We start from the raw sequence: 71,472 nt of genomic DNA, 5'->3' as shown, positions 1-71,472 counted from the left end.
CAAGGGAAGAGGAGACGAGCTGCAACCGACAGACAAGGTAAAAATCACCTTCAAGAGGAAACAGCACCGGGAAATGGTAAAAATCTACATAATGCCTTTTTCCCATCAATCAATGGTCAAATTGCTGGATGTTCACCACAAGATAAAATACTGGAAGAAGACGAAAAATCGGAAAGTGTAGAGAGGAGGCATCACGAGTATCAAGATTGCGTAGCCCAACCGAAATGCATAAACTGTAGAGGACACCCGCGGACGATCGGGGATACGAAGAAAGCAAACGACAACGAAAGATAAAGGAAGCGATGCAGAAAGAAAGGATACAAAGAGTGAATGAATCGAAGAAAAACAGGAAAGCGACAGGCAGGCTGCAAAATGCAGTACACGGTAAATTGGGTTTTTAAATTTTGAAAAATGTATTGATATTTTGATTTTATACGAAAGAGCACCTTTTTTGAGACACCATGATTTTTTTTCAGATTTTTAGAACTTTATTTTAGTACCTAAAATCAATTTCAAAGATTTTTTTAAATCACCTTTTGACAGCTGGGCGACTGTTTGACAGCTCCGCCCAGTACAAAATGCAACGAGGGGTGATTCGATAAATCGCTCCCATACAAACTTCAAACTGATTTTAAAATAGGTTCCCGGGCACCAAAAGTCATGAGAATTTGGATTTCGACTCAGTTTGACATGCAGATTCAGAATATGAAATTACCTCAACACCGCTAAAGAAACCAATTGCGTAAGGCGAAAGACCAGGGGGATGACGAAGGGCCAGAACAGCTTCCCAGCATTCGATTCAACATGGCGTCCAATGTTTTTGTTTTTATTGCTTTGTTCATGGCAAAAATGCGTCTTAAACATCGGCACTGCTTCTCTGCATAATATCGTGCAAAGTGACAAACAAAGAGAAACAAACATTAAAAGCAACAATTTCGTTTGAAATATATAATTTCCGAAATAAGCACTAGCAACAGACGAGCCACATACCCGAAAATCAGGAGCAAGTTAGGGTGAACCGACCAGAAAGTGGGTACCAAAACGCGAAGTACCAAAAACGATGATGGTTAGGGCGGCGATGTACCGAGTTTGATCCGGCGTTGCAAGGATGAATCATCAAAATAAGCAAAGTTTTGGAGGAGATAAGTAGTTAACGAACTAGGAGAAAACGATGCTGGGTCATTAGGCCGAAGGTCATTAGGCCGAAGGCCATTAGGCCGAAGGTCATTAGGCCGAATGGTCATTAGGCCGAATGGTCATCAGGACGAATTGAAAATCAGCCGTTATGAGCCTGTAAAGAGATCTGTTGTTTTTACTTTTTCCAAAATTTTTTTGCCGAAAACTACTTTAACAATGAAACTAGAAAGAATAGCCTATGTTTTAAAGAAGGAAAAATTTATAAATTGAATATCAGCAGTTTCTGCGCCAAAAACTATTTTAGCAATGATACTAGAAAGAACAGCCTATGTTTAAAAGAAGGAAAAATTCATGGGTAAAATATCAGTAGATTCAGCATCAATAAAGTATCTTCGTGCCTGTCACACGATATACACATGCAAAATGGTCATTTGCCGAGGAAGCTCTCAGTTAAAAACTGTGGAAGTGTTCATAGAACACTAAGCTGAGAAGCAGGCTTTGTCTCAGTGGGGACGTAACGGCAAGAAGAAGACCCAATGATCATTCGGCCTGATGACCATTCGGCCTAATGACCATTCGGCCTAATGACCTACACATGGACAATGAGTAAGAGAATTAGAATTTTGGAATCGAACATTCAGTCAGTAAGACTACCAGAAAAAAGAGAAAAGCTAGCATATGTAGGATTATAATATTTCTCCTTTATGAAAATCAAGTAGAATTGGGTTTTTAAACTTTGAAAAATTTATGGATTATTTGATTTTATTCGAAAGAGTACCTTTTTATGAGCCACTATGATTTTTTTCAGATTTTTAGAACTCTATTTTGTTACCTAAAATCAATATCAAAGAGATTTTTTGAAACCACCTTTTGACAGCTGGGCAACTGTTTGACACAGTACAAAATGCGACGAGGGGTGATTCGACAAATCGCTCCCATCTTGGCTCCCATACAAATTTCAAATTGTTTTTAAATAGGTTCCCGGGCACCAAAATTCATGAAAATTTGAATATTGGCTCAGTTTGACATGCTCATTCAGAATATCGAATTATCTTAACACCGTTAATATGACCAACCAATTCACGCCAACAAAGAAAAAAGAAATAACGAAATTCCTGGATATGGTCGACCGACGACAAGGAGAAGTCAAGGAAGTATTGAAAACCAGTGATTTAAACTCCCATCATCCTATTTGGAGCGACACGAGATACCAACACAAATTTGTGAGTTGACAATCCGGAGCATCTAACACAGCTCTGGTCCCCACAAGTTCCTACCTCATGCTTCCACGGGTCAGTCGATGACAAAGACCACCAGCTAAGAGTTGTGTGCTTATAGCTGGTAATGCAGTCTGGGCACTGTTGTCCTTCTGACTTCAGCTAGATTGAGGAGGTACAGCTCGTGGCACCACCAATGAACTGGGAACACGATTTATAGCATGAAGCCGTCTATCACCAATTGCAATAGAATTCGTGGAGCAATATCAGGTGGGGTTCATGGACGAACGCCAGAACAATGAGCAACGTACCCAAATATGTTGTACTTACGAAAAGTGGGAATAATCACGAACATTACATTTTTTTCACGAAATTCTTTCAGCTTCTTGGTTTTGTCGATGGAATTGATAGCTCGCACATTTGAGAAACGATGGCGGAAACGTACATCGGACTAAGGACTGAGTTCAGGCGAATCTGATTAGTCATTAATGTGTCGAAGACAAAGTACATGATGGAAAAGGGCTCATTTAAAAAAAGACTCGGACACCGTCTTCAGCCAAAGGCTGTACCACAGGCTGTACAGACTGAATGAAACTTAACACTAGACAGAAAGGGGCATACGGAGCATGCACCAGGGATACGGAGAAGAAACTATTCTCACGAAAAGTAAAAAAGGACTTAACGCACCCGCCATCCCGAATCTCTATCGACGGTGATAAAATCGAGGCGATTGAGGATCCCGTGTTCTTGGCAAAAATTGGAAATAGTAAAAGTTCAACCGTTCAAGTCGTTTTCCGTTTCGGTTGAAAAATTTGCTTCATAGTGCTTGCATCAATATACAAATTCATGTAATGGCAGACAAAGAAAATCCTTCAGTTTATAACTGTAAGTGTTCAAAGAGCACTAAATTGAAAAGCGGCAAGCCAAGTTCCATTGGGAGCGAAGGGCCATGAAGAAGAAGAATGACAGAAGAAGAATGTTCAAACGACTTCGGATGGTCAATTCCTTTTTTTTTCAAAGTTTCAATTCAATATCCTGCATGCTAAAATTTGAAGTTCAAATTTGCTTATGTTTGCTTATTGGTCAACCCCACAGCCGATCATTGTGCTTATTCCACGTTGTGATTAATTTCGATGGGCTGCAATATCCAATGTTACTGATGTATACTAACATAGTTTCTATTTATATCATCAAGGACACTTTCAATTAATACCCTCTTTGTGTCTTGTATTATCTCTATTTCAGTCATCTAAGCCGCCAGTGAAAGAGGCTACTGTTAATAAACCTCGAGACTCGACGTCATCTTCGACAGTAACGGCTCAAAACTACGCCAAAGGTGCAGCGGCTTTCTTCGGACTGGACAAGGACTGGTTCAGATAAATTATTTATAGCACAAGGTGAGTAATTTTCATAGTCATTAATACTTTTACGTCTTTAATTTTCTTCTTTTGATCTAATTTTATAAAGTCTTATAAATTATAAAGGAAATATTTAAACACAGTTAATACACAGAAATAAGAAATACTTATAAAGTAACAATTTTGTTCGACTCGAATCCGTAGCCAAAAAATTTCACAGTCCAAATTATCTCTTCCGAAAGGCCGTCGGTTGCGGATGTTCCCCCGGGAACGGGTTGAAGCTCACCAGGTCGCCACTGCTATTTTTTATTGCCACCCTTCTGTCCTCCTTTGTTGGCTGCCTTACCTCCAGCAGCACCTTTATTTTCATTTCCACCTTTCGATTTGCCTCCACCACCTTTTTGCTGAAACCAAGTCCAAATAAAATTATCCGAAGTAGGATTCACCATATTAGGATGAAGAAACCAAACTATCTTGACTCTATTTTCACTGCACACAAAAGGATATCATTTGGTTCCTTCCATTCAGATAATTACATTGCCACCAGCGTTTGCACCGGATCCACCTCCGCCACCGCCTTTGCCTTTACCCATATCTATCACCTGTATGAAATATGAATCTTAACTTTTGAACTGCCACCGCACGGATCGAGATCTTGGACTGAACTGCGCTTTTTCTAGTGCGATCAAATGTGTATATCCGAAACTATTTCACCACATGACCCCATCTCCCAAGATTCAACGGACGAAAAGCTAACACCGCCAAGATATAAAGTATATTCCTCAATGTAATGGTAGAATCATATTCAATGCAGGATAGTAGATCAAAAAAAACGTAGATGTCTCACTCTCGTTAACTTATACAAAGAAGTATGAAGTCTAGGAGCTAAGCATACAGCACTAAAACAAGAGCAACGTGAAATTTATAAATATCCCATAAGGAGAAATACCAATTTGTAGAGGAATCAAAACAAACGAATTAAGAAGAAATCATTAGTGAAATGTCCATATCACGCTTTCAGCAAGTTAACCGTTTCTCTCTTTCCACGTTGATGTTGTTATTTCAGACAAGCGATCTATCCACTAGCACTAGGTCGTTAAATACCGTTGACGAGAGACGCGCGCGCGCGTCGCTTATTGATAGGTACGCTGGTATACATCCAAACTTGCATGTTGTGTGGAAATTGCAAAGGCACACGTTTCAACAGTCATATAGTCATCTGCTGACGGCTCTGTCCATCTTAGCAGATGAGCACGATCTGTGAATGATACCGCCCTCGCAGAAAAACCTACTTGAAGATTATTATCTTAAAACGCTTATTTCTCAATATCGTTACCAAAAGTGAACAAATTCTGAATTTTTTACAAATTATTTCAATCGTCTCTTCATCTGTTGTCAGACGTCACGTCACGTGTCCGCCACTGCTAACAGACGAACAGGGTTTTCATTTTCCCTCTCCTCTGTGTAAAATTGCGTGCCCTTGAACTTGATCGTTTTGTCTCGAGCACTGAGAAGACGAAGATGCCATACCGTATACCTTTTGGCTGCTGTCTAACATGGGTGCCAAAATACCTTGCCATGGGTGAAGCTAGTGACTTTTGCCTGGGGGTGCACGAACCAAATTTTTTTTAATAAATTTAATGTAGGACGTGAGACTATGTGTGCATTGCATACATACAAACACAGACAAACAGACGTAACACTCTTCAAAACGGCTTGGCACATGCATGAAACGATCAATTCAAATTCCATTTGATTTACGCGATTCTTCCACAGACAAACAGACGTAACACTCTTCAAAACGGCTTGGCACATGCATGAAACGATCAATTCAAATTCCATTTGATTTACGCGATTCTTCCATCAGAGGTGCTAATGTTCGATCGCTTTGACGTTAGCCAGTGTACACGTTGCTGAATGATGCAAATGAAAATTACAGGCGATTCGTGTAGTAGTGTGCGTGATAGACAAACGTCAAATCGAAATCTATCATGGCCGACAGTGTCTCGCGCGGTTCTACCAACAGGTGGCAGTGTGCTTATGAAAAAGACACCGGTTAAAATTGTTTGATGAATTTCCTCAAAGAGTTACGTCTGTTTGTCTGTGATACAAACATTTATTTGCTCAACATCACATTTAAGACAAGACATAATCAACAATAGTAGGGTAGAAGTTTCAGTTTTGGGCAGTCCGGAGTTTTAGTCATAGTGCGGTAATCTACCTGTTGCATAAGTTTATTTTTTACTAGTAGATCCTATAATATATAATATGATGATTACATCTGTGAAAACCATACATTTTGAATAAAAGCTGGAAGAAAATAATTTTCCTTAAAAATCAGCTCTCATATATCTATTTTGGACAGGGTGCTTCTAATTTGCCACTCCCATAAGTAATAGGGTGCGGGCACCGGTTTTGGCCAGTCTAAGGGAAATCATTTTTATAAAAATAACCAATAATCCAATGAAAACTATCAATGTGTCAAATGAAAGGTTTCGATCTATACTTCATTAGAAAAATGCAGAAATCAAGCTAATACTTGATTTTTGTATTAAAAGTGACACTGGCCAAAATAGAAGCATTGCCACAGTTTAGGCCATATTCTCAGCTTTATTTTCTATTTTGGCCAATTACGTGTATTTCTTATGGGAGTGGCCAAATTAGAAGCACCCTGGCCAAAATAAATATATGTGAGCCGATTTTTTAAGGAAAATTATTTTTTCTTCCAGTTTTTAATCAAAATGTATGGTTTTCACAGCTGTAATCTTCATATTATATTAGAATCTACTAGTGAAAAATAAATTTATGCCGATTTAAATCGTAACAGGTTGAATACCGCACTATGGCCAAAACTCCGGGCTAGCCAAAACTGAAACTTCTACCCTACACGTGATTGGCCAAAATAGAAACAAAAGTCCAAAATATGGCCAAAACTGCGGCAATGCATCTGTTTTGACCAGTGCCAATTTCAATGCAAAAATCAAGTATTAGCATGAATTCTGCATTTTTCCTACAAAATATAGAGTGAAAACTTTCATTTGACATATTGGTAGATTTCATAGGATTGACTATATTTCACTGAATCAAAATTCAACCATCGCCAACCAACAATAATGACAATGTCGCAACCTATACTTGTTGCGACAATCCACACAACGCGACATTTTTTTTTTTATCTGTATTAACGAGATTTTTAGCCCTAGGCTAGTTCATCTCGGGACCCACGCTTTACTTCCCTTCCGAAGGAAGAACTCACATTTTTGTGAGTTTGTCGGGAGTGGGATTCGATCCCAGGTCCTCGGCGTGATAGTCAAGTGTTCTAACCATCACACCAGGTCCGCTCCACAATGCGACATAAGTTTGTCACAACTTGAAAAGAATACGATAAACATCGTACACCACGAGTTTAGAGATTTTAAGGCCTTGTATTGGGTTTTGGAACGGTAACTTCGAGTCGGTAAACACTGCAACTCTGCTGAGGATCTATCATCAAATTGTTTTGACTTTGGGTTAGTAATATCTGATTATTCACGGGCTGAAAACTACGCAACAAATTCAGCTTCCATTTTGTCTGCAACAAAAATTTTCGAGATCATGTCATTATCTGTTACCAGTAGGGATAAAGAGTGGTCGCCTTCTTGTGCCAACCGGATCAGTAGCAAACACCAGCTTTTCAGGGTTGTTATGCGACATTCTTCCAACATGCTCTGCTCACCGTATTCTTCCGGCTTTGGTCACCTTCTAGATGCTGAGTTCGCCGTAAAGTGCAGCGAGCTCGTGGTTCATCCTTCTCCGCACACACACCGTTCTCCTGCACACCGCCGTTCTTAGCACGCATCGCTCGAAGACTGCGACTGCTTGCAGGTCGTTTTCGAGCATGGTCCATGTCTCGTGTCCGTAGAGGATCACCGATCTTATTAGCGTTTTGTACATGGCGGGCCCATATAGCCGAGGCGGTAAACGCACGGGTATTCAGCATGACCATGCTGAGGGTGACGGGTTCGATTCCCGGTCGGTCCAGGATCTTTTCGTAAAGGAAATTTCCTTGACTTCCTTGGGCATAGAGTATCTTCGTGCCTGCCACACGATATACACATGCAAAATGGTCATTGGCAGAGGAAGCTCTCAGTTAAAAACTGTGGAAGTGCTCATTGAACACTAAGCTGTGAAGCAGGCTTTGTCCCAGTGAGGACGTTACGCCAAGAAGAGGAGAGGAGGACATGGTGCATTTGGTGCGTGGGTGAATCTTTTTAGACAGCAGCTTCTCCTGAAGCCCGTAGTAGGCCCGACTTTCACTGATGATGCGCCTTCAAATTTCGCGACTCACATGGTTGTCAGTAAGGATCCGAAGTAGACGCATTTCTCCAACTCCTCGGTATGCCCGTCTATCGTAACATTACTAGGCAGACGGATCCGGTCGTATTCGGTTTCGCCTACCAGGTTGTACTTTGTTTTTGAGGCATTCACCACTTGTCCGACCTTTGTTGCTTCGCGTTTCAGGCGGGTGAAAGCTCTGTCACCGTTCCAAATGTTCTGGCGATAACGTCCATGTTGTCCGCAAAGCACACAAATTGACCGGATTTTGTGAAAATCGTACCCCGGCTGTTGAGCCCGGCTCGTCGCATCACACCTTCCAGAGCGATGTTGAAAAATAAGCATGAGAGTCCGTCACCTTGTCGAAGTCTCCGGCGAGATTCGAATGATGATAGTTCATCCGAAACCCTTACGCAGTTTTGAGCACCGTCCATCTTTGTTTTGATCAGTCTAGTCAGCTTCCCAGGAAAGTCGTTCTCGTACACGATTTTCCATAGCTCGACCGCAGAGAGCTATTGTATACTATTGTTTGCCGCCTTGAAATCGATGCACAAGTGATGCATTGAGACCTGATATTCACGGTATTTCTGGAGGATTTGTGCTTGATGAGGATCGCGTCCGTTGTTGACCGGCCGTCGATGAAGCCGGTACGATAACTACCCACGAACTCATTCCTTCCACTCCTCCGGTAGTTGTTCGGTTTCCCAGATCCTGACTACCAAACAGTGCAGACAGGTGGCCAACTTTTCTGGGCCCATCTTGATGAGTTCTGCTGCTTTTTGGATTTGTATTGGTGAATTGCCTTCTTAACTTCCCTCAGCATGAGAGTTGTTTTATTTCCGTCCTCTGCTGTATTAGCGTAGTCCGTAGTCGTTTCCTCTGTTGTCGTGGTCTCCCAAACCTATTATTCTGCAATCGTTGTAGGTTGCATCGAGGCGATCGCCGGTACCGTACATTGTTGATGACGGAGAGCTTTGGACACAGTTTGAGCACTGCCAGGTAGTCGTCAGAGTTGATGTTAGTGCTTGACGTGCCGTCCATCAATCAGAACGTGATCGATTTTTTTAATGTCTTTATGAGACTTTCATTCAGTCCGAGGCTGGGATGGTTCATCTCGGTTTCAAAGCGAGAGAAAAGAAAACTAGGGAGACCTGATGGGTATTTCCTAGTCTGGAATATGCATTTCAAGTTCTGGGCTGTCCATTTGTCTACTTGTCTTTGTTGTTCAAAAAAGTTTCCATCTCGTATCGTGATCGATTTGCGACTCCATCATTCAGCTGCTCCAAGCGTAACGATAAGGTAGGCTATGTGTGCTACGCATGGCCACACGCAGAAAAATATATATTAAATTCTAAAATAAACGACTTTGAAACAAAAATAAAATACCATTGATCCACGGCCAAAGTGCGATTTTTATTGAATCAACAACATCAAGTATTTGCTTCAAAGCATTTATTTTGTTGTTTTTAAGTCTAGCTGTCATAAGCCTGAATGTAAATTCAAAGTGAAAAAATATTTGATTCTAATATTCAATTTCATTGAAACAAATATGTTACTACTTTATTTCAAAAATATTTATTTTTGATTCAAAAAACACATATTTTTGAATCAAATACATATTATTTTTGTTTTAAAAATAATAGATACTAATATATTTCAGACAGACAAATAAAAAATATTCTTAATGGATTATCTACTTTGATTGATTGCGATCTAATAAATACTGAGGGCATGTGATCAAAATGCTCCCATTAGTTATAAGATCGTATTCAATCAAAGTAGATAATAATGGACTTTTGGGGAATTATCTTTACTAGATTGAGCTTAATATATAATCTTAACAATAGTTTTCAGAATGTTGCAGTTTTATATTTTTCGAACATCGACATGTCTTTTGCTGTTCGTAGCAAGTAAGTTGTTGTGCAGTTGCTGCATCAGCAACAGCTGGTGGAGGTGGAGGCAGCGTAGTTGCAGACGCAGATTCAGCGAAGGTTCGGTGGAATAGCGGAGGATGAATCTGTCAATCAGAAATTGTTTCCTTAGTAAACATAATTTTAAGAACAGTAGATGTTTACCAGTCTTTTCTCCATTACGGCAACATGCACTTTCTTCGTATCCGCTAGAAACAGTTACAGATTAAGTTCCTCGAGATCTTTGTGCTCGATTATGCTGAACAGGTTAGCTGTGTAGCCGGTATTTAGAAGGAGAAATATGAATTTTAGAAATAAACTATAAGTTTCACTTCATTGTACTTACCAAAGAAGGCAGTCACTGTGTCATCCGACAAACCAAACGCTTAAAACAAATTGAATGTTTTCAGTGTTCTTACTACGTCCTCTATTTCAACAATTTCGTCCGGCGAGTCTTTTATTTTTTCAACAAAAACAAAATGCCGGCGGATATACTTGTGCAAAATGCTATATTTATTTCAAAGTAGTTACTTTTTTTTAATCAAAAACACAACGACTTTGTTTCTAATACATTTATTTTAGAATCAAAGTCGCTTGGTATTAGAATCAAATATTGATTTGCTTTGATTTAAAAATAGTAATGAATTTGAATCAAAGTGGTTATGCATTTGTTTCTGTAATACTCTGGCCACAATGTACTGGTCTAAAGACGTTTCTGAATGAGCGAGTGTGTGAGTGTGAGAGTTACCGTTAAACGAATGTGCGATTTTAGAGTGAGTGGAACAGTGTGATTGCGGGGAAAGGTTCTAGAAGGATGAAGAGAAAAATCTCAACCAGTTTGTATTGAGCAGCCGGCGAATAAAGTTGAAAACTTATTTAAATCGCGTTAAGTTATTCCGAATCCCGAGAAGGAGCACCTGTGGCGGTTATATCTTCAGAAGTGGGATTGCCTTTGCCGTTGCCAGAAGAAGCCGAAATCAAAATCGCTCGAAATAATATGGATGCACAGCGGTTGAGCAAAGCCGAACTTATTGCGTGGCTCCAGGATCGCCATATTGAGTTTCCGCCTTCTGTTACGGTTCGGCACTTGCGAATCCTGTTCGAACAAGAGATGCTGAGAGAACAAAGGAACAATGCGGCTGCGAACGATCCACAAGATGGCGGCGATCAAGATGATGAGGACGAAGCGGAGAACGAGGAAGAACGGGAGCTGAATGCTGAGATTCGGATCCTACAGAAGCGGAAATTTGTTGCCGACCTCCGGCGTGAAATAGCAGCGATTGAAGCCCAGTTGAACGTAGTGAATGCAGCCCCAATCAAGCCACCAGACTTCCGCGACATCAAGTATTCCGTTCCGTGTTTCCGAGGTGGCGAATCGTACGATGCTGAGAAGTGGATTGATGACTTCGAGCAGGCGTGCGATTCCGTTCATGGTGATGACGATTTCCGACTGATGTGCGTCCGGCGATTGATGGAACCCGGATACGAAGGCGAATTGTTCCTCAGAGTCGACCGATCAAAAACGTATCAGGAATTCAAGGACAGCTTTCTGGAAAACTTCAGCCACGTTCATTCCGTATCGGAAATTATCGACACGATGAAGAAGACGACATTCAGCGCTGCAAAGACAACCGTAATGGGATACATTTTGAAAATGCAGGAAATTGCATCTCGAGCGAACATCGATGAGAAACAGACGGTGCAACTTATTGTTGACGGCTTTCGTGATCGATCTGCGAACATTGCAGTGCTCTACCCGGCGACAACCATCGCACAACTGAAGCAACTGGCTCATCGATATTCGCAGTTGAGGGACATGTATTCCGCTCCATCTTCCACGCAGATCAGAGTGAAAACCACCGCTAAAACCGCATCAAAATCTTCGACCTCGGATGTTCGCTGTTTCAACTGCTCCGGCGTAGGACATTTTTCATCTGCTTGCCCAGAGCCGAAACGGGAGATTGGATCCTGCTTCCGATGCGGTTCAACCCAGCACAAGCTGAAGGAGTGTCCAAAACCGGCTCCTGCTCATCGTCAACAGATTGCTTTGGTGGACGACTTCCGTCGCGGATCCGCACGAATGGATGACGAATTGTCGGATGCAAGCGGTGGAACTATTCCAGAGGTTAACAAGGTAGGTGTCACATTTCCGTCAGATTCAGAAATGCAACTTGACAAAACATTAATCTCGCTGTTTGACACGGGCAGTCCGATTAATTTAATACAGAGATCGGCAGTCCCAATTCACTCTATTCCTACAGAGAAAAAACGTTCCGGTTACAAAGGTGTAGGAGGATTCCCATTATGCACATACGGAGTAATCCCTGTCAGCATAACCTTTCGCAATCGGACCAAAACTATTAAAATGTACGCTGTACCAGACCACTTCATTTGCCATCCTATGCTATTGGGTCGAGATTTTCTTAAAAACTTTGGAATTACGTTATATGATCATTCATTTGCCAATAATTTTGTCAAACCAAAAGTTGAATTACATGACAAAAATGAATTGAACATTTCCGGTGAAGCGTTGCATTGCATGTACAATCTCTTTGAAGAAAATTCCGAAGTTTATTCCGATTCCGAGACTTCCCTACGGTGTTCTAAGTGTCGACATCTTTTTGCTACGTGTGAGTCTGTGACAAACGATGTTCCCGTTCCTGACGTTTTCTCTATTGACATGACTGACAATTCTTCTGGATCATTTAACATAAACAGTGAATTGAGTTCGGACATCAGGGAAAAGTTCAGAAAAGTTATTGAGCAGGATTATTTGGACAGTTCTAACATCCCAACTCGGAAGCATGAATACGAGATGAACTTGAAACTGACATCAGACATTCCGATAAGTTTCGCTCCGCGACGATTGTCATATTCCGACAGGAAGGAGGTGGACAACATTGTAGATACACTGCTCGCCGAAGGTATTATCCGTCCTAGTAATTCTCCGTACTCTTTTCCTATTGTACTACGAACAAAAAAGTCTGGTGAGAAACGATTGTGCGTCGACTACCGAGCCTTGAATAAAATTACTGTACGGGACAGTTACCCCATTCCGTTGATTGATGATTGCTTGGAGCGTCTCGAGGGCAAACAGTACTTTACTGTGCTGGATTTGAGGAACGGATTCCACCAAGTGAATATGGCTGCTGACTCCATTCCATACACTTCCTTTGTTACTCCAGGCGGTCAGTACGAATACCAGAAAATGCCTTTTGGTCTACGGAATGCCCCTGCGGTATTCCAGCGTTTCATCAATCGTGTTCTTGAACCATTCATCAAGGAAGGGTCGGTAGTGGTGTATTTGGACGATGTAACTTTGGCTAGTTACACAATTGAAGAACATCTGGATTTGCTACGGCGTGTTTTGAGGAGGCTGGCCGAGTTCCGGTTGGAAATTAAGTTTAAGAAGTGTTTATTTGGTTACACCACGATAGATCTATTGGGATTTACTGTCAGTGGAAAAGGAATTCGTCCAAACGGGTCACACTTGGAGGCAATCAGATCAATGGCGCTTCCGAAGGACGCAAAACAGTTATCGAAAGCTCTTGGTCTGTTCTCGTATTTTCGTCGGTTTGTCCCTTTCTTCTCGGCTATCTCCAAACCGTTGAGAACATTAACAAGGCCCGAGGCGAAATTCGATTTTGATGATGATTGTGTCAAAGCTTTCAATACGTTACGAAACAGCTTGATATCCTCCCCTGTGTTGTCGTTGTATAGTCCTGATAGAGAAACGGAGTTACATTGCGACGCCAGCGTTGACGGGTTCGGTGGCATACTGCTGCAAAAGCAGGATGACGGAAGATTTCATCCTGTTGCTTATTTTTCTCAACGAACAAGTCCTGCGGAGTCTCGTTATCACAGTTTTGAACTGGAAACGTTGGCCATCATTTACTCACTCCGCAAGTTCCGGATCTATTTGGAGGGAATTCAGTTTCGAATCGTGACGGATTGTAATTCTGTAACGATGACATTGAATCGAGCCAATGTAAACCGAAGGGTAGCTCGTTGGGTGATGGAGTTGGAAAATTATCATTATACAATTCAACACAGGAGTGGTAAGTTGATGAGCCACGTTGATGCCTTAAGTCGTCTTCCTTCCGTTTCTGTTCATTCGGCTGAGGATTCCGGTCAAGTTGTTTCTGTTATTGATCCCGAGGACATAATGTTTCAGCTTCAAATAACACAGAATCGTGACAGTGATGTTTCTGCTCTCAGGGAAAAATTGGAAAATGGGCCTGTTGATGGTTACGTGTTGGAAGATGGTTTGGTGTATCGATCCGCAGGTGACGATAAGCTTTTACTTTACGTTCCCAGGGAAATGGAAACTAATGTCATTCGTTTTGCTCATGAGAAGATTGGTCATATGGGCGTCACCAAATGCATCGAGCAAATAAAAATGCAGTATTGGTTCCCAAAAATGAAGGAGAAAGTTGAAAAATTTATTCAAAATTGTATCCGGTGTATAATGTACTCTGTTTCGTCAACCAACAATCGTAAAACTCTACATAATATTCCGAAAAAACCTTTGCCTTTCGACACCATCCACATTGATCACTTTGGTCCTCTGCCGTCAATAATCTCGAAGCGAAAGTACATACTTGCTGTCGTGGATGGTTTTACTAAATTCGTGAAATTGTATGCTGTTAACTCCACTAGCACCAAAGAGGTCTGTGCGTGCCTTGAGAAATATTTCGAGCATTACAGTCGGCCGCGGCGTGTGATTAGCGACAGAGGAACATGTTTCACTTCTCTCGAGTTTGGTGCTTTCTTGCTGGATCACAACATTGAGCATGTAAAAGTAGGCACTGCGTCGGCACAAGCGAATGGCCAAGTCGAAAGGGTGAATAGGATTATCAAGTCTATGCTCGGGAAGGTGTCTGAACCAATCCAACATTCCGACTGGTCGAAGATGTTAGTAAAGGTTGAGTATGCTTTGAATAATTCCGTTCATTCGGTTACACGCCAGACTCCTTCCATGCTTCTTTTTGGGGTGAATCAGCGAGGTCGAGAGATTGACCGGCTGACTGAGTTCCTGGAAGATAGACAAGACGATGACGCATGTAGAAACTTGGATACAGTAAGAGAGGGAGCAGCAACAAATATTCAAAATTCACAGGAGAAAAATTTGAACTACTTCCAGAAAAGACATAAACCAGCCATCAATTATACTGTAGGCGATTTTGTAGTGATTCGGAATGTTGATACAACGGCAGGGACGAATAAAAAATTCATCCCAAAGTACAAAGGGCCTTATCGAATTCACAAAGTGCTTCCAAATGACAGATATGTCGTCAGGGACATAGAAAATGCACAGATTTCGCAAATACCATACGATGGCATTATTGAAGCATCTCGATTGAAACGTTGGGCCGATTGGCGAGACTCCTGCGAAGATTCAGACTTAAAGTTGCATGAAAACGAACTCTGACGGTTTTGTCACACCTACTATATCTGTAGACTTCCTCCCCTATTTCCCTTTCCCTAATATTGTATCCCACTAACCCCGAGTCGGTCACGGGTGTTTGACCGCCACTCCTCTAACATTATTTCCTGATCGAGACGATCAGATGTCAGGATGGCCGAGTTGTAATACTCTGGCCACAATGTACTGGTCTAAAGACGTTTCTGAATGAGCGAGTGTGTGAGTGTGAGAGTTACCGTTAAACGAATGTGCGATTTTAGAGTGAGTGGAACAGTGTGATTGCGGGGAAAGGTTCTAGAAGGATGAAGAGAAAAATCTCAACCAGTTTGTATTGAGCAGCCGGCGAATAAAGTTGAAAACTTATTTAAATCGCGTTAAGTTATTCCGAATCCCGAGAAGGAGCACCTGTGGCGGTTATATCTTCAGAAGTGGGATTGCCTTTGCCGTTGCCAGAAGAAGCCGAAATCAAAATCGCTCGAAATAATATGGATGCACAGCGGTTGAGCAAAGCCGAACTTATTGCGTGGCTCCAGGATCGCCATATTGAGTTTCCGCCTTCTGTTACGGTTCGGCACTTGCGAATCCTGTTCGAACAAGAGATGCTGAGAGAACAAAGGAACAATGCGGCTGCGAACGATCCACAAGATGGCGGCGATCAAGATGATGAGGACGAAGCGGAGAACGAGGAAGAACGGGAGCTGAATGCTGAGATTCGGATCCTACAGAAGCGGAAATTTGTTGCCGACCTCCGGCGTGAAATAGCAGCGATTGAAGCCCAGTTGAACGTAGTGAATGCAGCCCCAATCAAGCCACCAGACTTCCGCGACATCAAGTATTCCGTTCCGTGTTTCCGAGGTGGCGAATCGTACGATGCTGAGAAGTGGATTGATGACTTCGAGCAGGCGTGCGATTCCGTTCATGGTGATGACGATTTCCGACTGATGTGCGTCCGGCGATTGATGGAACCCGGATACGAAGGCGAATTGTTCCTCAGAGTCGACCGATCAAAAACGTATCAGGAATTCAAGGACAGCTTTCTGGAAAACTTCAGCCACGTTCATTCCGTATCGGAAATTATCGACACGATGAAGAAGACGACATTCAGCGCTGCAAAGACAACCGTAATGGGATACATTTTGAAAATGCAGGAAATTGCATCTCGAGCGAACATCGATGAGAAACAGACGGTGCAACTTATTGTTGACGGCTTTCGTGATCGATCTGCGAACATTGCAGTGCTCTACCCGGCGACAACCATCGCACAACTGAAGCAACTGGCTCATCGATATTCGCAGTTGAGGGACATGTATTCCGCTCCATCTTCCACGCAGATCAGAGTGAAAACCACCGCTAAAACCGCATCAAAATCTTCGACCTCGGATGTTCGCTGTTTCAACTGCTCCGGCGTAGGACATTTTTCATCTGCTTGCCCAGAGCCGAAACGGGAGATTGGATCCTGCTTCCGATGCGGTTCAACCCAGCACAAGCTGAAGGAGTGTCCAAAACCGGCTCCTGCTCATCGTCAACAGATTGCTTTGGTGGACGACTTCCGTCGCGGATCCGCAAGAATGGATGACGAATTGTCGGATGCAAGCGGTGGAACTATTCCAGAGGTTAACAAGGTAGGTGTCACATTTCCGTCAGATTCAGAAATGCAACTTGACAAAACATTAATCTCGCTGTTTGACACGGGCAGTCCGATTAATTTAATACAGAGATCGGCAGTCCCAATTCACTCTATTCCTACAGAGAAAAAACGTTCCGGTTACAAAGGTGTAGGAGGATTCCCATTATGCACATACGGAGTAATCCCTGTCAGCATAACCTTTCGCAATCGGACCAAAACTATTAAAATGTACGCTGTACCAGACCACTTCATTTGCCATCCTATGCTATTGGGTCGAGATTTTCTTAAAAACTTTGGAATTACGTTATATGATCATTCATTTGCCAATAATTTTGTCAAACCAAAAGTTGAATTACATGACAAAAATGAATTGAACATTTCCGGTGAAGCGTTGCATTGCATGTACAATCTCTTTGAAGAAAATTCCGAAGTTTATTCCGATTCCGAGACTTCCCTACGGTGTTCTAAGTGTCGACATCTTTTTGCTACGTGTGAGTCTGTGACAAACGATGTTCCCGTTCCTGACGTTTTCTCTATTGACATGACTGACAATTCTTCTGGATCATTTAACATAAACAGTGAATTGAGTTCGGACATCAGGGAAAAGTTCAGAAAAGTTATTGAGCAGGATTATTTGGACAGTTCTAACATCCCAACTCGGAAGCATGAATACGAGATGAACTTGAAACTGACATCAGACATTCCGATAAGTTTCGCTCCGCGACGATTGTCATATTCCGACAGGAAGGAGGTGGACAACATTGTAGATACACTGCTCGCCGAAGGTATTATCCGTCCTAGTAATTCTCCGTACTCTTTTCCTATTGTACTACGAACAAAAAAGTCTGGTGAGAAACGATTGTGCGTCGACTACCGAGCCTTGAATAAAATTACTGTACGGGACAGTTACCCCATTCCGTTGATTGATGATTGCTTGGAGCGTCTCGAGGGCAAACAGTACTTTACTGTGCTGGATTTGAGGAACGGATTCCACCAAGTGAATATGGCTGCTGACTCCATTCCATACACTTCCTTTGTTACTCCAGGCGGTCAGTACGAATACCAGAAAATGCCTTTTGGTCTACGGAATGCCCCTGCGGTATTCCAGCGTTTCATCAATCGTGTTCTTGAACCATTCATCAAGGAAGGGTCGGTAGTGGTGTATTTGGACGATGTAACTTTGGCTAGTTACACAATTGAAGAACATCTGGATTTGCTACGGCGTGTTTTGAGGAGGCTGGCCGAGTTCCGGTTGGAAATTAAGTTTAAGAAGTGTTTATTTGGTTACACCACGATAGATCTATTGGGATTTACTGTCAGTGGAAAAGGAATTCGTCCAAACGGGTCACACTTGGAGGCAATCAGATCAATGGCGCTTCCGAAGGACGCAAAACAGTTATCGAAAGCTCTTGGTCTGTTCTCGTATTTTCGTCGGTTTGTCCCTTTCTTCTCGGCTATCTCCAAACCGTTGAGAACATTAACAAGGCCCGAGGCGAAATTCGATTTTGATGATGATTGTGTCAAAGCTTTCAATACGTTACGAAACAGCTTGATATCCTCCCCTGTGTTGTCGTTGTATAGTCCTGATAGAGAAACGGAGTTACATTGCGACGCCAGCGTTGACGGGTTCGGTGGCATACTGCTGCAAAAGCAGGATGACGGAAGATTTCATCCTGTTGCTTATTTTTCTCAACGAACAAGTCCTGCGGAGTCTCGTTATCACAGTTTTGAACTGGAAACGTTGGCCATCATTTACTCACTCCGCAAGTTCCGGATCTATTTGGAGGGAATTCAGTTTCGAATCGTGACGGATTGTAATTCTGTAACGATGACATTGAATCGAGCCAATGTAAACCGAAGGGTAGCTCGTTGGGTGATGGAGTTGGAAAATTATCATTATACAATTCAACACAGGAGTGGTAAGTTGATGAGCCACGTTGATGCCTTAAGTCGTCTTCCTTCCGTTTCTGTTCATTCGGCTGAGGATTCCGGTCAAGTTGTTTCTGTTATTGATCCCGAGGACATAATGTTTCAGCTTCAAATAACACAGAATCGTGACAGTGATGTTTCTGCTCTCAGGGAAAAATTGGAAAATGGGCCTGTTGATGGTTACGTGTTGGAAGATGGTTTGGTGTATCGATCCGCAGGTGACGATAAGCTTTTACTTTACGTTCCCAGGGAAATGGAAACTAATGTCATTCGTTTTGCTCATGAGAAGATTGGTCATATGGGCGTCACCAAATGCATCGAGCAAATAAAAATGCAGTATTGGTTCCCAAAAATGAAGGAGAAAGTTGAAAAATTTATTCAAAATTGTATCCGGTGTATAATGTACTCTGTTTCGTCAACCAACAATCGTAAAACTCTACATAATATTCCGAAAAAACCTTTGCCTTTCGACACCATCCACATTGATCACTTTGGTCCTCTGCCGTCAATAATCTCGAAGCGAAAGTACATACTTGCTGTCGTGGATGGTTTTACTAAATTCGTGAAATTGTATGCTGTTAACTCCACTAGCACCAAAGAGGTCTGTGCGTGCCTTGAGAAATATTTCGAGCATTACAGTCGGCCGCGGCGTGTGATTAGCGACAGAGGAACATGTTTCACTTCTCTCGAGTTTGGTGCTTTCTTGCTGGATCACAACATTGAGCATGTAAAAGTAGGCACTGCGTCGGCACAAGCGAATGGCCAAGTCGAAAGGGTGAATAGGATTATCAAGTCTATGCTCGGGAAGGTGTCTGAACCAATCCAACATTCCGACTGGTCGAAGATGTTAGTAAAGGTTGAGTATGCTTTGAATAATTCCGTTCATTCGGTTACACGCCAGACTCCTTCCATGCTTCTTTTTGGGGTGAATCAGCGAGGTCGAGAGATTGACCGGCTGACTGAGTTCCTGGAAGATAGACAAGACGATGACGCATGTAGAAACTTGGATACAGTAAGAGAGGGAGCAGCAACAAATATTCAAAATTCACAGGAGAAAAATTTGAACTACTTCCAGAAAAGACATAAACCAGCCATCAATTATACTGTAGGCGATTTTGTAGTGATTCGGAATGTTGATACAACGGCAGGGACGAATAAAAAATTCATCCCAAAGTACAAAGGGCCTTATCGAATTCACAAAGTGCTTCCAAATGACAGATATGTCGTCAGGGACATAGAAAATGCACAGATTTCGCAAATACCATACGATGGCATTATTGAAGCATCTCGATTGAAACGTTGGGCCGATTGGCGAGACTCCTGCGAAGATTCAGACTTAAAGTTGCATGAAAACGAACTCTGACGGTTTTGTCACACCTACTATATCTGTAGACTTCCTCCCCTATTTCCCTTTCCCTAATATTGTATCCCACTAACCCCGAGTCGGTCACGGGTGTTTGACCGCCACTCCTCTAACATTATTTCCTGATCGAGACGATCAGATGTCAGGATGGCCGAGTTGTAATACTCTGGCCACAATGTACTGGTCTAAAGACGTTTCTGAATGAGCGAGTGTGTGAGTGTGAGAGTTACCGTTAAACGAATGTGCGATTTTAGAGTGAGTGGAACAGTGTGATTGCGGGGAAAGGTTCTAGAAGGATGAAGAGAAAAATCTCAACCAGTTTGTATTGAGCAGCCGGCGAATAAAGTTGAAAACTTATTTAAATCGCGTTAAGTTATTCCGAATCCCGAGAAGGAGCACCTGTGGCGGTTATATTTCAAATATGCGACATTTTTCTGCGTGCATGTTCATGGAGGCGGCGAAATCAATGAGTCATAGGCAGTGGCGATTTCCTAACCTCAAATCTACCTGTTCAACGAACGTAAATTTTTCAATTTTCTCATAAAATTAGTTTGTAATTTGCAAAAAAATGACGAGAATTGTCGTTTCCGTCCATTTTCAATTTGATTCTGATCCTGAATTCTCCGCAAATTCAAGTTTTAGAGTCGTTGAACAGGTAAAAAGTGAGGTTACGAGACGCCACCGTAGGCTGTTTTCGTTCGCTAACTTGTGGGCACTGAACTTTCCAATCGTTAGTATGACTTCCTCTTCCTGGTCTACCTGAGCGTTTAGGCTTCCAGTGACGATCATGACATCGCGGCTTGGACAGCGGTCGTATTCGCGTTAAAGCTGTGCGTAGAATGCGTCCTTGTCATCATCAGTTTCAGTACTTCCGGAGTGAAGGCTGCGCACGTTATACATGCCTGAAGTTGAAGAATCGGTACTCGATCCTCAACCTTCACATTCTTCCGTCGGTCGGCAACCAACCGGTCACGCGCCTCTGCATATCGCGCATCACGATAAAAGTTGTTTCCAGTTCGTGTATATTGCCGCAGCGAATGTTATGAAAATATTTGTTTAGTTTGAGATTGTACCACAGACAGACAGACGTAACACTCTAACATTGCCCATCGCACACAAATTTAACGGTCTATTTCTAAATATGATAGTTATAGCCAACTGCCCACCCGAGGCGCTCGCATAGTTTTTCTTCGATTTTTTTTATCTGTATTAGCGAGATTTTTATCCCAAGGCTAGTTCATCTCGGGACCCACGCTTTACTTCCCTTCCGAAGAAAGAACTCACTTTTTGCGAGTTTGTCGGGAGTGGGATTCGATCTCAGGTCCTCGGCGTGATAGTCAAGTGTTCTAACCATCACACCAGGTCCGCTCCTTCTTCGAATTTGACGTTTGCTCACTACTGCCACCTAGTTTATGGTTGACCAAACTCAGCCCTTTTAAGCATTGGGCGGACATGTTTCCGGGACTATGATTTGAGAACAAAAGTGTTCGAAGTGTTGCGTCTGTTTGTCTGTGATTATACTTTAACTGAATAATATGAACAGTTTTCGAGAGATCCATTTAATAATTTTCCTATCTCCTTTGCCGTATTGTTTTGTGCGAAAAAAAAAAGAATTTGTGAGTCGCATGAGAAACCACAAACTCCCTCCCATTTATATAAATTCTTGTGCGATTAGTTACCGGTCTTATATCAGGAAGCATGTGATGTAAATTTTAAAAATCACAACACTCGACCTTGCTCAATGTCCATTCATAAACTCACTGCGACACAACGACGCAACGCGCAGAGCGTTCTAAATTTGTTTACGCGCCAACAAACATACATAGCACCAAAGGCAACAACAGATGCGATGGCACATTCAACATCGTACTAGGGTATTGGTTCCCTTCTTAAGCATGTGGCTCCCATTTTCATCCTACGAAAAACAAAGGATTGAAGCGCTGTTTGTTTTGTTTCTTATTTTTGTATTTTTTGTTAGAAGTGAGCACCCATGAAAACAAAAAGAACGGAATCAATCAGTGCCGTAGTCGCTTGTTTTCGAATAAGATGAATATGGGAGCGTGAGATTAATGATGGAACACATACCCTATCATGTTAATGGGAAAATGCAGGTCATCGGCTTTTCAGTTTTCATGACTGTCTCCTTGGTGAGACTTCTACACACAAGTGGTCGGCGAACACGATGCGTCAGAAAATTGTTCCCGAAAAAAAAACACAGAACTTGTTTTGCTCTCCCTTGACTTTTGTTTTCGTTTCTGGCCTTGCGAGAACAATTTCTGGCAGCGTGCGACGGTCACGGTTGGGGGGAAATAACAAGAAAATAAATCTCATCTGAAGTGATGAAAACAAAAGCTAAAGATAGATGTTTATTCAAATGCCGTTTTTCGTCTTAGAATTAGCACTGGATTAAGATTTAAAACGTTCTGAATCTGAATCTGCGGTAAAACACTTACGACAGCGAAAAGCTTGGGCGCAAGACAACGAATGAATAATGGTTAACAATTAATGTTCAATCGTATCTGAATCACAAATTTTCTGCAGCATATTCGCTAGATGTAAGGCATACTCCTTAATCACATTGTTGGTTCCGTTGGCCACATCTTCGGCCGTATTAGCCGGGCGCTTTTGGAGGGTTATTCGAAACAGCTCTTTGAAATGGTTGACCATACGATCGCTGTCGGTCTTCTTCGCGCCACTAGCCGAAAGCATGCATAGTTTGACCAACGTTTTCAGTATAACCTGTAGCCGTTTCTCGAGCAGATCTAGCAGTTTCTGAATTTCGTCACAGTTAAAGTTGTTGCTAGTGGCACTAGTTGTGTACGATTTTGTCGTCGAAAGGTACTCGATCGTGGGTCGACACTGTTTGACGAGATCAAGCGCTTGCTGCAGGTGGCGCAGTTTGACTGGAATCGTCTGAGCCAGTTCACATTGGTATTCTTGCAGAGCGATGCGTTCCATCTGGATTTGCAGGTATTCCTGAGGCTCGTTTAGACTTTCGAAGATTTTTACTGCCTTCTCGTAGTGTAACTTACAGAGTTGCAGTACCGTCTTGCGGCGGTGTTCCTCGGCAGTCGATCGGAAGGAGAAGTGGTAGTAGGAGGCGATCCTGTTTGATAGAAAAGATCACATGGTTACATTACGTGGGAGGAATTTCGTTATATTCATATAAAACAGTCCATGTTCAAAATCAGCTAGAAACAATGTGAAAACTTTTTTCAGTGTATTAAGATAGAAATGTACCTGTGATGGATCAACGCCGCCCGGAACGAGTAGAGCACTTGACGAGGTCCATTGGTTTCCTGGTCGCAGATCTTCAGAGCTTTCTGAAGCATCTCTACCACTTCCTGTTCAACCTCTTCGAGGCTTTGAGTATTGTCGGTGTCTGCTCCGCTGTAATCTTGAAGTTGCTTTGCAAGATTGAACGTGGCTGTTGATAACTCCCACGTAACCAGCGACCACAGATCTGGATTTTCCTTTTTCGAACCCAGTACTCCTAATGCTCGTTGGTAGTATGCAAATGCCTCGTGGTAAAACTTCTTTTGTAGGTGAACATTGTTTCGACTAAAAAAAAGATTAATCATTATAACTATATTACTTGTTTCTGATGAGATTCTTACCTTTCACCAACCAAATGAATATGCGCCCGGAAGCGCATAAATCGCCCCATATTACAAAGCAAAAAGGCCAGGTTAGTGGGATCATTTACGGCTTCAAACAATGCAACTCCTTTCTGCAATGAGTCATACGACTTCTTTGCCAAAACTTGGTACAACGGTTCAATTTTGCAGTCCTTCTCTTTAGCTGCCTTTTCAAATACTTCGATTTCTTCGGTAGGCAACTCCCAAAACTTCTGATACTCCTCCTGAGCCCAATGCATATATTTTACGCCCAGCTCATTCCGAACACTGCCCAATCTGCGATTAAGTTCCCCTTTCGCGTCCTTTGAAGCACATGCCACAGCCGTTTCGTAACATCCGCAGCTTGTTATCATCAACTGTTCGACATTCGCCGTAGGTAAAGGCAACGATTGTTCCACGTCGATTCCAATATCTTTGACCAGTTCGTCCATAATTAGTTGATCTACCCGAGTGTCCTCTTCGAACTCCTTCAGATACTGATCAATATTGTCCCACTTTTTGGCCATCTGGAAGAAGCAATCACCTATCCGACCCAACAAAAGACTTCGTTGCGACGATACGCAGGAAATGTACTTGGTAACAACCTGTTGGCATCGGACGGCCGCATAGAAGAAGCGAAGTGTTGCCCCGTAACGCTCCTCAGAATAATTCAGTTCGGCAAGTGTCGCATAAGTGAGACAAGCCTTCTCGAACAAAAGAATCTTCAAGTGTACGTTCCACGATTTGATCACACCTATCTCACCCTTCAATAGCAATGATCTAGCGTCGACTTCCGAGGTCGTTCCATCTACCACCACTCGCTTTTTCTCAACCTTCCGTTTGGATTTTTTCTTCGCGCCTTTCTTTGAAGATTCAACTTCTGATTCACCGTTCGTGTCGCCTCCCTTCCATCCCATCGGAATCGATTCGCCAGGATTGGCTAACTTTGGCTCTGGTTTCAATGGACTATACGGTAGAGGAATGGCGTCCTCAGATTTAGCCATATTTTGGTGTGTTTCTTCGTGATAGATCTTGCGTTTTTCCTCAGCTTTCTCCTTTTCTTTTGTCTTTTGCTCTTCGCTACTGTCGAAATACTGCAGACAGCTCAAACCGTCAGCTATGTGCTGCAGAGCATTTACGCATCTTTCATCGATTCCGCCGATCAGTGGCGGTGGTCTTGAGTTATACCTCCAACTATCACTTCCGTTGTATTCCTGTAGCGTTTCTTCAATACTTTTGATGGCAGCCTCTAAACGACTGCTGGTATGTTCGTCGTCAGCGTAGTCCTCTTGCCGAGGAGTGGCACTAGCCGTGTGATCGCCAAATAACGAACTAGATTCATCGTCATCGTCTTCAATGACAGTGTTGAACTTTGGCGAACCGGGATCCGTTTCCGCTGGGATATACAAATCGGACAGAATGTAATGTGAGGATGTTACTATCTGTGGGTATTTCTCCTTCGGTAGAAGGGTAATGCAATTGTCCAGAAGAGTTCTGATTGCTCCGGCTTTCGTTGCGGAGATTCCTTCCGGGGAATTTTTCATATTCCGTGCCACGGTGTATAGTAACATTGCCACCGGTATCGTAAACGGATTCTGGTTGCTCTTCTGGATGGCTGCCTCAGATTCTTCCTCTTCGGTTGGTGCCCCGGCGGCGGCATTGTTCTCACACAGCGTGGTCAAATCGTATAGCTTAACGACGTCGTCGTTTTTCGCTTTAAATAACCAATACGTGTGACCGGCCTTGGTAGCGTTGGCTTTCAAAAAAGCTAGGATGTTTTGCGCTACGTTACGTATCACTTTCGGGGAAAATTTTGAATCCTCTAAATGGGGTAAATCTTCTGTTTTGATCAGCTCGTATCTGAAATAAATGAAGATTATAAATATGCGGATTTGTTTGTTTGTGCTCTAGATTCCACAATACAGATAAAGATCTCTAAAAAACTGAGTAATGGTTTAAGATATACGTTCAACTCACCTCTGCACAATGCCATCCAAATGGTAGCACATTACCACTTCCGGTACATTGCACATCAAGTTGTCCAACCAATAATCTATTCCCGTCAGCACATTGATTGGTTTTGTCTGGTCCCTCAAGCGAAGGCTAATGCATGGACGATTCGCCCCTCCAAAAATGGGCATATCGGTACCAATCAGCATCCGGATGTCTTCAAAAGTCCACACCACATTTCGGTTGAAGACGTGATTCCTTTGGCCAGGATCCGGACAATTTTCTTCCTCGTCTGGTTCGGGAAGTACTGGTCCAGCCAAAGGTAATGGTTTATAATCCTGGCATCCTCCATCATCCCCTTCCGCCAATTCAAACTCTTCGCCATTTTCATCTTCCTCCGCCCTTAAGCTGTAGTATAAAAACTTGGAAGTTAAGTACTTCTGTGCAAGAGCCTCTCTGGACTTGGTATGGATGAATAGCTTCCTGTCGCTATCGCTCAGACTGTTCAAAATGTGCTCATAAATAAACTGACGCAACCACTGCCATTCGGTGTCTTCCTGTCGTAGTAAATATTTGGCCACGTCGAACTCATCGATCAGCAAAGTATTTTCGATTCTATGCACGATCATCGATATGACGCTCTTCCTCGAATAGGGCAACTTCAGGAGCCTCTTGATATTCTCGGCATCCGACACCACATCCACTCCGCCGACGCAATCCGGGAACATGTTCGCCATCCGGAAACTGCTGAAGCCTCCCTGATGGGAGAGAAACTTTCCGAGCCCATAGGAATTGGCGGAGTTGCTGAGCCAGTTCGAGGGAGGCATGTTCAGGTCCGTGTTGCATTTTAACCGGGCAAACGGAGCCGTGCTTTGAACGTTCAGAAAACGCACGATGGCCTTCGATTTGACATGATCCTTTTCGTTGGCCGGTGCTGAAGAGTTGCTTTCCTGATGGTCGACCAGCGACGAGCATACGTGAATGTCAGCGTCATCCATCTGGCGAATATAACGAATGGATTAATAGCTGTTTTAATAAGATTTTTTACAAAACTTACCCTTTAGCATTGGCTGTACCGAAACAACCATTCCAGACTATTTCATAATAAGAATTACCGATAATAATCGAAGAACGTTTCTAGAAAACGCGAGATGATTCAAAAATACTGCGTATCGCACAACGATAACAGCTGTTTGATGGAACGGTTTGACAGAATACCAAAACAAAGTGCGTCCGACTGAGCAGAATTAAAGGATTCGGCACTCTTGGTCGAAGATTCGAGCAGTAAATCTGTACAGCGGTTTTTTTACGAATAGGGGAAGGCGAAGCATGATGAGCAGCTTAAGCATTACATATATATAGCGCATTTAGTTCACCACTGGACTATCGCACTAGTTTTCACGAGTGCGAAAACGCTAATAAAAGTGCGCGATTGCATCAAATCAACTCGGTGTCTTCAGAGCACTTGTTCTCCATAGATTGAAGAAATAGTGCGCCGAAGACATCAACCTGATTTGATGCAATCGCGCACTTTTATTTACCTTTTCGCACTTATAATGTCGCAGTTCGCAGTCCAGTAGTGAACTAAATGCGGTATAATATTTAGAATAGAGGTAATAAACGAGTTATTTAAATTAAACTAGTTAATTAACTCTATTGCATTTAAAATATGAGTAAATCGCACATTATAAATATCGGTTAATTATCGGCTAGGTCGCTGCATCTCGCTTTAAATAACAAATAGGGTGGGGCGGGGCAAGATGGGTCGCGGGGCAAGATGGGTCAGTGCCACTTTTGGGCGCATTACTCATGTTCTGTTTATGTTAATAATTTTGTTAGATGACCAGCATGAATATACAAAAGTTTGAGGCATTGATTGAAAAATTATTCACTCTCATTGGAAATAAAAAATAAAATGGTTTTTAGCCATTTTTCTTATGCGATACATTCCATATAATCTCCATATAAACGGCTGCGGGGCAAGATGGGTCACCTTCAATTTTGAACGTAATTTTGGAGCATTCAAAAGTTATTTATTTTTTATTACAAGACTATCTCATAAATGACTTCAATCAAGCAGAAAGGACGCTCGTAATTAAAACATATAATTATGATAATTTTTTAGTGAAAACATCGATTTTCAAGTCGCCTTAGGGCCACTCAAATCGTAAAGTTTTTTTTATATTCCAAATAAATTTATAAAATGTTTACTACAAATCTTATATTTTGACGTTTTTCGTTGATAAAATGTGAATTACTTAAAAGGTGACCCATCTTGCCCCGCACTTTTTCACAGCGCAAAATCGATCACTTTTTAAAACTGCTCGTTTAACATCATATTTTGTATTTAATGATCTTTTTATCGACTTCTAGCATAGCTAACTAGTGTATTAAAGAGTAGAGGACGAATACAAACCAATACGATTTGTATTTACAAAGTTATGGTGATCCATCCTTAGGTGACCCATCTTGCCCCGCTCCACCCTACATACTACGGACAAACAAACGTATCACTTGGAACATTATTGTGTTTAAAATCATCGTTACGAGAACAAAATCACCCAATGCTATTTATATTGTGTTTCGCGAATCACTAATACACTTTCCGTAATAACACAAAGAGAGGATCGATGAAGAGAAATCGAAAATGGCAGTTAGGCCCTAATGAAGAATCAGCGTCGATATTATAGGTATAGGAAAATAGCAGCGTGACAGAGAGGAAAGGGGAGAAGAGTGTCTAAAAATACAGAAAAACGATGGACGTAGTACATGAATCTTCCCGATCTATGTAATATTCGAATTAACCGTTTATAAAAATAACGATGAGAATTGAGTGGAGTGAGACGTCTGTTTGCTTGTGTGCCCATTGCTGGATGAAAGTTCTCGTGATTTTTTTTTGCTGTATTTTTTAAAGCCCAGTTTTGTGTTCAAAAGGAATCGCTCAAGAAAGTTCTTGACCGATTCCTGGCAGAAACTTTCTAGAGTGACTGCCATTTGAATTATCATTTCTTCGCAACTGCGTACTGCGATCAAAGAAACACGGTTTCATGAGCGATTCGGGCAAGGAATTTGCCATGCATCATGATAGGCCAAAAAAATCCGTGTTTCTTATCGTTTTAGAGAGCGAGCAATGGCGCTTATCCCCACGTCTCCACTAGACAGAAATGTCTTGCCATTTTGCTGCCAGAAAGAGAAAACGTAACAGAAATGATCAACACCGCTGCTTTCCATGCAAACAGCGAGAGAACATTTCTGTCATGACACATCTGTCCAGCAAAATGGCAAGACATTTCTGTCTAGTGGAGACGGTGGAGACGTCGGGTAAGCCTAGGCTTGTTAGCCATGACACATGGTCCAAATGCCTGTGCCCCATCCCTGAAGCAAAACGGCCCATGGAGTGACAAAATCTCATGTCGTTTTCGTTTTTGCGGTGGTGCTAACACCGGTGTAGCACTTTTGCACCGAAAGTGTTCGTTTTTGATTTTCGTGCTGCACAGGTGTAGCACTTTTTCTGCACCGCTCAATATAGTGCAGCACTCAAAAATTCGAGAGTGTAGCGAGTGCACACCGTTTCCACCAATCAACGCGTTTGCAACGTTTGCAAATTTGTAAATATTTTGGTTTTTATTCACACACACCAATGCAACTGCACCGAAAATGTTTGTTTTTGTAGTTGAAAGTGTAGCACGAACGAAAACGACATTAGCTACTTCACTCCCAACGTTGGTGTTTGAATATTGAGTTGTCCAAAAAATGTCTCACGAAACCTAATGCAAGCCTATCCATATACGTGAGAACAAAAGATGTTTACAAAGTTCTTACAGATAGATTAACACGGGAAATCTGAACACAAACCACTACCACACAAGAATTTGGATTGGTCAATACTAAACACTCACACTCACACCAACACATTTACATGATCTACTCAAATACACTTACACAATCTGAATCTTGTCGCATCACTCGCTTATAGTGATTCCCAAACCACCCCATTCCAAATATGTATCCAACTCCTTGACACCTATGCACACTGCACAGTGTTTTATTTTGCCGATTTCGTGCGCTTTTAATAACGTTTCAACCGATGGTTTTTGCGATATAGTTTCTTCGGAGAAGTTTCTACATTAAACAAGGCGCTTCTTTTGACATAAAGAGTTGAATGATCAATCCGCCTATAAGTGAGATGAAAAAAATATTTTTTCGAAAAATGCAGATAGACGTTTGATGTCTTCGGCAAAGTTGTGCAAAATGCAATTTTGAACAACTTTGTCAAAGACGCCATAATGCTGAATCTCATACTTTACGAGATATATTGCGGTGTATGTGCATGACCCCTAGAAATCATATATTTGATCATAACTTTTTAACGGGATTTTTTAGATTTTTTGCGTCTTCTACAAAGTTGTTTGGAATGTAAAAATACATGTTTTTGCTGAACATTGAAAAACGCTAGCTTTTAAAATTACAAAGTTATTTATAAATTAATGATATTTATAGAGTAACTTCGAACTCGTCTAACTGCTTTCGGCGCAAAAAGGCGCAGAGAACCTATACTATATCAAAATGGCTTAAACTTGTGTATACAAGTGCATTCTTTATGTGTTATGGTAAATAAACAAACAATTCTAAAATATTGAAATTATTTAATAACTTCTTCATTTAACGAGATAGAATGTCGCAATGTTCAGCAAAATTGTGTATTTTTATATGCTCAACAACTTTGCAGAACATGCAAATAATGTAAAAATTATGGATTAAAAGTTATAATAAAAATCAATTTCTAAATGATTTTAAAATATGTTTTTTCATTATTCGTTGAAATAATCATAGCTTTTTACCAAGATTTTCTACTATTTTTTTTATGTTCTAGAAAGTTGTTGAGCATACAAGAATACACAATTTTGCTGAACATTGCGACATTCCATCCCTTTAAATAAAAAAATAAAAAAAAAATAACACGAGTTCAATGTTACCATATAAAAATCAGTAATTTGTAAATTACTTTCTTATTTCAAAAGCTAACGTTTTTCGGTGTTCAGCAAAAACATGTATTTTTACATTCCAAACAACTTTGTAGAAGACGCAAAAAATCTAAAAAATCCCGTTAAAAAGTTATGATGAAATATATGATTTCTAGGGGTCATGCACATACAACGCAATATATCTCGTAAAGTATGAGATTCAGCATTATGGCGTCTTTGACGAAGTTGTTCAAAATTGCATTTTACACAACTTTGCCGAAGACATCAAACGTCTATCTGCATTTTTCGAAAAAATATTTTTTTCATCTCACTTATAGGTGGATTGATCATTCAACTCTTTATGTCAAAAGAATCGCCTTGTCTAATGTATTGTGGATTTAGCACTAAATTGGTGTCGGAAGTAACTTCATTGACTTCCGCTGCTTTTCCTGTGCGTTAAACATAACGTCGGAAGTAGTGCGCTGAATAGAGCATCAGATTTGCTATACAGCGCACTACTTCCGACGTTATGTTTAACGCATAAGAAAGGCAGCGGAAGTCAATGAAGTTATTTCCGAAACTAATTTGGTGCTAAATCCACAATAGAAACTTCTCCGAAGAAACTATATCGCTAAAATCATCGGTTGAAACGTTATTAAAAAAGCGCACTAAATCGGCAAAATAAAACACTGTGCTATGGGGGCGTCGGTGAGTCGCTGACCTCACCTAAAGTAGGTGTCATATCATCACATCCTTTCCTATCCTCGTAACGGAGAAGATGGACGTGGCCGGCAATGGAAGTTCTCATGTCTTTTTTACTTCAACCTCTGATTGGATAGCTGTTCTTTAACAAATAGCATTCCTTAAGCAATTAGAATAAGAGTATTAAAGGTATTATAGTTTATTGCATTGCTAACTGGACTGCGACGAAGTGCGGAATCTTAAATAAGGGAAAATTCAAAAATTACGTCCATAGTTTTTCGGGATTTCTAGACCCCCCCTCCCCCCTCTGTCACGCAATTTCCCTATACCCAATACACGTACTGTCACACTTTTCTAGACCCCCCCCTCCCCCAAATGTTGGACGTAATTTTTGAACGTTCCCTAAAAGTGCGATATATTGCATCAAATCGTTCCGGTGTCTTCACCGCACTTATTCATCATGAGCTCATGAATAAGTGCGGTGAAGACACCGAAACGATCTGACACTAAATCGCACTTTTATTTGAGATTCCGAACTTCCGCGTCGCACTTTTAACTGCGCAATGCGCAATAACATGACAACTTTCAGTATGCAATCTACGAATTACTCCGTTACCATGGTGCACGCAACGCAACGCATCATGATAGGCCAAAAAATTTCTTCGGATCTGCAAACAGCCCTTAAGGCAGTAATGTGTTTTACGTTTGATGAAATTAGGGCTTGCGCCAATACACTGCGTAGACTGAGCATGAGCATGAGAATGAGATGACCGTACAATTCGTAGTTGCTACTCCGTTACTGAACAGAACAGTCAACATTGCACAGGTAGGAAACCAAAAGGATGGGGCCTGGGTGTAGCTCTCCATCCTCAATGTGCAATTTTGAAGGTTCAAAACTTTATATTGTCAGTACCGGCGCCGGCTACGTCCTTACGGTCATCGGGGAACGGGAGGAATGTTAGTGTGACATCCGTTGCTACTAGAGACCGTGTGTACCTCCGCATCCCCACGGTTGTCACAGGAAGGAAGTTTGTTAGTGGGAAGGGATAGAAAGTTACATATATCTAGATTCATATGTCCATACACTGCGAATATCACCGATTGCAAGAGAGTTCGTGGGGCAATATCAGGCTGGATTTATGGGTGAACGCGCTACAACGGACCAGATGTTCGCCATCCGCCAGGTGTTGCAGAAATGCCGCGAATACAACGTGCCCACACATCACTTGTTCATCGATTTCAAATCGGCGTATGATACAATCGATCGAGAACAGCTATGGCAGATTATGCACGAATACGGATTCCCGGATAAACTGATATGGTTGATCAAGGCGACGATGGATCGAGTGATGTGCGTAGTTCGAGTATCAGGGACACTCTCGAGTCCCTTTGAATCTCGCAGAGGGTTACGGCAAGGTGATGGTCTTTCGTGCTTGCTGTTCAACATTGCGTTAGAAGGTGTAATAAGGAGAGCGGGGATAAACACGAGTGGGACGATTTTCACGAAGTCCGTTCAGCTGCTTGGTTTCGCCGATGATATTGATATTATTGCTCGTAAATTTGAGACGATGGCGGAAACGTACATCCGACTAAAGAGTGAAGCCAGGCGAATCGGATTAGTCATTAATGTGTCGAAGACAAAGTACATGATGGCAAAGGGCTCCAGGGAGGAATCACCGCGCCCGCCACCCCGAATTCACATCGACGGTGATGAAATCGAGGCGGTTGAAGAATTCGTGTACTTGGGCTCACTGGTGACCGACGACAACGACACCAGCAAAGAAATTCAGAGGCGCATTGTGGCAGGAAATCGTGCCTACTTTGGACTCCGCAGAACTCTACGATCGAATAAAGTTCGCCGTAACACGAAGTTAACCATCTACAAAACGTTGATTAGACCGGTCGTCCTCTATGGGCACGAAACATGGACCCTACGTGCAGAGGACCTACGCGCCCTTGGAGTTTTCGAACGGAAGGTGTTGCGTACCATCTACGGCGGAGTGCAGATGGAAGACGGGACTTGGAGAAGGCGAATGAACCACGAGCTGCATCAGCTGCTGGGAGAACCAACCATCGTCCATACCGCGAAAATCGGGAGGCTACGGTGGGCGGGTCACGTCATCAGGATGTCGGATAGCAACCCGACTAAAATGGTTCTCGAGAGTCATCCGACCGGAACAAGAAGACGTGGAGCGCAGCGAGCTAGGTGGGTCGACCAAGTGGAGGACGATCTGCGGACCCTACGCAGAGTGCGGAACTGGAGGCAAACAGCCATGGACCGAGTGGAATGGAGGCGACTACTATGTACAGCAGAGGCCACCCCGGCCTTAGCCTGACCGGTAAGGTAAGTAGTATACACTGCGAAGACTCTCGAAAAAGGGGGGGGGGGGCAATTTCGATTTTGTTCGTGTGGATGAAAAGCCTATGAGCAAAGGGGGGGGGGGGGGGGTCTGAGATGGCCAAAAATGATTCTTACGTATACGTAATTCGTGGCCAACGCCTTAGGCTTAATTTTGATCAACTTTTAAACATAATTTTTGTGACTGGGAGTCCAAACAACAGATTTTACTCTACTCAGCAATAACCATATTAGAAGTGGCCTAATAAAAAAGCTCGAAAATTAGACGATTTATAAACGCATAGTTCGGTTCATCCTTATGAAATGAATGAGTATTTACATTCCATTTACCTGGCCCGACCGGGAATCGAACCGTTTATTGCTTCGAATATCCCTTTCAGGACGGAGCACAAAAAAGTGAAATCTCCATAATAAAATGCTAAACTTTGGCTCTCTAGAAATCTTAGAATTTCTAACAGAACAACACTTTTTCTTCCACATTTGAAAGAACTACCCTTGATCTTTCGATGTCTAACTTTGCGAACCTAGAAAAAATGAAAATAAAAAATGTGCGATCGATAAAACTTTTTTGCAATTTCTCATCGTAATAGGCTGTTTTACCTCACGCAAATCTGACAGGAAAAGGCCTATTTTTCCACACCAAATTATCAGTGCTGTAATGGTTCATTACAGCACTGATTTGCGTTGCGTAATGAACCACTACAGCACTGTTTTCAGTTTAGGTCAACTTCTTGATGCTTTCTGGACGCAGTTTTGAAAAATTGTGACAACTGCACAGTATAACCTGTTATGTTCAGATTTTCTTAAACATGGCTATGAACATCAGTGTGCAGTTTGATGAAAAAGTTTTGTTAAAAACAGAGAGTAAAAAATTCGAAGATTGAAAGTGAAGATTGACATTCTCATTTTTTCATTCGTGTTTGGCCACATTCATTGTCAGCTGAATGGCTCTCTTTTTTCATTCAATTCTCTGTCACGAATATTTTTTCGCACGTCGTAAAATGTCCAATTTCTGTTAACAGACGCACAATCCGACTTAATGGACGAATAGAGAACATAATTAATATTCTAATTAACTACTATACATAAGTTTTGAGGTAATTGGAAGAATAATCGGGAGTTACGGTCCAGTTTTATTTCTCAGTGAAAATTGTCAGTGACAGAAAAATGAATGAATAGGTGAAAAAAATCATTCGCCAAAATGAATTTTATTTTGATCCCTCAGTTGAGAATCTTCAAAATTCACGTTGAATTTCACTCATTGAAAATGAAAATTTTAAACTCTGGTTAAAAACTATCCTCAAGGGTAATTTATGAAATTGCAAAAAACGTTGTACGCAACTCGGTGCAGAACTCGATTTTTCCAGCACTCATCGTAATTATCCAACTCGGCAAGCCTCGTTGGACAAATGTACGACTCGTGCTGTAAAAATCGTCATTCTGCACCTTGTTTCGTAAACTACTATTACGGTTTCTGTTCACTTTTTTTTACATTATTGTATATCGAGGTGAGAAATCTCGACTCGAATGAAGTGACACGCCGTGTAAATCAAATGGTCGAGATTTGTCTGGGAAAATTTCATTTAATGTATGCCAAATTCCAATTCCAAAAACCGATTTAATCCACCTATGGTGAACAGAACCCTTCTTACTTATTAAAACTATTGTTGTATTATTTGTATTTAACATATTTATTTTGTGTGATGGACCAAAAGTTCTAGAAAATATTGTGGATTTGGCATCTAGTGAATTGGTTTCCAAAATAGCATCATGGACCATGGACTAAACTACCAGAAATGCCAGACACCTTCTAGAATCTTGTGTGAAATTAAAAAAAAATAGCTTACATTTGTTAACTGCCAAAAGATCTTGAATCGATTAACAAATGGATAAGAAAATCAGCGAGATATATTTTGTCTAATATCTCTTAATCAGTCGATTAAATTAGCTCCGAAGTACTTGGTATTCATGGTTATGGTGCAAAAAGGACAAAAATGATATATCTACTAAGTTAATCAGTTTTGGCATTAGTTAGTTATTTTCGCTGTCCGGTTCTTGCATTTTTCCCACAATATATAAATTCAAAGCTATTGTTAGTTTTCATAAAATTCCTGTGTATTTGTAATTTGTTATTTATAATTTTATTGAAAACAACAATACACTTTGTCAGCATTATTTATTGAAAAATAATTTCCCATAGACTGGTCAAAAACTAATGCAAGATAACAAGTGAATAGATTAATCAAAAAGAATTTATTGAAATACTCTTCGTAAGATATCTCAGATATTTCATTTGGTGCTTAGAGAACCCAAATCGGTTGACAGACAGCTGAGATATTTATTATGGTACCTTTGGTCAAGAATCTCTCAAAAAGTTAACCTTACTCCCAAGTACTCTTTGAAAGATATCTCGGTAACCAAATGTCCAATCCTAATAAAATTGTATAGGGTTCTACTAGAATGTTGTAGCTTTCATTTGGTGCCAGGATAACCGAAATCGGTTGACAGACGGCCAAAATATTTATTATGATACACTTGGTCAAAAGTCTCAAAAGGTTTAGTTGTATAAATCCTAAGTACTCTTCGAAAGATATCTCTGTAACCAAATGTCCAATCAAAATAAAATTTCTGGGCGATCTACTAGGATGCTGTAGCTTTCATTCGGTGTTAAGAGAACCAAAATCGATCGACAAACGGCCAAAATATTTATTATGGTACACTTGGTCAAAAATCTTAAAAAGTTTAGATGTATGACTCATAAGTACTCTTCGAGAGATATCTCGGTAACCAAACGTCCAATCGAAAAAAATCAATAGCCTTCTACTAGGATGTAGTAGCTTTCATTTGCTTCCAAGAGAACTCAAATCGGTTGACAGACGGCTGAGAAACGTGCGTGATTTTTTTTTTGTAACGCACATACACACACACATACAGACATTTGCTCAGTTCGTCGAGCTGAGTTAATTGGTATATGAGACTCGGCCCTCCGGGCCTCGGATCGAAAGTCGGGTTTTCGAGCGATATTTATACCCTTCTTATGGGTGTAGGAAGGGTAAAAAAGGTATTTTCTTTCGAGGATATTGTGTATGACAGCAACAATGTTTTTGCTTGAAGAATATTATATTTCGTTCAATAAGGTTATTTTACTGTTCACTTGAGCTAACATTCCACTGCTTGCAGATATTAATAATTCAATTTTCAAAAGCTTGATCGATACGTTGTCGTGCAGATGCTTGTTTAACTAATCGAAATATTGAATTTGATCATCATAACAGTCAATGTAATGGTATCTGAAGCTGGATAAACTATATTCTCATTATTTTAACCTTCAACCATTGAATAAATATTATTTTAATACGTTTGTTTAATAAGCTGATAATAATATAGAGATAATGCACGTTGAATTAATTCAAAGCAGTCGAAGCCAGCACTGCTACACCGCGCTCGTAGAAGCTGTGCGGATCCTGTCCGGGAGCAACGGTCATATCTACCGTAAACAGCAGTTCAGTTCTGGTGGAATTCAAATAAACCGGAAGCGTTAGCTTGGTAGCTCTAGCACTATCCGAATCGATACGTGTCCATTTGAGTAACGTTAACGGTAGCTCGGTCATGATGGCCGACGTCAGCAGCAGTTGGTTGTTCTTACACTGGGCACCCTGCAGTTTCAGACCGGAGATGCCGAAACTGCTATCCTTGAGATTATCGAACCCGTCCGAACCGTTCTCAGTAATGGTGACATTGAGGGTCAGCTCTTCTAGTGACCAACTGTTTGCCTGGGCAACGCACTGCCGTGTAGCAGTGATGTATGCCTCTGGATTGAACAATCCACCCAACCAGACAGGGAAGCTCTGCAAGTAGAATTTGGATTAGAATACACTGAAATATGAGGTTTTATAGGTTGGGTCTTACCTGTAGTTCCTTTGCACCGGCTTGAGAAACCAGAGAGGAAACCTTTTGCAACTGGTGAACTCTGTGGCTAAAGTCAGTGATCCACTGTATGACAGTGCAACCTGCCGGTACGGTATAACGCCGCCAACCCGCCGGAAGGATACCTCGAACCAATTCGCTGAGCATAGTACGGTGATAATTGGTTTGTTTCTTTTCACCCTGGCAAATGTAGACCACATCTTGCAGATCGCTAACCACTGTTTGCAGGAGTTTGGCTCCACACGATACTTCTCGTTCGAAATAGCGGTACAAGGGATCCTTAATGTTCTCCACCGTTCGTTTCAAGGTAGCCAACTGTTTCGGCAGCAGTTGCAGCCAGGTCAGAGCGCTGTTATGCAGTGTCTTCATCCATGAGGGACGTCCATCTTCCTGTCGAGTTTGAACCGCATCCAGGCTTTCGTCATTGCTGTATGCCAGCTCGTCGTCATCTTCCAGCTGCTGCATTTTCAGTAGTTTGCTTACCAAATCCGTTCCACGGGTGGTCAACAATACCTTCTCAGCGTTATTTGGCAATCCCAACCAAGATGGCGTTTGGCGATCGGCCAATGCTTCGATCCATTTGAGGAAATGGTCACGACGTGTTCCATCGGGCATGGTAATATGTCGTTGACCATTGGGACCACCGGCCACTCCGTCCACATTGGCGACCAAAGCAAATTCGGCTTCAAAGCTGTGTGCGGTGAACAACTTGGAGAGGAACGATGAAAGCAGACGCTGATCAAAGTCGTTATCGATCTTACCACCGTAGATACTTTGAGAGAGCAGAGTAACCAGAGCATCCCACGGCACCTTCTCCGGTGGAAGATTGGTGCGACCCATAGCGGTGGCATCGATCCAAGTATCCAACGTATCGCAAGCAACGCGTAGATCAGATTCGTTGAATTCGTATTTCTTGGCCCATCCAAGCGGAGCATAGCGCAAACGTTCCTGAACGATGGCGTGGAACCACGAGAGCAGGAAGTAAAGCCGGGCACGTTCGCTGGGTTGTTTCATCATGCGGCTCGCCGGAACGGTGGAGAATGTGCGTAGTAAATTAGCACGGATACCTGGGGGTGGTTCGTAGACGAAGATTCGTCCAGCTCGTAGTAAATTAACTGGGACCTTCGGGTTAATTTCCATGGTGAGGAACAGACGGAAGCCAGAGTGCGGTTGCAAAGAATGGAGTTTCTTCTCCAGCTGAACAAGCCATTGCGGAGCGAGATGAACGTTCTTGAGCAGTACCCAGCGGCCAGTTTTGCATGCCATGTTGATGACTCGTTCCGCTTGATTGAATCCTTCGGCGGAACCGATAGCGATACTGGTAATTTGCTTGTTCAATTCTGCAGCCAGGTCATCTACACGAGACGAAGCATCGTAACCGGTGACGGAGCAGAGCAGTGCCGGAGTATTACTAGTGAGTTCTTTTTCAACGCAAGTGGAGAAGTCCAGTTCCTTTTCAGCTTGAGGCATGAAATCTTCACCCAGCACCGTAGACACGAATATGTGGGCCGCGGCAATGACTCGATCCGGTCGGAAAGCTTGGATGAGCAGAAGTTGATGCATAGCGGCTGAAATGGCCGACAGAGCCTTTGATTCGTCCCACAGGTTTGGAACGTTTTGTTCCGGAGATCCTTGCTGCAACCACGCGGACAGTTCCGGCATAGCTTGAATCTTGTCCAGCAATTTGCGGAAAATTGGCAATCTGCTGGATAGGCGTGTGACAGATTCCAGTTGCTCCGCGCTCACGCCATCGACGTGGTTTGAAGAAGACACCAAACCTTCTTTGTTGCGTAGGAAGAAGTTAAACTCTTGGTCGAGATTCGGTTCGGAAGTTCCCTTGAGATGAATTCGACACAGCAGAATAGCAAACGTGAGACGATCAGCGTGCAACATTCCACGAGCGACACGATCATAGCACACGCGATACAGATCGTTTGTGATGATAGAGAGACGGCCAGTATGATCGGTTTTGCCTTCCAATTTGGGATTATTGTGAAGTACGGTGCTGAAGATGTCCAAGAACATTTTCAACGAATATTGATAGAGGAAGTGGACCTGGTTCAGGCTATCCATGGTGAAGTAGATATTACTGCAGGCTTGTGACAGCGAGAGATATTGCTGTGAGACGGTTTCAATCTCGGCAATGACCTTATCCGTTTCCTCGACCTTCTGACCGATATCTGCGGCTTCCTTCTTCAACGTTTCGAGCGTTGTGATAACCGAATCGTCGTCCAAAATCTTTCCCTTGGCATCGTTCAAAGCTTGCAGCAAGCTCTTTTCCAGCTGTCGCAATCTCAAGTGGAACTCTCCTTGCAGCTTTAGCAAATCAGATCGCTTTTCGTCGATATCCGGACGTTCGGCCTTCAATACCTGGTTCAAGCATTGCGACTGCAACGAACTTCTGGTGACGGTGAAGTTGACAAATGTGACTCGAGAGCAAATATCTGGTGGAAACTCTACCGTAGGATCACGGGTAGACAAGAAGATGACAAACGACGGTGACAAATCGATATCTTGATCTCCCAGGGTGATCAGCACTCGTCCACCAGTTCGACGCAATTCACGATTCAGCACTGGATTCAAGATAGGGTCATAGTTTTCGACATCCTGTACCAGCAATGGGTTACCGAAACGAAGGGCCGATTCCAGATTCTTGCGGAATGAATCGTCCAGGAAACTAGTTTTGGTGATCTTCTTATCCTTGAATTCGTTCATGATGAACTCTGTGGCCTGTCCAGATGGATCGATGATCAGCGGGTATCGGTTGAACCGTTTCAGCATAATTGCATTTTCCGTACAAAGATCGTCGGTTGGTAGAGCATTAGCTTGCCAGCGAAGTCTTTCATCCGGATTGGACAGGTATTCCGTTCGAGCGATATCTGCTCGGAACTGAATGCTTGCCGCCTGCAGATGTTGACACCAGGTCGAGAAAAGATTGCTACGATAGTGCTGATCGAAGTATCCACCATAGGCGATGAATGCAGCCGACAACAGAACGTCTCCAATGATCGTGGACATTTGTGAACGGAACGTTTCACTGGTGGCCTCCCAACGTTCTCGCTCAATGACCAAACTCTTCAGCAATGCGATCGAACGATCCACCTTGGCCTGAACGTTCTCCAGATCGGTTTTGATAGCCTGAGCCTGCGAGATGAGTTGAGCATATTCTTCCTTGTAGGAGGCGATACTCTGTTCCAGCTGGGCAATCAGCTCCTTGACTTCCTGTCCATGCTTGATGTTGGTATCGGCTCTGCGCTCCAAGGAGCTTAGTTCGTCACGCAGCGGCTCAACACGCTTCAACATGTCGGCGTATTCGACCTAAAACGATGCTCGGTATAAGTTTCTGAACCATATGTATGTTTAGGAGAAGCGACTTACCTGAGCGATGGCCCATTTGACCATAGGACCGCAAGCCATGGAGGCGCGGTTCACCTTCTCGAAGTTGTAATCCGGGTTACTCAGATATTTGGACTTCATCTTTTCACGCACATCATCGCTATTTCGGATAAGGGTTGGAGTAGAAAATATCAAGTTGTAGAACACTTGTTGATTGAGTTAGGTAGTTGGATTAGACTTGACACACATTTTATTCACTTATTACGATGTTAGACAACACAGAAAGCTATCGCAGCCCAGCATGCAGTGAAGCAACTTTGTACAAGCAATTGAGTAGAAAATAGGTTTAGCGTCAATTAAAAAAAAAACACGTATATGACGGAATGCCATACTATTAATTTAATTGAATAAATTAGCCGTACTAAAAGAGTTGGATACTGGAGTTGGGGTTTTCCATAACAGTTCATTATGATTAATCTGCCCTAACACATTATTGCATGACATACACTGCCGTGAATCGCATATCTGTCCCATTTGTATAGGAAATCCAGCAAAGATGGGACTGATATGCGATTCACGGCAGTACATGATTGGTTGTTATAATAAATATTGTGAATTTGATACCAAACTGATTTCCGAAGTCAAAACACTGACTTACATTGCCGTATTTGTACGTTAAATATGTCGTCAGAAGTAATGCGCTAGAACATCATATGTTCTACACAGCGCACTACTTCGGACTATATGTTTAACATATAGGAACTTTCGTAAAAGACAATATTTGGGCCTCGAAATTCAAATTGGTGCTAAATCCACAACACCTACTGCATATCTTATTCGTTTTTTCGATTATCTCAGTAAACAGTACCTAAATTGCACCAGTTTGAGTTATTTACTCAATTGTACGACTTTCGGTAGAACCGCTTGCAAGAAACGAAATTTCGAACAAAGACAAAAACCGGCCACGTAGGTTTCATTAAAAAGGGAAACGCTCTCTCTGGGACACTCTGGGAAAAATATTACGGATATTAGAGCAACAGAAGGTCACACACAGAACAATTCATTTTGCAAGAAATATCCAAATAGTTTTCAAGGGAAAGATTCATTATTTTGAACGTTATTTTAATCTTAACTAATTTTTAACGGAAGCATCGGTAAGGTTTGCCGATATTTGGTAAATGACACCCGAGATCTCCATTTTGTTTGAAATTTCAGTCTGTTAAAATCATGCTGAACCCTACACACTAAAACTTCTGATTACCTACGGAAAACGGCACTACAAAAAGAAAACCAAGAAGAAGAGAGTAGAAGAATTCATATCACAAAACACGACACAAAAGTTGTGCAAAATATCGACGTGCTTTTAGAATATAGATTGTCTACATACTAAAGTAGGAAGAAAAATAGGGAAACAAGAGAGAAAACATCATGCTTACGTTATGTCTTCGGTACTGAAATTAGACACAATAGAATTGATAAAGTTCTCCCGCATGATGACGGCACGAATCGACTTCCAGTCGGAGGCGTTCTCTCCCAGCAGCAGACAGATCGACTCCAGGGCCAGCTTGACGACGGCCGGCGGATTGGCCATGGAACGAACCTCGACGAGATGCTGTTTCTTGATCGATTTCACCGCTGTTGTTTTTCGTGGCCGTTGTAGTGGTTATTGTTTGTTGGGTTGGGTTTAGGATTTTAGTATTCATTTGGTTGGATATATATTTGTGGGTTAAACGGACAAGAGTATGATAGATTTCGGTTGGATGTTAGGTGTGTTGTTGATGGCAGTGATGGTAAAAAGAAAGAAAAAAAGAAACATTGCAACATTTAGTTACTTATGCATGAGCATTGGCGATTATGTAAATATCATGGAGCAAAATGTGAGATGAATGTTGTCGGTGAATTAGCTGCCTTCCCTAGTTGAGTAACTGGATATATTATTTTTTTTGCTCCTCATTCCATATTCGTGCCGGCGTTATCACAATACGATTTGAACAAAATTGGATAAATATTGGTCACATCACTTGAAGCTACATTGCCTTTGCCAGATTGTTTAGTCTTTTTCAGCGTTATTTGCGAACGTTTATCATATACATGGTTCGATTATACGTAAAGGAGTAGATATATTAGGATTTTTGTTTTAATCCGAACGATAATTACGTTAATTGTGATGTGTCAAACTTGACAATGGACGTTATGAAACTGTCCTTGACCAGAATGCCGCGGATTGCTTTCCAATCTCCACCGCGATCGTCCTCCCCAAGAAGCAAACATACCGACTCCAGTGCCAGTTTTACCGGTGCCGGTGGATTGGCCATAGTACGAACCTCAGCCAACTGCTTCTTTTTAATATTGCTAACAGCTAATTGTGTAACATTGATTTTCGTCAATGAGCTGAAACTTGTAAAAAACAACACAAGAAAAGCGGATAACAATAAACATACCTGCTTGGGCATCGATAACCGCTGGTTCGACTTGGGCAAGATCCGCCATGACATCCTTACGCTTCTCTTCGATTTTGATGGTCTGTTCAGCCAGCTGCTGTTGAATTTCTTGCGATTGTACTTTCTTCTTTTCTGCCTCTTGTTGATCCTTGAACATCTGCTTGAGCTTAGCATTAGCAGCTTCGTTCTTTGCCTGTAGCTCTTGCGACTTCACAGCCAAAGACTTTTGCATTTCTTCGACCTAAAAAAAAACATCCATGACGAAATGTTCTTAGCTTAAATATCCACAATTGCACCCACCTGTTCTACAGTTTCTGCAATCTTGTTCAGACCAACATTCAAATGCAATTGCTGTTCCTCCAGATCGCTTCGTTTCTCCGAGTACAGCTTGACAAAGTGATGAATAAAGTCCAAGTAGTGACGAGGTGTAATGGCCATGGTGCGACCGCCGCGTTTTGCCAATCTGGCGTTGGCCTTGTGGAGCGTTTGATGAACGTACACGCAAGCATTGATAACAGCATCGCGATGCGATGGGGTGTTGTTGATGAGCGGACAAGCCGCCGGGAAAAAGTCCGGAGCACTCCAAGTAGGTTTGTCCAGATCCACACGCACGGTGAACTCCTTTCCAACTTGGAACAGCGCCGAGTCGGACCAATCTCCGAACCAGTTCAGTACGCAACGGTTGAACAAAGCCGGGGATGTCGCGGCACGATCCTTCAGGCCATCGGTTGACGGATTCATGGTGAAGACTACATGCAAATTACGCATCACTTGCTGAGTGAACCACTTGTACAATTCGTCACTTGAATCGAGCATGAGTCCTTCGCGTTGAGCTCCTTCCTTACACTGGGTCATCAGCGTTGTGTACTCATCACCCTCGAACAATCCAGGAACTTCTCCGTTGGCCAAAAGCGTATTCATGCGTTCCAAGAATCCAGAATCCAAAACATTCGATTCGTCCAGAATAAATGCAATCTTTTCATCCTTGCAACCAGCTCGGCGAAGTACGCAACGCAAATCTTCGTCAAAGTCCTCGCTTGTGTACTTGTTGTGGACCTTGATCTGGAAGATGGACAAGCCATTCATCCAGGCGACGAAACGCGACAGCGTGGTTTTACCTGCTCCGGAAACACCGATCAGCAGCAAATGACCTTGTGGTTGTCGGAAAATACGATCGATTCTCAAAACATGCTCCAGTACCTCGTCAAACAGCACCAGCGGTACGTCCAATTCCTCCTCGTAGAACACCTTGAGACGTGCTTTAACGTAGTCTCGCAGTTCTGATCGATTGACAGGCATGTAGTCCTTCGATAACCAGTTGCTGTACAGAATCGGCCGTTCCAATGCCTTTTCACGATCCACACTGGGGAAGTGTTTCATTGCAACCAAATCGATGTTTTCATTTGTCCAACGGCGTTCGGATTCTTCTACCAGACGATCCTGGAACAGTCGGAGAGCTTCATGTGCCCACAAACGAACCAATCCTTCGACTGGCAAGTTGTCTAGCGGACGAATAGCTTCGCAAATACCACGCACCCAACGGGTCATCTCACGCGGAGAGTAAACGTAGTGCGGCTGCATATCTTGTGTGAAGCGATCCTGTGATGCCAGATAGAACTCTACCATGGCGTTGGTAAGTGGTTCAGCGTAACCGCGAAGATTTGGCATCAAACGCAACATAGCTCGACTGAATGTACCGTAGATTTGCTTGAGTGACGTCTCTCCTGGATAGTCCACATAGATGATGGGAACGTGGCGCAAGAAACGATGGGACAGCGGTTTACGACCCGGATCCGTCGGAGGATTACAAGCTCCGACAAATTGAATGCGCTCAAGTGAGACCCAGGATTGATCGGCTGCGCGATAGAAACCTTTGTGCTCTACCAATTGCCGGAGGAAGGAAATTACACGCTGCGTACCGTAGGAATCCATGTCAGGCAAATTGATTTCATCGCAGAACAACACCAGCCACTTTCCAAGTTGAACCGGAGCTAATACTACACCGTTTGGTGTCTTGCGGTACTCGCAATAGTGATCGAAAGTTTTCAACAGTAGTTCCGGAGTGGTAGCAGACGAGAAATTCAAACCGACGACTTCCATATCCGGAAGGGCACGAAGAGCAGAGAACAGAGTCATAGTTTTACCGGAACCTGGTGGACCACACAGAACCAGCGGTTTATGCTCAGCAAGCCAGGTGTACAACAGCGACTCGTGACGAACGGTATCCAAGGTAGGAACGACTACATCCGGTGCAGCAACCTTATGCGTTTCAACTTCGATCACTGGAACCTTGTTGGACCACGGAGCCCATTCACCTTGCAGAGTAACTTCAAAGTCGATTATTGGATTTCCGGATTGGGCTGGCAAAGCGACGGTAGTTACACTACGTACGAAGTCGCCCAAATCTGATCGGACCTTCAGTTTAGCATCTCCGGCAAATGACCACAGCAAAGAATAAATCAACAGCTTGGGAATGTATTGCTCCAGTTGTTCCGGAGGAACCGGGAAATCGGGGTGCTGTTGGTTGAAGTTTAGCACATTTCGCGCGCCTTGGTTCAACATGGAGAACAACGAACTCAAAGCGCGTAGTCTGGTGAAGTCCATGATGTGTTCTTGTCCCATCGCGTAATCCAAGCAACGGACAACCAATCCATCTGATGTGAAGTACGGCTGAAGCAGGGAAGCAATCTCACGTTGTGTTTGCAACGCTGGGGTCAGCTCGTCATCCTTGTCAACACCCTTGGACTGGGTGGTAAAGCTCTCTTCTTCTCCATCTTCCAGTGGAATGTTCTTCAGCCTCGACATGTAGTTTTCGAAAATCATTTCGGTTGAAAGAACATCTTCCGAGAACCAAACCATACCGCAACGGGATACTGTGGCCAAAGTAGCGTACTTCAAGTCCTGAACCTCGAACATGATTCTCACGTTCGGTGGCAGCGATAAACGTTCGCCGTTTGGCAGGGTAAGCAGCTTGTTGTCATCCAAAACCGAGTTCAAATTTTCGACCCATTCAGGATCTACGTCGCCGTCGAAGATAATCCATTGACGCTTGTTGATCTCACCACGTACGTTGTCGATAATTTTACGCAAAATGTGGGTAAACAGACCGTCGGTCCATTCGCGAGTGTTCGGATCCAGCACACCATACAAGGTTTCCTTCGAGATAGCCTTAGGATCGATAACGTGAGCCACTCCCTCGACTCCTTCGAAACGCTCCAGCGCCTTGAGTAGAACTCGCCATGCGGTAGACTTACCGGAACCTGATGGACCAACCATCATGAGACCGTGATTGAGGTTGGAGATTTGATACAGTTGCAGAACCTGGTTGATTTGAAAAGCTACGTTAGACAGAGTCATACGTTTTAAGGTACAATACACAGTTGTACGTCATTTCCCTTAATGCGAAAACCAATAGCTTATTGCCTATTCACATGATTTAAAAAAGTAGCTTTTTCTAACATTTAAACCAGGAAATGGCGTATAATAAACAACACAAAACATAAAAAAAACGATAGAAAAGAGCAACAACACATTGAGACTGAAAGCGGGTAAAACTCACTTTGTCCACCCATGTTTCACCGAATCCCTGTGTGTGTTTTCATGAATATGGTTTCATTTTTGACGGTAGGGTAATTAGTTTGATTAGAATGGGGAATAGAGAGGAGAGAAAGTATTGACTCAATTTGTTAGTAACAGTTTAGTTTCATTGCGAAAAAAAGTTTGAACGAATAACTCACCTTCTCCATCCAAGCGCCACCTTGTTCGTCGCCTTCACCGCATACCAGATATTCCTCGGCGCAAACCTTGCGAATTTCGTCTTTAAGGCCCTTCATTTCGGCACGGGTGTAGCCAACGTTCGGGAATACATCGCTCAGCAGTGAGAACAGCAACGGAATATCCTCAGCGACCAGTTTCGGTACCATGGTCTCGCAAACCGATTGGATTAGAATCTCCTGCTCCGGGAGGTTTTCAGCAATCGAAGCTTCGTCGATATTTTCTTCACCGCGTTGTTTCATTGTATCCTTGATCTTCATGATTCGATCACGCTTCACATTACCAGCAGACACCAACACGGACTTCAACGCACGAAGACCGAAATCGTAGTGCGATTGATTGGACAGCTGTTCGTCGCAAAGTTTGAAGAAGGGTACAATCTTGCAAGCGAGTTTCTCAGCAGTACGGAAACCTTGACTGAACAGCATCACTTCGGCAATCAGCTGGCGATCGGGAGTGGTCATAGCAAGTGAGCGGAACAGTTTCTTCAAATTATCCGGCAGATTGGAACGACCAGCATAACCAGGGTTCATCGTGATGAAAATGGCCATATCAGTAGAAACACGAACTTGTTTGCCAACCAGTTCGACGGTGATGCTCTGCGAATCTTTCATTGAGCCTTCCTGCAGTGACTTGAGAGCTTCCTGGATGGTTTGGATTTGTTGCGAAACGGCTGACAGCATACGTTCCTCCAGGCGGTTGAACTCGTCGAAGCAACCCCACGCGCCTACCTGGCACAAACCGACAAAGATACGGCCCATGGCTTGGAAGTCGAACGTTTCGTCGCAGTTGAACACGAGCACGAAGCGACCCAGCTGATTACCGAGAGCCTTCACCGATTCCGTCTTGCCAGTACCGGCCGGTCCGAACGGTGATCCACCGAGTCGGGCTTCCAGTGCTTGCGTCATGGTCAGATAGCAACGATCCGTCAACGGTGTTTGAACCAGGCGATCCTGCACGCCGAGATACTCAAAGCCATAGTAGAAGCGAGCGTTGGCCATATGGATCGTCAACTGTTGCAGCACTTCCGTTTGGCGGGGATCGAAATAGAAACGCATCTCGCACAGCCAGTGGAACGATTTGGGATTGTTCACACCATGGGCGATCAAGCGACGCGTTACGGTACGTTTGTGTACAAATTCGTTAATCAAATGTTCCAGTTTCTTGCGACGAAGCTGTGGTTGTTCCTGCAGAACCGAATCGGCCAAAACGTTCAGCGTTGTTTCGACGGTGGCCAAAACGCGATTCAGTGGAGATTTATTACCGGGGCTGTCGGAAGCCTGTTGCAGAGCTGCTTCTACGTCTTCAGACCACAAAATCTGTGCGGCTAGAACCACGATCTGGGCTTGGTACTTGTCGCACCACTCCATGTACTTCTGAGGATCAATCTCGTCCTTGAACTGTTTGATGTCTTGGACAGCTTGAGCCAGATAAGAGGCCAGCGTGAAACGCATTTCCTTCTCGACAAGAGTCAGCCACTCGTTGATCTTGGGATGTTCAACCGTTGATACTGGTTTGATAAACTTGACCTCTTCGCCTTCCCGTGATGCAATTCCAAGGATAACTGTATTGTCTTCGTTCAGCAAAATCGAAGCAACTCCGGCAAACATCTTCTTGAAATGTTTCTGTAGACGAGCAACATTCTTGCTGTTACCGATGATTTCCAGTAGATCTTCATCTCCGACAAAGTAGAAACGCGGGAATGATGTTCTCTCCCGTTCAAGATATTCTCCCAATGCTTTCTGAATCTTTCCAAGCAAATCGGCCAAACGTTCGAGGGATCTTTGCACGGCTGGAATATTCAGCACATCCATGACTTTCGGTGACTTGGCCACCTTCTTCATCAGTCCAAGGAACTCAGAGCTGATGCTCTGGAAACGTGATGTTTCCACTGGAAGCAAAGTTTTGATGTCAGCACTTCCGGAGAAGATGCCCTCCAGGTAGACCCAGCGACGTTGAACATCGATCCAAACATCGAACAGAGAGTTGATGCGATTCAGCTTTTCTTCCCAAGTCAGGGCTTCCTCTTCAAATACCTTGTAATACGGAGACAATTTCATTGCAGCCACCGAATTGATGTGTTCCTTGACCTTGTTGAACAAATCGTCCCATCCACGAATGATTCTGCACTTGTTCTGATAGTTGATCAGATCTAGTTCATAGTTCTGCCAGCTCTCACGAACCTGTTTCAAGAACTCCTCCAGCGCCATTTCTCCTTGGGCGACCAGAATGATATCCTTTACAATGGATTCGTTCTTCAACAGGTTTACATCCCAAACCTGGCCGAGTGTCAGATCCGACAGAACCCAACTGACGCGTAGTTGCTTGGTCAATTGTTTCCAGTGACGTTCCTTCAGGGCATCGGACTTCAGTTCGACGATCATCATATTCACCTTGATGTAGCTCTGCAACAGCTTCTTGACGTACTCGTAGCTCTCGTACATTCTCAAACGAGCCGGCAATTCCTTCAGTTGGTTCATCATCGCCTCTAGCGATTGGCGCAGCTTACGGGGTTGTACAGACAACCACGGTTTCTCACGTGTTTCGTCGATTTGAGCCCAGATCTTGGACAGCTCGCTCCATACACCTCGCAAGTCTTGAAGCTCCTCCAGTACAACATTCATCCGCTCGGTACTGTTATTGGGAATAGCAGATTCCTGCAGTTCCAAAGCTTCCTTAGCCTTGGCCACATTGTCACGTTCTTCCTTCAACCGCGAGAACTTGGTCTCGAAAATGTGCAACTGTTGTAGTGCGTCATCCGGACGAGTACGTCCTCCGGTTGGTTTGTTCTTTTCCCAATCGTTCAAGAAGTCCAGCGTTCTTGATTCAACGGCCTTGTCTTCGGCAACGATCTTGGCCTGCAAGCTGGCAACCTGCGTCTGGATAGCGGAATCCTTGCGTTTCATGATTTCGTTGAAAGCCGACCACTCTCCTTCGATGTTATCTACGTGCAACCAATTGCTCGGGAACTGGAAACGTTGACGTTCGAGGATACGCTGAGCCTCACGATACACTTCAACCTGCTTGTCCCAAACCAGCATCTCCTTTTTCAACGATTGGACGTAGGTAATGAAGCACACCGCATCGGATGTGCTAGCTGCTTCGATACTTTGCTGCTCCAGATCGCTGCGGCTCTTGGATACCTTACCGTGGAAAGTGGACATTTCGTTACCCAAAAGCTGTCCGAACTTGCTCAGGGCTTCCTTGTGCCACGAATCGTACTTCAGCGTGACCTTGGCCTGTACTTTAGCATAATCGATGACAATGGGACCGTAAGCACGACGGGTATCCGAGGTGTCGAAAGTCGTACGCGACTTTTTGATGTCATTCAAGCACTTGATCCAGAGGTTGATGTCTTCGCCCAGGCGCCCATACAAGGTATCCGCTTGCAGATCCCACAAACTCTGGTAACGCAGCCATTCGTCGACGTAGTTGCGCACTTCAGAAATCTGGTTCTCGATCGCGGCGTAGCTGCCTTCCAATGGGTCAGATCCTCCGGGAAGCTTGGTTAACAAGTTCCTGTATGTCTGCGACACGGGCTTGTCGAGTCCAACCTGATAGCGGGAGCTCTGCAGACGGGTCTGCGAGGTTACGATTGCTTCCCATGCGAACAGTTGCTGCATGATTTGGAAACGAGCTTCCTCGATCGACGGATAAAGATACATCTGCTGGTTGGTGATGCGAATTTCGTGGATCGCTCGCTGAATCTGGGGATCACCGCCAGGCTTGATTGTCGGCTGGGCTGGCGCGTCCGTATCCATTGAGAGATCTACCTCTTTCTTATTTCCGGTAAGGGCATCCGTCCAAGCCTGGATACCGGCTTGCAGTCTGGCAGCCAGTTTCTTCTCGACTTCCTCATCCAGGCGGGCAACCCATACATGTAGGTTGGAGTACTGTTTAAGCGACAGGTCATCGACAGCATGCTGAATCTTGGACAGAATGTCGGCAAACGTGGCGGCGCTGTACGGACAGGTCTCCAGCGAGCGAACATCGACGTCCAGCTGCTCTTCGACGACGAGCAAATCTTCGACCTTTTCCTGGAATGAAGTCACATTCTCCGACAAGCGTTGAACGTACGGATCCAGCTTGTAACTCTCCCATACCAGGGCGATACCCTCGGATATAAGGCCGAGGACCTCCTTGCGCAAACCGGCAACCAATGGGATGATGCTGGCACGATCCTCGATCTGTGTGTAGACATAGGAAAGGTATGTTAGTGGTAGGCTTCGAACAACAGTACGCCGCGGATATATAACCATAAGCTGAATCGAATAAGTTGATTATACTAAGCAAGCAACATTAAACGGTACGTGCAGATTTGAGAATGAAAGCGTCATAAACGTGTGCTAGTTTATGGGTGGGTAAATGCTGAATGGACTTTGAAGAATATTTTAAAAGTCTATGAAAATTGATAGTTTTGTAGCAGTAATGATAAAAATCTAATGCTCCGTAATATTGTACTGAGATGATCACATATTAGACCTTTTACAACGGGACATATATAGACGAAGGTTCCTAACAAGTTGTTCAAAACGTATACATTTCTAGTAGGCATAACAATACAAAGCTATATAAAGCGAAAATAATACAGCAATCATAGCAGATTTTATGATAACTCTGAAAATGTAAGTTTCCCTAAAGAAGAATAATGAACATGGCAGAAAAGAAACCTAAAATTGATAAAATGAAAAATCTCGTATTTTGTTATTCGCTGAAACTACCGCTATTTATTCGTTATCCTCGAATCGCAAAATTGCTGAAATAGGGTACCGAACCACTTGAGTAGTGGCTGATGTTTTGGGCAGTTTTCAGCGCGAACAAAATATTAGGTCAATTGGTTGAAAATTGACTGAGTTATAGCGGAAAAGCGCCCAAATTAAAAGTCCTGCCGAGATGGTTCCAGCTCCCTATAGTAAAAGTGCATGATTGCTGGCGAACTCAAACATGGCGAAGTGATGATATTATTATTATTATTGTCTTTATTAACGAGACTTTCAGCCCTTAGCTGGTTCGACTCGTGAAGTGATGAGACAGGCTGACGGTTATGTTGAATTTGGCCAAGTAACCTTTATGCAACAGGTCTCCGTTGTCTTTCACTGACATATACCAGATTTTCAGGTATTTCTGAAACAGTTTTGTACCGTTTCGATATAGGTACCGGATATTTCAAATTTCCTTATTCAGAATACACATTAAAAATGTGAATAGCGGTATGGTATAGGCGAGTTACATATTCGAGGTTAAGACAGCAAAACTGAAAAGCAGTTTTCAAAGATTACAAAATGCCATCCTTTTCAATATTTCCTTTCGAAATTCGAAACTGCTCCCATCAACCGTAGGCGTGAAAAAAAAAACGTATGTATTTTAAAAAGCCCCTAATCCGGTTTGCAAAAGAATAGAAAATGCAGCAAAACGAGGAAACGAAACCAAACTAAACAATTAATGCTGAATTTTTAGCTAGCTCTACCTTGAATACTGAATTTTGTGCTAAACTCCTATTTGTTAGCTGCATGGAAAAACAATATCGTTGTACAATACGTTTTTACTGGATTGTTTTTTTTTTTTTTTTGGGGCGGAGCGATATCAAATGATGGATGGGGTGAATGTTGTGGGGTGATCAATGTGAATGAAGGTGTAATCAAATTTCTAACTGTAATAGTATGGAGTATCGACTAAACGAAAACATATGAACTTTGAGATTTGGTGTTGATGACCAGTTTTACGGTTATGTGGAAATGGAAGCAAAATCAAGGTGAGAACATGGGAACTTACCTTCTCAAGGGTGCGTTCGTAGGTCCGAACACTTTCGATCAGAGAGATAGCGAACGGGTACAGCTGGTTCGCCTGGTGAGCCTTGTTGACGATGGCCAACGGGACGCGGAAGCCCAAGCTTTTGAGATTGCGAACCTCCTTGTACAGGGTGATGATTTCCGGCAGGAAGTTCACTCTCAGCCGGAGAGTGTTGCCACGGCCGGTTCGGGAACGAGTGGATTCGATCAGGAAGATACGCCCGGTAATTCCGGTGTTGCGTTCCTGTACCTTGCGGGCCCACTCTTGAAACACTTCCGCCGTGGACAGTTTGGCACGGAAACTGTCTCCGTCGGCTTTCAGCTTTTGTCCATCGATGTGCGATTCCCAGCCTTTGCCGAGGACGTCTTCGACACGCTTCAGATACATGGTCAGTTGATTGTCGATTTGGCGAGCCCAGATGATCGAACCCGCAACCGGTGGAAGATCGCGTACAACCGACAGCCGGCAGCTTTTACTCTGCGGATATTGAACCTGCAAGAAATAATATCGAATTTTGAAAATTTATGGAATAAATTTTACTCATAAGGTGGTTTTGGAAGGAAATAAAAAAAACTAATTTTTTTAAACATAACATTTTTGACTACAAAAAACGTACCTTGAATTTCTCGTGCAGAGCCTCAATATCGTCTTTGACGCGTTGAATCAGCTGCGTCTGATACTCCCGGATGGCGCCACGGATGTGCGGCCGCACAAACAGCGCATTGAAGCGCGAAAAGATACGGAACATCTCGTTGGCATTCTTCGCCGTGCCAAGTTGATCACGCAAATGGGCCGTGATGCGTGTCTCAACGCGATCGATTCTTTCCTCGTAGCGCTTGATCGCGGCATCCCACGCCTCGGAACCCTCCTTGGAAATGTCCAAGCACTCGATCTCCTTCACATTCTCGTAGGCCAGATTGACCTCTTCGATTGCGTTGGCATCGGCCGTATCCAAGCTGTACGGTTGCTTGACGTCCGCGCTACTGGCATCTCCTCCGCCAGAAATTCCGGCAGGCTGACGAGCCGGTCGCAGGACTCGAACAATCACGGTACGTAGCTGCTCATGCTGACGACGGAACTTACGCATGTGTTCCATACGTTGCTGAAGCTTCTTGTGAGCCGGGGCAATACGCCATACCATCTTTATGTGTTCGTCTCGCTTCTTCTTGACAATATCGCGTAGAATTCCCTGCAGTTTGTCGTACTCATCGTCCCAGCAGCTGAACACCTCGAAACATTGATTCATCACACGTTCAAACTCATCGAAGGGAATGTGCATCAACCGGCGAGTGCCGAGCACCTTCAACAGTTGCTGACTGAGATCACGAGAGATAGCCTCGATCAACCGCAGGCAACGCTGAATCGGATACTTGGTGCTACGAATCTTGCGCAGATGGTTGAAGATCGATTGAACAGCCTGACGAATCTTGTCCAACTCGGTAGCCGATAGCAAATCATTGATCGGGAAGTCCTTCATCAGCGGGTTGTAGTCGGCCACCATTGCCAGGGTCTGCTTCAGTCCAGTATCGGTATCGAAGGAAACGGTAGCGTGGAATCGTTTGCCATGTTTCAGGATGTTCAGAGTGAGTGCGACTTCGGGAGATTCACGCTTTTCTTGGATTCGATGCAACGCACGCTCCAGATTCAACCAGAAAGAAATCTCCTGCAGTGCCGTTCCCGACGAAGGATCACGATCCAACTTGGTGACCTTCTGGATCTCCTTAATCCAACGGTTGACTCCGTTCTGAAGAGTGTTCAAAAAAGTTGAATCTTCCACCTTATCGCCAAAGTCAGTTATCTTAGCCTTACGACCCTCGTCGGCGCATTTCTTCACGACTTGGGCCACCGTTCCGTTGATGTTGAGCGTTACCTCCGGAATGTCAATGTTTTGCTGCAGATGCAACAGTCCCATTTCCAGCTCGGTAAGCTTTTTTTCGACCGAGGGTGCCATCTTGTCGCCATCGCGATCAGCACGACCCGATTCCTTCACATAGCTCTTGAAATAGGGCGCCAGAGTTTTGCTGATGAACGAATGCAGCGTCTCGTAGGGCGAACCCTCGGAAAAGTTGATCAGCCGAATCTGCGAGTGGATCGACTTATCCGCTTCAATTACAGAACCACGTTTGATGCAAACAAGCGAAGCCATCCGCTGGTTGGTGAAGTGCACGTCATTGCTGATGTAGTACGTCACGGCATCTTTCTCCTCTTCACCTTCCGTGGGCGGTTCATTCTCGTCATCTAAAAGAACAGAAATCCAAGTCAGACTAATTACAAAGTATTCAAATCATCTAAGTAGGTAAATAATTCATGATTTGTAATGATCAGTTAACACACGGACCTAAAGACCATCGAGAATGGGCGAAACGGAATGAGTTGTACCCAAACCCGAAAAAACCCAAGCCATCATCTTCTGCAAGCAAGGCACTGTACACCCAAACTCTGAAATCGTTTTTTGCTCCGAAGTCATACAAGTTGCTGAAAGAGTCGTCAATTTGGGTTTACACATGGACAAGAATCTTCGGTGGTCGGCTCAGGTCAATGATGTCACGGTGAAGGTCTTCGGAACGCTGCACATTTTCAGGAAATTCAGTCCCGTTCTACCTACCTTCACTAAGAAGAAACTCGTACAAGCAGTTTTGATCCCATTTTTTACATACTGCGACGTTGTTTACTATCCTGCCCTGTCTGCTGCTAACAAAAACCAGCTTAACCGTTGCTTCAAGGCGGCGGTGCGCTTCGTCTACAATATGCGTCGAAGAGAATCAACAGCGGCCGTTCGTAATTCAATACTGGGTCACGATCTAGACACTAATTATCAACACCGAATGCACTGCTTCATGCGGCAAGGGTATTTAGGCAACCATCCCGAGTACCTTCAACGCCACCTACGAAGAGGACAACAGGAACGCACCCACAGCTTCATCATTCCAAGGCACACCACATCATAGAGGAAAAGCTCACTCGTGGCTGGCGCTATCGCCTGGAATGCACTACCGCTAGGAATAAAACAACAATCTTCTATTGTTGCTTTCAAGAACGCCCTTCTATCATTATAGAATAATTATCAGTATTAACAAAATCATCATTACCTCTGTAACGTTTAGTTTTCTAACTGTTAACAATCAAATAATTGTCGCTTCCTTGACCTGGCAAATGGTTATACCAACAGGGTATCGTTTATACTAAATAAATTACAATTACAAAACAACAAATGAAAACAACCTCAATATAGTTTCATTAAGAGTAAATGAGTATTCGAATGATGAATATTTCATACATTCACGATGTGTTTCCTCTATTTTTCGATACAGACAAGTAGATGCATCACTATTGAATTTCCATCGTACCCAAAGCTGAATTTTTGTATCACTGAACGCGAGCGTCATAACCGCCGCTGCAGTGATTGTAAGCAGTGCACTTCTTCCATCCGTTATTTCGAACGTAAGCAGAAGAGAAAAGTTTAATCGATAATTTTCTCTGTTTCCACTTTCGCACGCAATCCCCCATCTGGAACACCACCGATGACTCACACACAACACGCCCATAGCAAAAACCAACAAAAAATAACAACAGCGCAGCTCCCCATTTACCGAGCGCCATCTTGCCACATCGAAAAAAAAAAAGAGAAAACGATCGCTTACCCTTAAAACACGACCGCTGGATGTACAGGGCCTGCGTTTGCGGATCGCTCAGAAACTTCCGGATGCACTCCTGATTGGACGGATCGTCCAGGGCGGCATTCAGCGGCACCGGAACGACATCCTCCTCCGGCAGCAGAATAGTCACCGCCTTCCGAATGTAGTTGGTGAAGCCATCGTAATCCATGATGGCGACCGACTCGGTGTCCACTCCTCCTCCGACGACGGACTGGGGCGGATCGCTACCCATGCTGCCCACCGTCGCTTCCAGCGAATCTCCCATCGTGTGCGCAATGGGAAATCCGGTCGAAAGCGTACGCGAAACTACAATCTCAAACTTTGCACAATTTTTTTGATAGGATTTTTTCCAATTTTTGGACAAAACGATAGACACGTCTGCACTCGGCAGAAAATTTTTGACAGTGCGAGAGAAAAAACGGTAAATTTGACAGATCAGTGACAGACCAGGGTTGTGCAAACCGGTTGTTCGTCGATTTTTTGCTCACGCTAACCTGAAACTACCCATCGCCTGGGTCGATTCTACCCGGATTTTCATGTTGTTAGCAGTTGTCAAAATCCGGGTAACCCGAAAACCCAGATTGGTTGGATCTGGGTAAAGATCTGGGTAATCGGCACTTTGTCATTTTTCCGGCTTGAGAATATGGCAGCGGTCAGGCGAACGCTGGCAATTATGGATGTTTCCCCGAAAAATATAAGGATAAATGACGGGAAAACAGTAAGATTCTTCCAGGGAACTGTTTTCCTGCATCAGGTAAGTGAAAAGCACATGGGACTTGGGAGCTTTCTATTAAAAATCTAAATTGGAAATAAATTAACAAAATCAAGGTCCCGGAGGAGCTGGGTACCGGTTACCCAGATTTTGCCACCAACATCGGTAACCCAGATTTGAGTAAAGGTGCCTTTACCCAGATTAGAGTAACTGCAGTTTTGCTCAATCTGGGTCGCTTTGACATCAATCTGGGTAGCTGAGGGTTAGCGTGCTCACTTTAAAAATAAATTACCTAAATACATTAAATTTCTTCCTAATCTCCACACACTTAAACTCCAAATTTGATCTCGGTAAAAGCGAATAACGAACTCAATCGGTAAAGGTTATTTTAACTGAAATATCGTTAAAATTTGACAGTTCTTCGAAAATAACTTGTCAAAAATGACGAAATTCGGCAATTTACGTTCATTACTGATTATCGGCAAACTGTTTTGCCACAGTAATCGGCAAACTAATCATGTTGCTGAAATTCGGTAAAGCGCATCTGTCAAAAATTAAAACGAAACGCGTTGCCGGCTGCCATCTTCAAAAAAGGATTTTTCACTTTCATCGCTGGAATGGTTCTCGTAAGTAAAGTATTTGAATTTGTTTAAAGCTAATGATGTGTATGCTTCTACTGTTAATATTTGTTAATAAATGGATGCCTCTCCTAATTTTCTTTCAGTTCGTTGTTCTGCAGAAGGAGCGCTGCAGGACGGAGTGCCGGATTACAGCTTCAAATGCGCCTGTTTTTTTCTTACGGAGAAGTCAACAAACCTACAGCAAAATGGTCCGTACCAAGCAATCCGCACGAAAAACCACCGGAGAAAAGGCTTTCCGTTAGCAGCTGGCAATAAAGGCCGCCCGCAAAAGTGCTCCCTCGACCGACGGAGTGAAGTAGCCGCATCGTTACCGGCCGGGAACGGTAGCTCTGCGAGAAATCCGTCGCTACCAAAAGTCCACCGAGATGCTGATCCGGAAGTTGCAGTTCCAGCGCTTGTGTGAAAATGCGCAGGTTTTGAAGATGGGCCTGCGTTTCCAAAATGCCTTTATTACCTTGCAGCGAAGCGTACTTGGTCGGATTGTTTGAGGACACCATCTTTGCGCGATCCACGCCAACCGCGTCACCATCTAACTGGCCCGGGGCCCGGTGCATTCGTGACGAGCGTGCTCAAGGAGGAGTAGGAGGAAGTGTGGAGTTATGTTTTTGTTTTTTAACAATGAGTTGAAGAAACGATACAAAGCGAGAAGGTCCTTCTCAGAATCAGAGATTTCAACAAAAAAAAACATTCCGTTGTACAAGGTTGCAACCATTCATTTGCAAAGATTTACATTCATTTGCTATTATCTCAGTTCAGAAGCATGCTATCGAAAAACAATGTATGGATGAAATTAACCTTGTAGTTTTATCTGAAAGTTTGCCGAATATCATTGGGGTCGCACACGCATTCCAAAGTCGTGAGCGAGCTGTGAAGGCAACTTTCCACAGCGTGAATGAAATTTACATTCACCGCGTGGAGAGTTGCCTTCACAGCTTGCTCACGACTTTGGTATACGTTTGCGACCCCAATGATATTCGGCAAACTTTCAGATAAAACAAGGTTAAATTCATTCATACATTGTTTTTCGATAGCGTGCTTCTGAACTGAGATAATAGCAAATGAATGTAAATCTTTGCAAATGAATGGTCGCAACCTTGCCGTTGTATATTTTTTCGTAATATGCTTGCGAGAATAAAATTGGTAACCTAATTATAGTTTTTCTTTCATTTTACTTCTTCTTATTATCAAGCATGAAAGGAAATAAACATTTACTGAATTTCGGTAATAACGTATGCCGAAATTTTCGGCAATGCATTACCGAACCGCTCGTCAAAGTTTGACAGTTGATCTTTGTCAAGTTTGCAGACTGGTCGGCAATTTGAACTTTTACCGAGATTTTTACCGAGCTCTCAGCTGTTGGATTCTCGGCGATTTGTTTTGCCGGCCTCGGCAAATTAAATTAAGTGTGCAGATATTATCGTCGCACCACCAAATCGTAGTCGTCGCTAGAAGCACATGCGAAGTTGCAGCTGCGAAGTAAATTTGAATCTATTTTTTCTGTTGCGCATCATTAAGCTAATTAAGAGCAACAATATGCACTAATCCAAATTGAGTTGCGACATTTCTAAGTAGGTTAAAAATCAATTTTCGCACGTTCGGTCACTTCGTATTTCGACCAAAAGCATAATAAATAATAAAAAATAAATTTTTGCATTCTTGTCTGAAAGAGCATCCTTTTTCTGCTTCGCTGCTTTCGTCTGATTTTTTTGTCTTGATTTTGTACCTATTAAAATTAATTAAGGGTTTGTTCACAAATGTCATAACGCTAAGGGGGGGGGGGGGGGTGGATGGGTATATCCGCCATGATGTTACAGCCCGAACAAAAAAAAATCTCCTCATACAAATAGTGTTACCAATTTTGGCGTTATGAATTTTGTTAATGAACCCTCGAATGAACCCTAAAAGTAAATCTTCAAAATATTTTCCGGATCTTTGTGTTCCATTAAATTTACCCCTGCCATGGACCCGATTTACAATTTAAAAAAAAGTTTCTATTGGCAGCTGGATTCGAACCAAGAACCTTTGGATCACCAGGCTCGAAAGTTTACCACTTGGCTATCGAACCGGTGAGAAGAAACATATAACGTTATAACGCACACCAGAGGCATTGTTGGGTCGATGATCACATTTTGCCATGATAAATTTGAAAATATTTTTATGGTGGTCAATACCGCAAGCCGCCTTTCAGTGAACTCGTTGCAAAACTCGACTTTTTCAGCACTCTTCGTATTTATCCAACTCGACAAGCCTCGTTGGATAAATGTACGACTCATGCTGAAAAAATCAACTTTTTGCAACTCGTCACATAAATAACTATTACTTGTTTTTAACCCTTTATAAGGCCGAGAAAATTAGAAGAGTAATCAACGCATACTATTGTGGAAATGATTATACTCATTGTGGTGGGTGGCAACCGTCTTTATTGACAACTCAACAACTTCTGCATTTTCATAAATGCTTGGCTTACTATGTTGCTACTCAACTACCACATCTCCTTTTCTTTATAATAAAATATGATTTAAATCAGCGACCTTTAATCCTATTTCTTTTAGTGTTTGTAATTTTATGGCTGGATCTATTTTTAACCTATTCAACCTGTTATTTTTTTAATTGCTGGTATAACACATCTTTACTGAAAAACGTCACACCGATGGCGTTGGTGTTCCTAATATATTACCCAGGTAGATCTAATCGCACCTTTCGATCTAGACCAAATCTAGACCTCCTACATCTTGATTGGTATAGTATCGTTTTTTCATCTTTCTTTTTCCATCGACACGCAAATAAAACTGTTTCCCATCAAGCAATGGATCTGTAAAGAAACAAGTAAATTGAGCATACCTTATCCTGACTATCTTAACGTCTCGATCAGCTTTCTTCATAAACATCATCCAGGAATGGTTATCAGTGTATGTTTGCGTCTCCTTCAATTTCATGACGCGTTGCACTGTTCTAGGTTTTCATCACCAATCTGTCATCCTTTCTTTTCTTATAAAAGATGTTCTATTCATTTGATTGCATAATGATTTTTCCTTCCGAAGAGATCCAGATAATTGCAGTTTTTTTACCCGCTTCAGTCGTTGTCATAGAAAATTGGCTCAAAATATCCTTCCGGAGGATATCTCATCTACTTTTAGGTATCTAGCTCGTTCTCTCGCTTTCCCTCTTCCCCTCTCAGATAGCTGAAAACTGTGTAAAAAATAATTATTCTGCCTTTTCCAGACTAACGCATTGTTAGTGCGTTATCCGATAAGGACTTGAGTTTTACCTTCTCCGAGCCAACACGTTTGATAACGTGTTGCCCGTTAAGGATTTTGATACTTTTTTATGTGCCTTCTCCGGACCAACGCGGTGCTAGCGCGTTGTCCGTTAAAGACTTTGATTCTGTTTGCCTTCTCCGAGCCAACACGTCGCCAGCGAGTTGCTCGTTAAGGGCTTTGTTATTGCCTTCTCCGGACCAACGCATCACCGCGTTGTCCGTTAAGGACTTTGATTATTCCTGCCTTTTCCGAGCCAACACGACGCCAGCGAGTTGCTCGTTAAGGACTTTATTATTGCCTTCTCCGAACCAACGTGTTGGCAGCACGTTGTTCGTTAAGGACTTTGATACTTTGTTTTACCTTCTCCGAGCCAACACGTTGATAACGTGTTGCCCGTTAAGGATTTTGATACTTTTTTATGTGCCTTCTCTGGACCAACGCGTTGCTAGCGCAATTTCCGTTACGGCGATAAATCTTTTTTTCATATTTACCTATCACCGAACTACAAGCAGCTTACAGCTCCCGAACTATCTCAGCCAGAGTATCGAGGTCCTATCCCGGACAGTCCCTGTAATCTGCATCCGTACTCCACTACGTTGGATTTGGACCTTCTCATTAGGTATACGCGAATCTATATGGTTAATAGACTTCTGCTTCTTCTCTTCCAGTATTCCTTGCGCCGCCCTGAAGTACTTGTTAATAATTTCCATCTCCGTTATGATAATGTTTTTTTCATAAATCCCATCCTCGTACGCCATTTGTGGTGGGTGGCAACCGTCTTTATTGACAACTCAACAACTTCTGCATTTTCATAAATGCTTGGCTTACTATGTTGCTACTCAACTACCACACTCATGATAACATGTACAAAACAATTTTTGTTTGAAAGAAACTCTCAAAAATCTAGGTGACAATATAGTTGCCACCAAGGGGCAGATCACTCTTTGAATGTGCATTCAATTTGCATCTAATGTATAAAAATGCATTTTTATATATTTTTCATCAACTCAGCATTGATATACAGTGTATCAAACAATTGTCCGTACAGCAATTTTTTGGTCAAAATAATTTTTCATACGGATATTCATAACTTTTTTGTACGTCAATCAAAAACGCTGACATTTTGACCAATCATGAATCATATATTAAAGCTCCATTGATAAAATTTTGAGCGAGATCGGATAAGTTTTCTGAAAGTTACAGAACTTTTAGAAAAACTTACATGATTTTTGAACACATATTTAAAACATTATATCTCAGTATGTACTCGATGAAACTTTTTCATTTTTTTGTGTTGCAGCTGATACCTAAGGTTTCCGTATGCAGGTACTTTAGAGGTATTATATTCACTACAAAAATATGTAAAATGTGCTTAGGCAGTTGACGATATTTAAAAATTTATCATATTTTGCACATATAATCTGCTAAACGTTTTCCACCAATAAAAGTGCATTAACTGAATGAAAAATACATAGGACCTACTATTCATATGTGGTTTAGTAGGTCCTGTATAAAAATATTACATTAAGAGAGTTTAAAAACGCTGAAAACACTTGGCACATTAGTTGATCAAAATATGGTAAATTTCCAAATGACACTCGGAACATATACAGATTTTTCTCATTTTTTGTAGTGAATATAAAACCTCAAACGAAGCTGCATATGAAAGCCTTAGGTATAAGTTGTAACACAAAAAAAACATTGCAAAAGTTTCATCAAGTACATATTGAGATATCCAGCTTTCCACGCTCGCCATTGTAACCGATCGGTTCCAAAACGTACTTGATGGCTCCGCCACAATTCCTATTTTCCCTAATTTCTTCCCCTAAATTAGACCCTGCAATAAAGGAACGCACACACTCCCTGCATGCAGGTAACGAATGAGTGCTTGTGCCACTTTCACGTCATACCGTGTCCATGAAATGTGTTCAAACTCGAGCAGTTTGAGCTCGGGCAAAACAAACACAGCCCTGAAAGTCTTCACCTCGCCCCATAGATGGTGCTATGCTACAACAGGATGGGCAATCATGAAATCTAGATCATAAATGCATATGCAGAATTTTATGCAAGCCGGCTCTTCTTATAAAAGCCTGACCGAAACTGGGGAATTTCTCTTGTGCAGTCAGTGATCCTCGAACAGAGTAGTAGTAGCGCGCGTGTGTAAATTGTAGTTTCGAGGTGAATTTTGTGTGAAACCTTATTATTGGTGAATGTTTTTTTAATGATTGTGTTTTCTTTCTAAATGTAGGATCAGTTGAATTGTTCGTTTGTTAAAAGTTAAAAATGTTCGTTAGTAGATGTTCTAAAATGTAACAGTACGGAACGTGTGCGTTAAAATGTATTAGTACGGTTAGTAGTGTAAAAATGGAAAAAAGTATATCTTAAAGCTAATTAACTGTTAAAATTATAGTTAAAACCACCATGCAACGAACAAACAATAGAACAATGAACGAAAAATAACGTGTAACCTAAAACAAAACAAGAAAAAGGTACGTAACAAAAGAGACAAGACAATTAGTGCAAGTTAGAGGTTAGGTACAGTGACGTCATAGGGTACTAATCCGTGATGACCAGGTCCAAGCTTGGGACCTTTTTCTTTTCTACTCTTTTTCCTGAGTTCCGACAGTGAAGTGCCTTGGGGAATGCCGTTAGTGTGTGTGCCGGAAGTGTGCGCAAATTTGCCTATTCGGGAGGTGATCCCTGACTCGTTTCGACATTCCGGAGAGTAGTTCCGTGCCGCCATTCCTCTTGGCCGCGCGATTGGGCACTTCAACACAGCCCACCATCCTACAGCCGCCATCTTCCTCCATCTGCACGACACGGCGAGCTCCAACACCAACAATAGCCCGGTATTTCCGAAGTCGGCATGCGTCCGTCGAACACCCCTTCGACGTTTCCGACGCCTGCTTCCACGACCAGCATCGATCGCTGATCTACGATCGGCTCACGAGGCCCCTGCTACACCATCACCAAAGATCCGGACCAAATAAGCATGCAAGTACCCATTCTGTGACGTCACTCAATAAAAATTGTAAAGTGTAACCTCAGGTGTAGCATACTTTAGAAAGAGCCACCAAGCGTTAAAATCTGTTCACCATTTTGTGCTTGTGTCGTTCTCCGGGTTCACAAAGGAACCTCCAAGCCTCGCTTTTCCTGGATCCTTGCCGTAGAAGTATTCCCCCCCCTTTTAGATGATTCGTTTGCCAATTCTACGTAGTTGAACATCTATGGGCAGGTTTCCGTTCCACAATAGCTCCTGCGAGATTAGGCCATCCATGGCATGTGCATAGGGGTGAATGAAATGCCATCAACGACCCTGTAGATTCCCCCATCCCATGAGCTACCGGGTTACACCATAATGGCGGATGCTATAAAACAATTTGACAATATCTGTGCCCCAGCTAACACGACGACTTATTTCGCATAGCAACCTGTAACAAACACATTTTTTTCATTGTCATCGAAGAACAATCTCGACAAAACAAATTCGACTTCGTAAGGTAAAGATAAAATGGATTTACTGACGACATAATTCGTGTTCTCTGAATATTCCTAAAAACTCGGTTGTATTTTTCTAGATCATCATCAACCTAAAGTTCCCGTCTAGCAGTGGCGGTGGCAGGCCATCAAGTGACTTGCGACATCCAAGGTGATGGCTTCGTGACGTCGGATACCGTGGCGGCGGCGCAGGCCGACGGATGTTCGGAAGACGGCTTGAAGCAATCCGGCCGGATGTTGTAAGGACGGCTCTATGTGTGTTGTTTGAGGCTGGGCTGGACAGTACCGTCGGCGCATCGAGATATAATCAGCCTTCGCTCAGGAATGTCTTTTGCAGGAGGCCTTGTGCAACATGACGACAGTGAGGGTGTGATTGTCGGTGGATTCGAAGATGTTTTATGCTGTGAGCACTTGTCCTTCGCGATATTCCAAGTAGTGTTAGCGGGTTTCCACGACGGTGAGCACATGGTGTCTCCGCAGGCGGTCTGAAATGTTGGTCGTCAGCGGATGAGATGAATTCCGAGGTTGCGAGCATCGCATCAACAACGGAAGGCTGGCAGGCGATTTTCCAGGGCAATTCCTGGCCGCACAAGTGGTATCAGTGGCGTCATCTCAGAGTACACGGCGCTAGCCACGTGTGTGCGGACAGGAGGTTCCCGGAGCTAGGGATGCTATCCTCAGATGAGCTACTAGTGGCAGTGCATCAGACAAAGTCTACATTCATGCTGCACCAAATAAATATGGATATATGTAGTTAGTTAGTTATTTCAACTTCGACTTCGACAAAATAAAAATGAAAAATAACACAGATGATGCGACGTCTTAACAAGCATTGGTTAAATGGCAAATAGATGATAATGAGGTTTGATATATAGCGCATTTAATTCACCACTGGACTATCGCACTAGTTTTCACGAGTGCGAAAACGCTAATAAAAGTGCGCGATTGCATCACATCAACTCGGTGTCTTCAGAGCACTTGTTCACCATAGATTGAAGAAATAGTGCGCCGAAGACATCAACCTGATTTGATGCAATCGCGCACTTTTATTTACGTTTTCGCACTTATGAAGTCGCAGTTCGCAGTCCAGTGGTGAACTAAATGCGGTATATATTAATTATCGAGTGAGCGAATAAGAAAAGAGTGCACGGTGTTTGCTAAGTACCGAAACGCAGTAGACGGACGTCCATAGCGTAGGAATGGAGCTCCCCATCTCAATAAATCTGTGATTTCAGCTCATCAGTTCTTGCGAAGAACTATTCCGGTACTGGCTGAAGGATACATTCTTCTGCCCTTGTGAACACGTCTCAATATGGAGAGTTGTGCCGTCGCACCACCACAGACGTTCTAATTCTACGGCAACAGCTGTTAATGAGTTCCCATTTCCGCCTTTCTTCCCTTATTGGCCTACATTTTGGCTCCGGCGCTGTTCTTCTTTGCTGACCACGGTCTGTCGATCCCGATGGAATTTTAAGCCCTCGTGCTAAAATCTCCATCAAACTTCAATGGTAACTGTAGGGTTTGTACTGGCATGCACTCTCTATGTTTACATTGAGTGTGTAGATGGTGCGAATTGAGCATTTACGAATGAGCGTGTAGAGTGACAGTCGCGATAGAAGTGGAGCGTCGTCGGCGGACGACGGACAGCGAACCTGTGGGAAGTCTGGTGAATCCGAACGACCGGAGAAAGCTTCTGAACTGGAGAGCTGGAGTTTGCCGTTGCGAGAGTTGGTTCCGGAAGTGGACCCTACAGCCTCGCTAGAGGTCCTATAGCTAGTCGCATGCCCGAATCAAAGTGAGAATAGGGACTTCCTCTCATAGACCCCACTCTAGTCAGTGCACCCTGTAAAGAATTTAGTGTCCGCTCAAGTTCGCTTCGATCTCGCTTCTCGTCGATCGATCATCCGATGTGGATGACGATACCTTGTCGATCACGTCATCACGATCGATGAAGATTACGTACACCAGGAAGACACCGGGAACGAATCCACCACCACGACAAACTATTCCCCGACCACGTCCACCACCACGAAGGTAGCCTCCTCCACCACCCGCCCACGCACGCCCTGTCCGGTAGCTGACCGGCGCTCAAGCCCGAGGACCCTTACCACCACCACCAGCGACCGGCGAGTCGCTCATCAAGGTATGTGAGAACCCCTTTTCGTCATCGCTGTCTGACCGAAGCCTCAGTCAGTTCGCAGCTTCTGCTCAACAAGGCGCCCACCCGAACGACGGCTGCACCATGCTAGCCAACGATATTGTAATCTTGTGAAACTCATGCATGTTTTCTTTTATGATTGGAATTTGCTAAAAATATCAACAAATAATGAACTCAAACTTCGTATGAAACTGTTTTATTCATATGAGAACATATTGTGAGGTCTATTTAGAAAAAGGTAAGTGCCCATTTATCGTTCCAAACAGCTTTGCTGAAGAAAACGCCTTTCTAAGTAATTGGGATCATGAGACATAAGAAATTTAAAATTTGTAAGGAGTCGACAGCTACCGTTTGTTGAGGCTGGTTGTAATTTTTCGCTACACAACAGTTACTCGGACGCGCGGTTGAAAATTTCAACAAAACTAGTAGTCGAAATGGGAAACGAAATAGAAGTTAAATTTACTTTAGCTTTTCAATTTTCCGAAAACGCTGCACAGCCAACTATTGAGGATATGGCACGGTTTGTCAAAACCCTCAAAGGTGACCGGTCAATGATGGACACGGCATACAAAATCTCTGACGAGAAAGCCGTGTTCATTCGTTTCAAGTGTGAAAGTGCGATGAACTTTGTTCTGCAGAACAACAGCAGTGTGCTGCCGTTTCTTTACACCGGCGGAAAAAAAATGATGGTGCACATGTCGGTAGCGGGAGGTCACACACGATACGTTCGGGTGTTTGATCTTCCACCGGAGGTACCAGATACTGAATTGTCTTCAGTACTGGGAAATTACGGCACAGTCAAACGCGTCGTTCGTGAACGTTTTCCAGCAGACAGCGGTCTGAATATGTTTTCTGGTGTCCGTGGAGTACACATGGACATCAAGACGGAAATCCCGGAATCGCTCACCTTCTTCGGTAGGAAAGGGCGGATCTATTTTGATGGGATGAAATTGAAATGCTACGTGTGCAAATTGGATACGCATCTCAAAAAAGCCTGTCCGATTATGACACCACAGCGGGGCGAAGAAGTAAAAAAGCAACAGGGAAAACAACAGTCAACACAAGCTACTGAATTCGAACGGGACGAGTCAGGAGCCGCCGGGTGTTCGAGTGGAACAACACACAAACGACAACAGAAAGGAAAAGAAATCACAAAGAAAACAGAGAAGCGCCAACTGTCTATTGACTCTGCAGATTCCAACAACCAGCCACAGGAGAAAAGGCCACAAACGAAAGACAATGAAAGCGACGACAGCAGCATGATAACAATATCTGATGATGTGAAAAACAATTCTGGTCACATAGGGGATAGCAATACCAAAGTGGACACTGACAGTGACAGTGAAAGTGAATTAGAATTACTTGATTTTAAGGTTGCAACTACCGAAGCAATTCGAGCTTGGAATGACAAGAGGGAACGAATGTCCAGAAAACAAGCAAAAAAGGTTGAACGTTTACTAAGTAAGAAAAAATAGTCTCCACACTCTGTATCTGTTTTGACTCATAACCTTTCGGAGACGAACCAGCCTCGGGCTGAAAGTCTCGATAATAAAGACAAAAAAAATGATATGAACCTGACATCTAAACAATCTCTCTTTAACTACAGACCTCCCTTGAATTCAGCAAATTTAACCCATGCTCTGAAATGCAATACCAGCCTTATTATCACTCAGCACCCATAATTTACGCTATGCAACTCAATACTTGAAAACAACAATCCACAATGCCTCCGCTGGACTTTGGCCTGCCCAGTCGCAACATTCCATAAGCAATCTAACATCAAGGACCTTCCCCACCTGTTATTGGACGAACTTGCACATTGTGGAAAGCTCATTGATATATCACATCCAGGAAGTCTCGAATACCTTACGATCGAGACAGGAATCCAACTCAGCTTCTCTGGGTTAGAAATTGCAAACCCTATCCATTAGACCAGTGTTGCTCAAACTGCGGCCCGCGGCTTAGACGCTAAATCTCAATTTAGCCCGAGGTATGCTTCAGCCCAAGCACCACTGCATTGGACTAACTGGAGATCCAACATCTGTCAAACACGAAAACACATCCAAACAATTATCCATAACCTTCTCCTCCTTAATTATCAAACGCCGTCACACAAATTATCAGAACAATCCACAAAACAAGACTCTGTGTTCAGCAGCTACCATCAACCTCCTTGCATCTTTGCATGCCAGCCCACAGTAACCACTGTTATCGGCCTCTCACCGCCGGCTTCCCTCGCCAACTCCCTTGGGCGGCAGTCCTTGCTGGCCTACGTTTTGGTCCCCGGCAACGATCTCCTTGACTGACCGTGATTCTCTTCAGCACCGCTTATCAACCTTGGGCACCATTGTCGGTTTGTGCTTGTGCCAGCCTTCGGCTTCCATTGTTGGTCCTCCTCATCGTTGAAATCGCCTCACCAGTATCTAAGTCATTCTGTATTTTAAGAAATTCTTGAACAAACCCTCAAAAGAGGCCTTTCGAGCCCAGCCCGATAACGGCGGTTGGTCAGCCTGGGGGTTTGACCGGTGCCAGAGGTTCCGGTGTGCATCTTCGAGAGTTAAAAGAGCCGTACCAGAAACGGTTATTAGCGAAATACAATGTTAGTTTTTCAGTTTTGGAGCTAGAAGAAAAATATAAGTTTAAAATAATCTATATATATAAAAATGCTGTGGCATACGTGGGACCGCGCATAACTTGCGAACGGAAGGACCAATTTTGATCGTCTAAGTTTTGTTCTGTTAGTTTTCACCCAAGGAAGGTTTATGAGGCAAAAAACATGGAAAAAAATAAAGTTTTTGAAAATCGATCTTCCATACACGGAAAAGAATGTTGCAGTAAAAATTACCATATCAGGGGGTTAAATTAAGCGCAACCTACCTACAATTTTCAGCAGACAACAATGTCTGATCACGCCAACCACATGTGCAGTTGATTTTACTATATTTCAATTAAAAGGCTTTTCTGTTATTTTTACCATGCCTGTAGTATTTTGATATCCTTGCATTTTACTACAAAAACAGTCAGTTTAACAACATTTGGAATGATTCAGTGCATAGTAAGTATAACTACATTTTGTGTTATTTATAATAAATAATTTTTAAAATAGAATGATTAGACGTTTTTCTTTATTTATCAATCTGTGTACGAAATTGTTACACTATTCACATATTCTACCCGAAATATTTGACGGCGATTTTTCCTTTTTCGTTGCGGCTCAGAATGTCGTGCTGCAGCTCGGTAATCACGGAAGTTGTCATCAGGCGTTGCTTCCAGGGAATTTTGTGATATTTTATTTTTGTTTTTGCAGCTGCTGGGGCCCTTTGAGGTGCTTACGAATGAGAATCGCATAAATAACGAAACACATCCAGAAATTAGCTTTTCAAGTTCCGAATTATAGTCCTCCTCTGCAAGAAAAAATAACAGGGGGAACTTAGCACTTGATTTCTCGTATAAAACACAAATTACTGGCTTACCTTTCATAATTTCCGGGTCAGTCAGCGTGTCATCCACAATAACGTCAAATTTCTCCACTTATTTCAAAAACTTATTTTAAATTGAACGATTTTACTAAATGAAAACTTGAAATGAGACACAGGTGTCTGATTTTGAAGAGAGTTTGTTTACAAATGGCGCGCTGTCAAGCATCGGGTTGCGCTGAGAAAAATTTACCATGTTTATGGTAAATTTCTACTAAAAATGTAGTCAGCTGAAAATTGTTGGTACAACACTCTTATTTCAACCACAAATATGGTAAAACAGAGCAACGATGAAGAAAAGTTCTTGAGGTTTGTAAAAAAGCGTGGTCATATTTACCGCAAGCATGGTATTTATGGTATCAAAAGCATTCATTTTTTAACTACATAAAATAGTCAGGAATACTATAGTTTTTTTGAGGAAACCATAGTATTTTTGACAATAACTCGGTTGTTTTGACTAATGTTGTTGTTATGTTCAATAGATATGACCATAGTCAAATCGAACATTTTTTGCTAGTCATATTTACTACAAGATTTGTTTCCGTGTACGTTTTGTGACCGGGGACTTGGTCTTGGATAGAAACTTGAAACGTCAAAAAACGCAGTAGGCAAGACAAAGTTTGCCGGGTACAGCTAGTTCTTCTATAATAATTTTGTTTCACTATGATAACGAGTCATTTGCCTGGTTTGTTTTCCGTTGAAAAATGTGTTTATCAATGGTTGCTATGCATGAAATAAGTCGTTGCGTTAACTGGGGCACATATACTGTCAAATTGTTTTATAGCATCCGCCATTATGGCGAGCGTGGAAAGCTGGATAAAGTTTAAAAAATATGTTCAAAAATCTTATAAGTTTTACTAAAAGTTCTATAACTTTCAGAAAACTTATTTGATCTCGCTCAAAATTTTAACAATGGAGCTTTGATATATGG

The 71,472-nt window shown here is 42.9% G+C and overlaps 5 protein-coding genes and 1 long non-coding RNA gene across 13 annotated transcripts in view; 3 read left to right on the top strand and 3 right to left on the bottom strand.

The window, feature by feature from the left end:
• Nucleotides 1–3,893, top strand: part of LOC109415660 (conserved oligomeric Golgi complex subunit 1) — a 13,554-nt gene extending 9,661 nt beyond the window's left edge. The window contains exon 4 of the mRNA XM_019689573.3: nucleotides 3,600–3,893. Coding sequence (XP_019545118.3) covers nucleotides 3,600–3,734 — 135 coding nt within the window. The 3' untranslated portion in view covers nucleotides 3,735–3,893. The remainder of the gene's footprint in view (nucleotides 1–3,599) is intronic.
• Nucleotides 3,757–4,842, bottom strand: LOC109425040 (uncharacterized). Its single transcript, XR_002133677.3, has 2 exons — nucleotides 4,249–4,842; nucleotides 3,757–4,116 (listed from the first exon to the last, which is right to left on the bottom strand). It is a non-coding gene; the product is annotated as an uncharacterized LOC109425040 (long non-coding RNA).
• A 5,775-nt stretch (nucleotides 4,843–10,617) lies between these two features.
• LOC115267680 (uncharacterized) lies at nucleotides 10,618–12,280 on the top strand. The gene is made up of 2 exons (XM_029874837.2): nucleotides 10,618–12,070; nucleotides 12,145–12,280. The coding sequence occupies exons 1-2, from the start codon at nucleotides 10,934–10,936 to the stop codon at nucleotides 12,151–12,153; spliced, it is 1,146 nt and encodes a 381-aa protein (XP_029730697.2). The 5' UTR covers nucleotides 10,618–10,933; the 3' UTR covers nucleotides 12,154–12,280.
• Nucleotides 12,281–15,841: 3,561 nt separating this feature from the next.
• LOC109432574 (uncharacterized) lies at nucleotides 15,842–17,193 on the top strand. The gene is made up of 2 exons (XM_019708918.3): nucleotides 15,842–16,983; nucleotides 17,058–17,193. The coding sequence occupies exons 1-2, from the start codon at nucleotides 15,847–15,849 to the stop codon at nucleotides 17,064–17,066; spliced, it is 1,146 nt and encodes a 381-aa protein (XP_019564463.3). The 5' UTR covers nucleotides 15,842–15,846; the 3' UTR covers nucleotides 17,067–17,193.
• Nucleotides 17,194–22,612: 5,419 nt separating this feature from the next.
• LOC109425041 (erythroid differentiation-related factor 1) lies at nucleotides 22,613–27,071 on the bottom strand. Its single transcript, XM_019700242.3, has 5 exons — nucleotides 26,905–27,071; nucleotides 25,875–26,845; nucleotides 23,898–25,757; nucleotides 23,521–23,841; nucleotides 22,613–23,386 (listed from the first exon to the last, which is right to left on the bottom strand). The coding sequence occupies exons 2-5, from the start codon at nucleotides 26,843–26,845 to the stop codon at nucleotides 22,783–22,785; spliced, it is 3,756 nt and encodes a 1,251-aa protein (XP_019555787.3). The 5' UTR covers nucleotides 26,905–27,071; the 3' UTR covers nucleotides 22,613–22,782.
• Nucleotides 27,072–36,971: 9,900 nt separating this feature from the next.
• On the bottom strand, nucleotides 36,972–57,213 carry LOC109425042 (dynein heavy chain, cytoplasmic). 8 transcript variants are annotated; one of them, XM_029871819.2, is made up of 12 exons: nucleotides 56,782–57,213; nucleotides 53,757–55,378; nucleotides 53,123–53,632; nucleotides 52,818–52,856; nucleotides 47,314–51,537; nucleotides 47,136–47,162; nucleotides 43,877–46,897; nucleotides 43,577–43,817; nucleotides 43,293–43,494; nucleotides 41,178–41,295; nucleotides 37,782–41,117; nucleotides 36,972–37,720 (listed from the first exon to the last, which is right to left on the bottom strand). In XM_029871819.2, the coding sequence occupies exons 1-12, from the start codon at nucleotides 57,059–57,061 to the stop codon at nucleotides 37,277–37,279; spliced, it is 14,064 nt and encodes a 4,687-aa protein (XP_029727679.1). In that variant the 5' UTR covers nucleotides 57,062–57,213; the 3' UTR covers nucleotides 36,972–37,276. The 8 variants fall into 8 exon arrangements, with proteins under 8 accessions (XP_029727679.1, XP_029727680.1, XP_029727681.1 ...); XM_029871820.2 differs by lacking the exon at nucleotides 43,293–43,494 and adding an exon at nucleotides 42,572–42,770; XM_029871821.2 differs by lacking the exon at nucleotides 47,136–47,162.
• Nucleotides 57,214–71,472: the final 14,259 nt, after the last annotated feature.

Source organism: Aedes albopictus, chromosome 3 (assembly GCF_035046485.1).
Source record: "Aedes albopictus strain Foshan chromosome 3, AalbF5, whole genome shotgun sequence".
Lineage (NCBI taxonomy): Eukaryota > Metazoa > Arthropoda > Insecta > Diptera > Culicidae > Aedes > Aedes albopictus.
Note: the sequence above shows the minus strand (reverse complement) of the source record. Positions and strands in the feature narration are given on the sequence as shown.

What these genes read in the sequence shown, in the direction of transcription:
- LOC115267680 (XM_029874837.2), top strand. Translation starts at nt 10,934, where the DNA reads ATGGATGCACAGCGGTTGAGCAAAGCCGAACTTATTGCGTGGCTCCAG.
- LOC109425041 (XM_019700242.3), bottom strand. Translation starts at nt 26,845, where the DNA reads ATGGATGACGCTGACATTCACGTATGCTCGTCGCTGGTCGACCATCAG. An exon ending in ATTCATTTGGTTGGTGAAAG is followed by an intron (nt 23,842 to 23,897) that starts GTAAGAATCTCA and finishes TCTTTTTTTTAG; the next exon opens with TCGAAACAATGTTCACCTAC. An exon ending in GCGGCGTTGATCCATCACAG is followed by an intron (nt 23,387 to 23,520) that starts GTACATTTCTAT and finishes TCTATCAAACAG; the next exon opens with GATCGCCTCCTACTACCACT.
- LOC109425042 (XM_029871819.2), bottom strand. Translation starts at nt 57,061, where the DNA reads ATGGGAGATTCGCTGGAAGCGACGGTGGGCAGCATGGGTAGCGATCCG. An exon ending in CTCTGCACGAGAAATTCAAG is followed by an intron (nt 53,633 to 53,756) that starts GTACGTTTTTTG and finishes TATTTCTTGCAG; the next exon opens with GTTCAATATCCGCAGAGTAA. An exon ending in GGTTATCGATGCCCAAGCAG is followed by an intron (nt 43,495 to 43,576) that starts GTATGTTTATTG and finishes TTACACAATTAG; the next exon opens with CTGTTAGCAATATTAAAAAG.
- LOC109432574 (XM_019708918.3), top strand. Translation starts at nt 15,847, where the DNA reads ATGGATGCACAGCGGTTGAGCAAAGCCGAACTTATTGCGTGGCTCCAG.